General features: G+C 33.0%; 6 protein-coding genes and 1 long non-coding RNA gene across 21 annotated transcripts in view; 4 read left to right on the top strand and 3 right to left on the bottom strand.

Moving 5' to 3' along the window:
• Positions 1 to 12,822: 12,822 nt before the first annotated feature.
• Positions 12,823 to 17,777, bottom strand: LOC131654046 (uncharacterized). Of its 14 annotated transcripts, XR_009299207.1 has the most exons (8): positions 17,451 to 17,777; positions 17,240 to 17,265; positions 17,055 to 17,120; positions 16,753 to 16,968; positions 14,437 to 16,072; positions 14,234 to 14,316; positions 14,118 to 14,143; positions 12,824 to 13,949 (listed from the first exon to the last, which is right to left on the bottom strand). It is a non-coding gene; the product is annotated as an uncharacterized LOC131654046 (long non-coding RNA). The 14 variants fall into 14 exon arrangements; XR_009299204.1 differs by having other exon boundaries at positions 12,823 to 13,949; positions 14,107 to 14,143; positions 14,234 to 16,072; XR_009299206.1 differs by having other exon boundaries at positions 12,823 to 13,949; positions 14,234 to 16,072.
• Positions 17,778 to 42,351: 24,574 nt separating this feature from the next.
• LOC131648347 (ethylene-responsive transcription factor WIN1-like) lies at positions 42,352 to 43,358 on the bottom strand. The gene is made up of 2 exons (XM_058918107.1): positions 43,139 to 43,358; positions 42,352 to 43,037 (listed from the first exon to the last, which is right to left on the bottom strand). Exons 1-2 carry the CDS (start codon positions 43,216 to 43,218, stop codon positions 42,581 to 42,583), a joined length of 537 nt encoding a protein of 178 aa, XP_058774090.1. The 5' UTR covers positions 43,219 to 43,358; the 3' UTR covers positions 42,352 to 42,580.
• A 3,551-nt stretch (positions 43,359 to 46,909) lies between these two features.
• Positions 46,910 to 50,893, top strand: LOC131654045 (uncharacterized). Of its 2 annotated transcripts, none has more exons than XR_009299195.1 (5): positions 46,910 to 47,013; positions 47,423 to 47,536; positions 48,421 to 48,500; positions 50,009 to 50,231; positions 50,547 to 50,893. XR_009299195.1 is itself a non-coding variant. In XM_058924452.1 (5 exons), the coding sequence occupies exons 1-5, from the start codon at positions 46,961 to 46,963 to the stop codon at positions 50,616 to 50,618; spliced, it is 444 nt and encodes a 147-aa protein (XP_058780435.1). In that variant the 5' UTR covers positions 46,910 to 46,960; the 3' UTR covers positions 50,619 to 50,854. The 2 variants fall into 2 exon arrangements, 1 of the variants encoding a protein (XP_058780435.1); XM_058924452.1 differs by having other exon boundaries at positions 50,009 to 50,133; positions 50,547 to 50,854.
• Positions 50,894 to 52,810: 1,917 nt separating this feature from the next.
• On the top strand, positions 52,811 to 54,179 carry LOC131648346 (embryo-specific protein ATS3B-like). The gene is made up of 3 exons (XM_058918106.1): positions 52,811 to 53,097; positions 53,180 to 53,296; positions 53,560 to 54,179. Exons 1-3 carry the CDS (start codon positions 52,963 to 52,965, stop codon positions 53,833 to 53,835), a joined length of 528 nt encoding a protein of 175 aa, XP_058774089.1. The 5' UTR covers positions 52,811 to 52,962; the 3' UTR covers positions 53,836 to 54,179.
• A 7,615-nt stretch (positions 54,180 to 61,794) lies between these two features.
• LOC131654043 (probable polygalacturonase At3g15720) lies at positions 61,795 to 67,045 on the top strand. Its single transcript, XM_058924450.1, has 10 exons — positions 61,795 to 61,873; positions 62,048 to 62,167; positions 62,264 to 62,401; positions 64,412 to 64,582; positions 64,683 to 64,706; positions 64,838 to 65,045; positions 65,134 to 65,215; positions 65,296 to 65,404; positions 66,294 to 66,410; positions 66,514 to 67,045. Exons 1-10 carry the CDS (start codon positions 61,838 to 61,840, stop codon positions 66,742 to 66,744), a joined length of 1,236 nt encoding a protein of 411 aa, XP_058780433.1. The 5' UTR covers positions 61,795 to 61,837; the 3' UTR covers positions 66,745 to 67,045.
• A 65-nt stretch (positions 67,046 to 67,110) lies between these two features.
• Positions 67,111 to 69,157, top strand: LOC131654044 (RHOMBOID-like protein 5). Its single transcript, XM_058924451.1, has 5 exons — positions 67,111 to 67,479; positions 67,831 to 67,994; positions 68,077 to 68,255; positions 68,439 to 68,695; positions 68,819 to 69,157. Exons 1-5 carry the CDS (start codon positions 67,205 to 67,207, stop codon positions 68,895 to 68,897), a joined length of 954 nt encoding a protein of 317 aa, XP_058780434.1. The 5' UTR covers positions 67,111 to 67,204; the 3' UTR covers positions 68,898 to 69,157.
• A 13-nt stretch (positions 69,158 to 69,170) lies between these two features.
• The window catches only part of LOC131651464 (DCC family protein At1g52590, chloroplastic-like), a 2,684-nt gene continuing 79 nt past the window's right edge, over positions 69,171 to 71,775 (bottom strand). The window contains exons 2-6 of the mRNA XM_058921126.1: positions 71,017 to 71,348; positions 70,871 to 70,928; positions 70,673 to 70,780; positions 69,497 to 69,589; positions 69,171 to 69,407 (exon numbers count right to left, since the gene is read on the bottom strand). Coding sequence (XP_058777109.1) covers positions 69,326 to 69,407; positions 69,497 to 69,589; positions 70,673 to 70,780; positions 70,871 to 70,928; positions 71,017 to 71,348 — 673 coding nt within the window. The 3' untranslated portion in view covers positions 69,171 to 69,325. The remainder of the gene's footprint in view (positions 69,408 to 69,496; positions 69,590 to 70,672; positions 70,781 to 70,870; positions 70,929 to 71,016; positions 71,349 to 71,775) is intronic.

Below are 71,775 nucleotides of genomic sequence, written 5' to 3'. Positions count from 1 at the left end.
TCTTGCTTATCCCTCGTGCGGGAGCCCCAAGAATAGATGTTGGAGAGTAGTAATCGCCATCATAAATGGAATAACCTTGTATCGTCGTCAAATTGAGGAGATCTGTTCGTGGCGAAGAATACCCAATACACGAATCTTAACCAATTGAAATTCCAACAAACAGGGAAGCGAATGAGCACAAGGCAATAGAATCACATCAATTTGTTTCTCATAGTCTTCTCGTCTCTGTTAACAAGCGAAGGCCACTGAGAAGGAAATTCCGAGAGGAGGCAACTGATATATGAAGTAGAACCTTGAGAATGAGAAGCGTTATGAAGAACACTCTTGATTACCACATGGAAGAAGATTTTGACAAAGTCATCCAGGAATTTGTAACGCTTTTAGGGATTCGAGCAATGCGAATGGCGCAATGCTCAAGATAGACCAGGTCTTGCTTATCCCTCGTGCGGGAGCCCCAAGCAACTTCCACACATGTACAAGAGATGATTACCAATTTAGCTTCAATATCCATCATTAGGAGTGAGAGTGGATGATCCTTGCATTTCTTGATATCAGGCACTAGGCACAAACACACAATGTATAAGTCAATGGAGTCACGACCTTCTATGACTTTCAACCTTTTCTTCAAGAGGTGGAACCTTTTGTCAATTCCCATACTCGGAAACTCGAAGACTTCAATGATGTGAATTCTCCTTACCAAGAACAGGAATCTCAACATTATTTCAGACATTCTGATTCATAAGACCTTCTCATGGGTGAGATTAACATTTGCATTTGGCCTAGGAGAAACTCGTCTCAATTCTTCTTGTCAAAGAGAAAACGCTTGAATAACCTCCATGCACTGATTCATGTCAGTCTCCATTTCTGTTCTCATCTCATTTAAAACCCACAGAGTTGTTCCAATATCAACATTTGAGCACATATCGGTGAGAAGTCAATTGTATTGTTGATGTCAAAGTCTGAATAGAAAGGCCCCCACAAGCTTCTGATAGAACCATGAAATGCATGATAATGTGAATGCAATGTGTTCGTTTATGGAGAATCCTAAAGTCTTTTCATACTTTTTCTTTTTCTTTTATTTTCTTTTGGAATCAAAGCTTTCTTTTTTGGATATCTTTTCTTTTCTTTTCTTTTCTTTTCTTTTCTTTTTTCAGTTTTTTTTTTGTTTTGGAAATAGACTTTAGGATCCCCCATAAATGAAGTGAATAAAGCAATGATGTTATGCAATGCAAAAGCATGGGATCAAGGTCAATATAATCTTAGTAGCATCCGTGCGATCCTCTGAATGACTGATATAAAACCTCCTTGCAGGCCAAATGTCACAGGATCAAAGGTTCGACGCCCTTTTGAATACCAGAAAATCAAGCACCATGAGAACAGACCAAATAAAGGTCCGACCTCAAATATGAAGAGCCAAAGGTATGTAGGAGTCAAGGTTTCCTGTCCCACCCCAATCTCACGGGTATGAAGTCTAGACACGGACAAGTGGTCCCTAATGGTCACTAGGGTCTACAGTTCCCATGGGGTACAAAGTGTTTGAGGCAACAAGCGTGCCAGACACAGTGTTCCATGAAAGAACCTCGCCCAGTTGTGGTACCCCATGTTGAACTCGATCGTAGCAAGGGCCACGGGAGTCAACATGAGCATCCACGCTAATCCTATGTGTCACTGGCCTGGGTAGTGGGCCTTTTACCTCATACAAACCCCCCACCTGCAAAACAGAACAGAAGACCCCAAGGAACACAAAATATAATCCATATGCATGATGTGCAAACAGAAATAAACATGATATGCAGGCAAAGAATAAGCATGCAAACATATATACAAGGTATAGACATAAAACAAGTAAACACCCAGTAAATAAACAAACAAACGCAGGCTAGGATCGACTCGCTAAGAATGGACCCGCAATAGGTCTAGCAACATCCCCAGCAGAGTCGCCAGCTGTCGCACGCTCGCGAAAAATGAACAGAGTCGCCACCAATATATTTATCCCAAAAGGGAAAGGAATACCAGGAAACCTAAAAAAGGAAGGAACAAGGTCTTGCGACCAGAGAATCAAGGTACGGAAGTCGGTTACGCAAGGGGAAGGTATTAGCACCCCTCGCGCCCATCGTACTCGATGGTATCCACCTATGTTTGTTTCTATCTAAAGGGTGTGTACTATGTCTATCTATATGCGAATGAATGCAAAAGAAATACGGGGAAAAGAAGGAAATATTTACAAATGTGCTCGTTCAAGCCCCGCGACTTGATGCCTACGTATCCCTTTCAGGAATCAGAGCGCCGTAGTTCGGCTCCATAGTTTTTGTTTGTTTTTGTGTTTTTTAGTTGGGCGGAGTTAACGCTCGCGCTCTTGCATAAGGGATCGCCTAGGATACAATAGAGCGGAGATAACAATGCCCTTAAGAAAAGAGAGAAGAGAGAGAGAGTTTGAGTGTTTCGAGGAAATCCCTTAAGCAAGGGAAACTCGAATTACTCTTTGGTTTGTGTTTTTTAGAAGCTGGGAACTTACGCCTGAATGGGACCCTTAAGCAAGGGAGATCCAAGCACTCGAACATTCCCTTAAGCAAGGGATGTTTCAAGGTTCCATTCCCTTTTTAAGAATTTTCACTTTGATTATTAGTGTTTTAAGTATTTTCTTTGTATTTTTTATGGGGAATTTATTTTGATATTTTTAGATGTTTTATGGTTGCAAAAGAAAAAGAAACTAGCCTAAGTGTGAAGGGAATTTCTACCTAATGTTATCATGGTTTCTACCTAAAGTTAGGAATAAAGGAACATGAAAATTAAAGCGCTAAGTAGAATATTGAAAATAACATGAAAAAGAACAAGTCAAAATATGGCACAAAAGTGAATTAAAAGTACTATTATTTTTGTGTCGATTTTATGGGAGAAATTGAATTACAAATCAAGTAAAAGACTAAAACAAAATAGCCTAAACCTACTATTTTTTATGTACATTTTTATGACAAAATTGGTATTCTAATCAAACACAAGAATTAAAAGTCTAAACTAATATTTTGTGATCATTTTTTTTTAGTCAAAAATTAGTGTTAAGGTCTAAAAGTACAAGGAAGAAAATTAGCATTTTATTATTAAAATGTAAAGAAAATCTAAATTCTAAAATGAAAAAGAGTGTGAATTTAGGGGGTGCATGTTGAAATTATGGGTGCAGTAAGCATATATGCGCAGGGCCCAGACTGAATTAGGCCCACCAGAGTTTGTTTTATTGTTACAGTATGCCAAAAACGCGGTATGGGCCACCTGGGGTGTGAGTAGCAATTCGATGTACTGAAGGCCCAAGGGTGTAATCCAGATTTTTGAACCGATTCATTATTTTTCAGATTTCATTAATCAAAGTAAAAATAAAAAACAATTAATTGATAACATAGAAAAAAAGAAATTGGGAATTAGGGTTATGTTGTGTGACTCTTCGGCTTATCTCATACTCACTCTCGTTCCTTCTCTCTCGTTCTTCTCTACTTTTCCGGTGACCGCCTCCGCCGTCTCTCATCCTTAAAACGGCTTAAAGCGATATTCCCCAAAATCAAATCCACTCATATCCTCCCCCTGAACCTAAATCTCCCCTCAATTTCTCCTAAAGGGCGCGCAAACAACCGGATCGAAGGATCTAAGCGCTTAACCCTAACTCTCTCTAATCGTCAAATTAGGGGGTGGTAGTCCAACCATAGCCTTAAGGCTCCATCTCAGTATACAAACACAATCAAGGACGGCGTAAGATCGGTGAATACAAGGCGGGAAAGAGGTGTTCGGAGACTTACCTACCGGAGCAGTTCCGGCGACTCTTCAAACCGAAGGCGTCCTTAGAACACCAAAGGTGCGTCTTCGTGAGATTCAGGTAATGATTATCATCCAAGAACTTCGTCTCTCATTCTCTTCTTTCTACGGATCCTTCTTTCTTCTTCACCTTCTTCTGCTCTTTCTTGTTTTTCCTTCTGCGTGCAATTTCTGTACGATACGTATTGCTGAGTTGTTCTTGCGAGTAAGATTGAATTGCAGAGAGATGATGATTGAAGGTGTGATGGAGTTTTAGCTCGGTTGAAGGAGTTTCAGAGGTTGAAACTCTAACAACACCGATGATTCAGAGCTTTTGTGTGGGGTGAGGATAATGAAGATTGAGAGAATTGGAGAGTAGAGTTGAAGATGCTGAAGCTTGTGGAGAAGAAGATGGTGTGCGATGATGAATGGTGATGAAGTGGTGAAGGGAGGAGATGGCGTGTGGAGAAGAAGAGAGTGGAGGAGATTGAAGGTGGGAGAGAGGGTTGAAAGATGGAGAAGATGAAGTGTGATGGAGGTAACAATGGTTGAAGTTTGAATTATGGAGGGAATGGAGATTATATAGGGTGTAGGCTCGGGTGAGTTAGGTTTGGAGTGAGGTTCGGTTTCAGTTAGATAGGTTTGGAGATTGCTGACTAGGATTGAAGGTTGTTATAGGGAGGTTTGGGTTCAGTTAGTATAGACTCACTGAGTTAACTGACAAACTCAGTTAGTTATGGTGAGTTGAATTAGTTACTAGGTTAGTTATTATCTGGTTTTTCTGTTATGAGTTTGTTAGTTCTGTTATGGTTTTGAAACTATTAAGAAATTCGGTTAGGGGCTAATTGGTGGGTTAATGGGAGAGTGCTGAAACTGTTATGGAGTTTAGAGTTTGGAAAGTTAGAAAATGAGATTTTCTGTTAGGTTGGTTATTTTGTTTTCTGAATGCAGGGCACGGTTCGGATTTGGTTGGAAGTAGTAGTCGAATGTTGAGTGCTGCAGGGTATAACTGAAAAAGGGATTGCCGAGGAGGTTGGAGTGGCAAGAGCGGCGAATTGAAACGGTTTGGCTTGGGGATAAATGTCTCTGAGTTTTTGTTATAGTTAGTAAGGTTAGGATGAAAATAGTGTAGGATTATTAGTAGTTGAATGGGGCTGCGGTAGGTTTTCGAATTGGTTCTGTGTTGAAGCCGGTGTGTTAGCACTGTGGGCCTAATTTTTGTGTTAGCTGGTTTTCATGTGTGCAATATATGTGTATGCTACTGTTGTGACTGGGTTTTGGTTTATGTTAGTATCCGTTTCGAACTATGCAGCAAGTTGGACTTGAAGTTTAGAAATTCTGTTTGTGGTTAGGAAAAGGTATAAGTTTCTGTTATGTAGAATTAGTAGTAGTTATCTCCAAAAAGTCAGTTATGGTTTCATATGGTATTTGTAGTGATGTGAACTGGTGTCATTTTTCTTGGATGTTTGGTTTTCCAATACTCTGAATGCTGCTATCGTCTTCCTGTCATGCCGAGTTTGTAACTTTGAAGATTAGCATGTAATTCTGACATAGCTGTTCTTATTGAATTTTATGCAGGGCTGGACTTTCCTCTTTTCTTTGTGGCTGAATGTGTGCAGGTTTTGAGTTGCGGTTCAGTCCATTTTCTTCCGGCGCCGACTCAGCTTATTTGTATGGCACAGGGGCTGGTTCTTTGTTAATGAGCGTAGCCCGGTTTCAGTCTTGACGAAGTAATGTGGCTGCTGAATTATGCGTGTGAAAAGCTGATTGTTCTCATCGAAATTCCTGGACAATTTGGTGAAGGTTTTAGGACGAGTTTGTGATTTTGTGTTGTAATTTTGTAATGGAGTTTGAATGATAAATGATGTAATTGTATATGGATTTTGTGATTGTAATAAAGTCGACTTTCTTCTTTTCCTTTTTGTAATTCTTTTTGTAATGTACTCGTGATTCGTTGTGGATTGTACTGAATGGAAAATTGTATGGAGGACAACCCTTGACTGTATGTTTGGGATGGATCATTGGTGGGTCATGTTGCATTGTTATGGATTTTATTCTAGCAGACTTGCAGAACCATATGCAGACTTGAAGATTGTTGGTATAGGAAGAATATGGCCTAAAGTCAAAGTCCCTTGTCAATGGTCAACAGTTGACAAAAAGTCAACTGTTGCTCTTTTGTGTATTTTGGTGTATTTTTGTGTGAATGAATTTTGAATAATGTGATTCTTCTTCGGACATTTAAATCTTTGTAATGAATTTTTTTGTTGATGTAATGATAGGCTTGGATGATAATGAATGATATTTAGACCTTAATAAATGCTCACAGTCCATGAACTTTGCATCTTGTTAAACCAGGTTTGGATCACATTCTTCCAACACTTAAACCAAAGTCACGTTGCTTCCAGTATTCAAGCCTCATATCTCTTTGCAATCCTTCTTCCAACTTGTTCAATTTGTAATACAAACCAGCAAACGAAGACTTTATGCTACATCCCCCGATCCAACCATAATCTGCGTGATAACTCGGGCCTCGAGTATTTGGGATTTATAATCAAATGAATGACCACAACCTGATCCCACGGCCTCGAAGAAATCCTCATATGAAAGATCTTGATCTCACTTGGATGAAAAATAGCCCTTGTAGCTTGATGAGAAAGAAGTCCACAATGCACATCGCGACACCTAGTCTTCACACTCTAATACTCAAAGAAGAACCATAGGAATCGAGCTTTAGTGAAGTAACAACCCTAACTTCCAAGCCTTGATCCCAAAGCCAAGTTATTGATTAATTAATGCATGAGTTATGTTAATGACCTAATGGGAGGTATGTACATGAGACTATGAAATGCATGAGCCTAAGCCAAATAAAATTGAAGGGTAGGACAAATTTGGGGTATGACAAACCGAGTCTCACACCAAACTGCGAGCCCCACACTAAGCTCCAAGCCGCAACACCGAGCTTGGGAAGTTACAAAATCCCGCACCGAACCTGTGAACTCGTCTTTTTCATAACAACAACGACATATGATGTATGTCATACAATTCCAATGCAATTCAATAACAACTATTGCGTTTAAAGTTCACACCAATCGTAAAAAATATGCATTGACAATAACATGATAACCTTACATCAACTTATTATTTAACAATCACCAACAACAACAACACATCATACTTATGCTCACACAGTACCAAGCATTCAACAATGCACACACTAAATCAAGCAACATCGTATAATACCCTAACCCCCACAGTCCCATTACCCCTTTTCCACTATGATTCACGGAGGTCACAAATTAGAAGACTACATCGTGAGAACAATAATTATTCCAAGTTAAAAATGCGTATGAAAGATCGTCAACAAGGAAAGACCGAATCTAATTTTCTCAAGTACGCCTTCTTTACACTCTTCACTTTTCTGCTCTGGTTGTGTGATGGTTTAGCTTTAGCTCAACTAATTTGAGCTTCAATGTGAAGCTCAATAAGCCTCATATGAGACCTTTAGATCAGGGTAGGAATGTATTTTTGCATAGTTGTGTTAGGGGTCTTTTCTTATCATTTGCAATGATTGGGAAGCCCAGTTTATAGGGGAATTGATAAGTGGTTTTTACAAATGTTTTTACCGTTGTGTTTAGTTATCTTTGAGTTATTTTATTAAGTGTTTTATTTCATTATTCGTCATTTTATGCTTTGGTTTTGTGTTTGAGTGGTTGTAGGCTCGGATGAATGAAATAAGAGAAATCAGTGCGAAAAGGTGAAAGATTGAAGAAAAGCGCATAGACTGGCCAAACGCGTGCTTAGACGCGTCCTCAGTCAGTCAGGCAGGAAAAATGCAACCCTCTGGTCACACGCATGCCCAAACGCGTCCAGCAAAGCCAAAATGCAATCCTCTGGTCACACGTGTGCCCAGACGCGTCTCTCATGCCTAAACGCGTGCCCACATGCGTGTCTGAGAGAGGAAATCACAAAGAAAGAGAAGCTTCTGCTCACACGCGTCCCTAGACGCGTCTCCTTGTCCCACACGCGTCCACACACAATATTTTGGGCTTTCTTGTCAAACAGCCCAGAAACTCAAAAATAAAAGAACCAGAATGCGTGAGAACAAGAGTTGGATGATTTTGGAGGCGAAAATACACTGTAACAACTGGAGAACTCAGATTTGATGCAAGGATTGGAGATTTCTATGAACTTTTTCCATTGAAGATTGTATTTCCTTCATTTATCTGTAATGTCTACAATGAACACTATGATTTTCGTTATTGTTATGAGTTGCTAAACCCCCCATTGCTAGGGGGTGGCCCTTATTCTAATTGTGATGAATTTGTTCAATTGATGCAATTACTATTTTAATTTTCATATTTGTTAATTTGTTCTTTATCTGCTAGTAATGCTTTATTCGTCAGAAAAAAGGATTCTAAATATGAATAAATAGTTTAGCTGGATGACAAATTATTTGTGGACAGGATTAAGAACATATAATAATTCATATCACCTAGGACTAGGGATATCTTATTGTAACCGGAAATTCTTGTTATTGGAATGCTTGATCATAACCGTAAGTATCTATGGACATAGTAATTAGGTTGTGAGGTCAAAGATCTCGTCACTAAGGCCTTAGGATTAGATACTCTAAAGAACCGGTAATTAACTATGAAAATTATGTTATTGCATTGAGAGAGAAATTTTTTTGCATGAAGAATCATTCACCGAACCCTAGCAATCTACTCATCTCCGTTCATCGTTCAATATTTTATTTGCTTACTTTTATTACAAATTCTATAAAACCAAACAAATCATATAACTTTTTGTCTAATTGAAATTGTTGCAAAACTCTGTATCGTCAAGCAGTCCTTGAGATTCGATACTTGGAATTTTCCCATTACTACTTCATAGGCAAAATAGGACACTTGCTATTTACCTATCAGGAATGAGAGGCTAAAAACGTGTGAGAATTGAGGGAACAGTCTCTCAAGTGTATGAGAATTAGCTCGAATTTAAGTGAGTTGTATAGTGGATAGAATCGAGTTTGTTATATGGGAGAAAACTTCCTTCAGGTTTGTGGGGATCGGATGAGGGTAAAATAGGGTTTGTCTTATTGGATTTTGTCAGTAATAACCCTTCTAAAAACTGAGATGGTCCCCTCTCAATGACCTCACTTCATACTACAAAATGAAAAAATTTCCTCATAACATGATGTACCTTCCTTTGAAATTGTTTTTCTTTCAAAACTTTTTATATTGTTTGTACAACTTTCAATCCCCTTTTCAAGAGTCATAGTATGATGTACCTTTCTTTGTACTTTCTTAGGCCTTTGTTTATCTTGCATTCAAGTAGCATGAACTTTGTAGCATTCTCTTGTATTGATCCTGTTTTGTAGCTTTTTATTGACCCTATTTTGTAGCTTTTGGAAACTTGTAACAGTTTTGTAACATTTGTGTACTTGAATGTAAAAGTGAAAAAAGTTGTAATAATGTGGCTTTATGAAACTAAGGAAAATGAAGCATTTCTCCTCGTGATAGTTTCAATTATATTTTATGCTTTATACCAAAAGAAAAATGTAATTCAATGCCTTATGGGAATAAATATGATATGCTAGTGATGGCAAAGAAAAATGTGAAAAACCAAATTATAAACCAATGGATTAGATCGAAAAGAACAAAACTTGGTTCACAAGATTTCTTTTATGTTTCTCATGGTGATATGCAAAAAAACCAAAAGACATAAACTTTAGACATGGAAATGCAACAATATGAATGGAAAAAAAGAATGTGAATGTTGATGATTTGTTAATTCATGCATTGTGATGACGATTGTGTTGTACCAAGTCTTGGTTATACTAGACACACACAAATTCTTCATTTTTTATTTTCAAATTATTTTACACTTGAACCAAAAGAAATGGAAAGGATGAGCTAACTAAAAGATGATATTAAAATTGTAACAAAAAACTACAAATCAAAATGAATGAGATGCATTATTGACCTTTGTTTTGATTTTTTAAAAAAGGTGACTCCTAATGCAAGAAATTAGGCCTACAACCTAAAATGGCGAATGACCTATAAGATATGAATAAGATTGATGCTTATACACGTCATGTATGATGAAAGCTAATGAGATGGTCTTAATGTCGTGACCTAGATGTTTTTCTAAAATGAATACAAATGCTATGAGTTAATCAAATGAAATCTAAATCACCTAAACTTAATGATATGAATAAATGGAGGGGAAATTTTGGGGTACGACACTACCACATCCTGCAACCTCTTATAAGGATGGTGTATTTCACTTTGACCTCTTCTACCTCATTAGTCTGTTCTTGATCGCCATTTTGAGAGCCATCAGCATGGTACACGAAGCGGTGACCATCGAAAGGAGTCTATACCATAGCGTGAACAATTAGTTGTTGCTCAGTGACTACTAGTATTTGCACAACCTGTTGAGTAAAAGGCCCTATTCCTGGAGTGTTTTCAAATGGTGGGGATTAATTGGGCGGTAAACCCCACTATGGCCAAGAAGTAGTCAAACTATGGGTCTACGGTGGCTCTATAGTGAGACAAGAAATTTGAGAGATCATATTGTGTTGAATGCAAAGGCATGAAAATTTTGTTTTTAATATGAAAAAACAACTTTTAGGAGATGCAATGTCATGTGTAGATGCGTATAAATGAAATACAACACAAAGCCGTATGCGGGCTCAGATGAAACATATTTGGGGTATGACAAGGAGTATAATGAACATCTCTCTTATAAGACAACTAAACTCTTGTCTGAGGGACTCAAGTAAAATCTTGCTTAAGAGACTCATCAAGAGTCTCGCATAATGGAATCAAATATAGTCTCACTTTAGATACTTAACTAAAGCCTCGCCTAATGGGATATACTAAAGTCTTCCATTAGGGAATCAACTAAAGTCTCCCCTGAGAGACTCAACTAAACTCTCGCTTGAGAAACTCATCTGATGTCTAGTCAAAGAAACCCATTGTGGGCTATGTTAGACTAGTGCATTTAAAGTTCACTCGGGGGTGTCCAATAAATCTAGATAAGCCAAAACATTTCTCTCTTAAAAAGCCCTTGTGCTTGATGGGCTATGTATCAGTATATCCTAAAAAGGTTCCATAAGGGGAGAGGTGGAGGCTAAGGTCTGATTTAAATCCATAACGCCTCTCTAGTCGCCTTTTTCTAGTTTGAGTGGTTGTTTAATATATGCCACCCTTTCTAGTGAGCGTTTCTATTTCCTTTGGAATGGTCTCCCAATATGGGAAAATGGGGAAGTGACACGTCCCAATTCCATAAGAATAAATAAAGGAGTCATTTAACCTTGTTCTTGAAAATAGTGGTGCAAAACTGTCCACTCCTGCATCTTCTTAATGGAAGTTGTTATTCCTAAAAGACTTGGGATCTAAGCCCAATACTACTATAATTATCTCAATGATAGAGTTGAGAAGGACTCTCATTCTCACAGGGAAAACCAGATATACAGAGTTTCTCACCTCCTATGTAAGCTAGCTTTCAACCCCACAACATACTTAAAAACCTCTGACAACCCTTAATCACTAGCAGTTGTCAGGTATTGTACTTTTTAACAATTACACCTTCCATAATTAGCATATCTAATATATTAACTTTAAGACTTAATCGATTAGAAACGTTAAAGAGCCTATGGATTATTTTCCATTTTGACACATATTTTCTTCTATAAATAAAGGATTTCTCCTCATTCTAAAACACACTAGAATTCGTGTTGAATATCTTCTTTTATCATTTTTTACTTTTTTCTCTCTTCTTTATCTACAGTTGCTAAATGCTTTATGAGTGAAAAATAATTGCGAGAGTTTGGTTATATTGGTATATTTGGCTATATATAATCTAAGTTAATTTCATCAAGCAATTATTCCAAAAAATTGTATTATAAGATTAGTTATACATTTTAAAAAAAAGAAAAGAAGATATACTGTATTATATAAATGGTGTGGATTGGAGTGAGCAAAGCCCAACGTTAAGGTTCATTAATTAAAAAAAAGCCCGTGTTAATGGGGAGCATTTTACTTGCCACTTCTTGAACTGCTCTTCACACCCTTACAACTTTTAAATATTATAATTTTAACTCTTTTGTAATTTATATTTCTAAAATTTTACATTTAGAATAATTAACTTGCCACCCATTTTTTATACTTGCCACCCCCATTTTATGTTATTCCCAAATTTCCGCTCATATTATTTACTCAAAAAATTTATCTTTTTTTGGAAAAAAATTACTGTTGCCAAAATCATCAAAAAAATAAATTTATGGTCCTGCAGAGCAAATTTCCGGTACCTCTTTTTGGTCGATATCAAAATTCTTTGTTTTTTTACAAAATTCCAGTATCAATTTATCGAAAATTTCAAAATTTTCGGTGCGATTTAAAAAATTAAATCTCAATATTACCTGAAATGTCAAATTTCCGGTAATATTGGTGATGTGCACTCTTAAGTCCCAATATTACCGGAAATTTCAAATTTCCGATATTTTTCATATACTGAAAATTTCAAATTTATGGTAATATTGGTGATGTGCTTGTGCATAAGAGGATGTAGTGAATTGGTAATATTGGTAACCAAATTTCCGGTAATATGGAGGTTTTAATTTTTCATGTACCGAGAATTTCAAATTTCCGGTATCAATTTTGACTTCTCCACATACCATAAATTTGAAAAATTCGGTATCGAAAATTTTAATTTTCCGATATGTAATATCAAACACGGTAAAACTTATAAAATCAACAAAATTTCCGGTACGATATCAGAAATTTTAAAAAATCCGATATTTTACGAAAATAATTTAGTAAAAATACCCTATTTAAAGAGGTGACAGGTATAAAATAAAATGGGTGTGACAAAATATTCTTACATTTACTTTTAAGAAAAGATACTTTACAAATCTATTTAATGTCAAAAAAAATTGATACTGTGCAAAAAGTTCGGTAATTTTTTATTCATTCTTTGATAATCATTTAAAAAAAGTCTATCTGATGTTTTTCTAAAATTCAATTCAACCATTCATCTCATACTAGATTTTTTAAGAATTCAACGATACCTTAACTTACATACTTTATTTATAAAAAAATTCTTGAAATATTAACGTTGTATTTTTTCTTGATTTTGTTTTTGTATTAACCAGTGGAAAATCCGTGCGTCCGCACGGGTTCTGGGTGTGGGTTGAATCGAATTTATCAGATAATTTTTTTATATTAAATTAAAATATAAAGTTTTAATATTTAAATAAAAATATTAAATTGATAAAAAATAATTCAAAAATATTTTTTATTTATAGAATATGGTATAATATTAATAAGAGTATAACGTATTAAATATTGTTTAGATTTCATTTAATAAACTTGAATAAGAGTAATAGATAATTGAATGTATGGGTTTGGGTTTGGGTTTGGCAAATTCTTTGGTACCCTTGAGTTTTAGTTGGGTACCGGTACCCTTAGTGTTAATTAATATAAAATTTTAAATTTTTTTAAAATAAAATAATATTAAGAAATGATGTGGCATTGAATATCTTCATTTGATTGGAGGAAGGTACCAGTACCCAACTAAATTCAAGGGTACCGAAGTGTTAACCTTTAAAAATAACTATTTTTCTTAAGAGCTATTGAACAATTATTGTGAAAAAAAAAGTATTTTTTTAAGGTTGATAGAATTGTAATAATAAAATTGTTTATAAAGTTTAATAAATTAGAAATAAATATTTAAAATTAGAATTATTTAAAAAAACAAAATATTATCATCATCGTAAAATAATAATAAGTAGATTATCTCAAGAATTGGAGTAGTCAAACAAACACTATATGCTTTCTTGTGCTATGAGAATTAACTCTGAAAAACATTAACCTTAGTAAAAGAATAAATATATACACTTATGAACCATATGATATGATTGTGGTTTACTTTCCATCATTATAAATTTAAATTTGCTTCCTCCTATTGCCTTATAACAAATTTAATTTTGTTCTATTTAACCCTTTCTATTTAATATTTATTCATGACTAAAAAATATTCATGACATGAGTGATAAATAAATTCTATTATTATAATAAATGAATGTTGCTATTTAAATTCTTCATACATATATTCAACTGCAGAAAGTCATTGTATCTAGCGCTAGTGCAATCTTCAATTATGACCTACATCATGGAACCAATTTTTTTTTGATAAAACTTCAATATTTATGTCTTCAAATATTGGCAAGCAGTGATTTTTTAAATAAGCATTATTTAAACTAATGTTTCAAAAACAACAATGTTACAAAATAACTTGAAATGGGGCCAAAAAATAAGGTACCTGAAACTCACCAATATCAGGATACCTCCACCCCATCCTGTATGAAAAAGAAGGGAATTTTAGCTCCCCAAATGCACAAAGTCCAACTTCTACAGCATAATTTAAATAACCCTTGAAACTTGCTTACAATCTGCCTCAAGTTAAGATCATTTCCAATAACCCTTGAAACTTGCTTACAATCTGCCCCAAGTCTACTTGTCAAATCTCCCACTGTTTCATTGTCAAAAAACGATATATCATACAATAAGGGCAATATCAAATGAGTTAAACCACACACCAAATAAAAAACTAAATACAGCAAGAGAGATCAGTTATTAAGTGAAGCAGAACCTGAAGAAGGAGGGGAAAATATAATGTTTCTCTCATTCTCTTAACCTGTGCATATAAAAAATTAAGGTTGCACTTTTGTGAGTCAAATCTCTCTTTTTATGAAATCAAGGTTGCACTTTTGTGAAGTATAATAAACAGGAAAACATAAAATCATATAGAAGCTTCATGCTTTTGTGATGAAGACTCATGGTTCTTGGAAGTTATCAAACCGTGTAGAAGCTCCTGTATCTCAATCTCCATGTCTCATGAAGAAAATTTTGATGTTTTAGCAATATCTCCTATCACTTTCTGCAACAAAAATAAACACATGAAAATTGAAAAGTCTTCACATTTGAATTTAAAACACATGAAAAATAGAACAACAGCAGTGGCAGTTAAGCGTAATAGCAGTGGTGGAAGCAAAAAAACAGGGGGTCATTCATAAGAGACAGAATAAGAACCAAGTCAGTGGTGGAAGCAAAACAACAGGGGGGTCATTCAAGACCTACATCAGACCTGCAGAAAGTAGGAACCAAGTCAGCCTAAAATCCAACAGAAATTTTCAGAACTAATGCTAATTGTTTCATACGGTATTTATGATGCATAGTAATGCAATTGTTTTGAAGTTATATTATTAATTACTAACTCTGACTTTATCATTCTAGAATAGTTAAGAAAAATTGAAATAAATGGCATCATGTAGATAATAACCAATTATGGGTAACTTGATACTTGTAATAAAACATTGACATCATTATCCATCTCTCAGAATCAGTGTGGTTTCATTAGGTAATGATACATAGTCTCATATACAGCGCAATGATTTTCTTAACCAACACAGTATCAACAGTAAAAAAAGATAAAACCTATATACCAAGTGTTCCAATTTGAATTGAAGGAATACATACTCGTTTAATACTGAATTATTCTTCCTTCTTGTGAAACACAAGCTCATAGAAAGATCAAATTCAAGACATGCTAACAGCATGCATCTAACATTCAGTATAGAAACTGGAAAATAATGACGAGCATAATTTTACTCATAAAAGGGTCCAATAAACCATTGTCATTTCAGTCGATAAAGCACCGCGAAACTTTGCAGCACTATAAAAAAACCATCTGATTGCTGACATAGAAAATATAACCATCTGATTGATGAAAAATCACTCTATAATTTCGAATTTAGTAGTTTGAAAGCAGCGATATAAGCAGCCTGTAAATTGGACATTCCTTCAAAAGGCATGCGATTTTTTAGTAGCTCACGTAATCCAATACCAAAGATATACACAGCGACCTTGTTATTATAGTGCTTTTATCTCCTTGACGTAACATTATCATACTGTACAACTGTAAAACTCAAAGTTCTCATAAGAGGATGAACTAAATGATACATTAGAAACACCGAAAATTGTCATAGTGATTTGACTAACTAATTCACATTTTCGGACAGTCTGCTCATACAAATGAGCCATGTCTTTCTCTTCATTTGGCATTGGCTCCAGTGTCCACCAACCCAATGGCGGTGTCTCGTTGTATAACCACGCTTCACCCATCACTGTATAGGTGCATATCAAAGCCTTTCTGATTTGTTTCTAGAAGTAGTAGTTATTTGGACCTAGTCCTATTTTCTTCAGATAGTATTGGGCATGCTGTATAGCTGCAGTAAAAGGCAGAAGATTATTATTTCATCAAACATCTTGTGTGCGATGGTGGATTATTTAATAGTAAGACATCGTTACAGCCACAAATAATAAATGTTTAGTGAAGGTGTTATATACATGAAGGAATCTCACAATTGTCTCGACCCACCAGCTTGACGAAAACCAGAAAACCAGAAAATAAAACTGCATTGACTTGTAAATAACAAATCTGAAGCAGAAGAATACAACTACAACAACTAAATAATTACCAAATAAAGCATGAGCAAGGCAATTGATTTCCATGTATTTATATATAAAAAGAACTGATCACCCTCCATACAGAAGCCATAGAGCTTGACAACATTAGAGGTTTGTAAAGTAGAAACCATGCCTATCTCATTAACTGCTTAATCGCTACTATTTTGAAGAACAACCTTCATTTTGTGGAACAATATAAACTTACGATTAGGATATAACCTAAAAAAGCACATGGATTTAAGACTTGGTGAAAAGATAATTTTTTTGTATTGATAGATTCCTTCGTAGAAGGAACAAAATGCAGTTAGTTTTTGCAATAAAATAATATTCTCAAGCAGAGAAGCAAATTTCAATTAAGCTTTTGAAACTAAAGCGGTTACTGGATGAAAATCGAACGAATCGATGGATTAAGATACGGCAGCTGGAAGATAACTATTACCTGACAAAGATTCAAATCCGAAGCCCATGAAACTTGTTTCGATTTTTGCAATCCACGCATATTTTTTCACCACAGTTTAACATTTCAATATCTTGAAGGTATACAACCTTCACGGATTTGATTGCAACTACTGAAGATTTATCAACCATGTCCAACAACTCTTGTCCTATGTTGGTTGCAAGATCACCCCACAAAGACATAACAACTGTCTTCTTACTAATGTCAAGCATTGTTACTTTAGTTGTCAGTATCACAAAACAACAAATACAAAGCAGATTAAATGAGAAATAGAGACCACTGACCTTTCATCAGCAATAGTAATGTCACACTTGGGAACAGTCTCATTAAAACTCGATCCAGTCTAAATCCTAAAAAATAAACCACAAAATCATCAAATCAACCACAAAATATCAATAGCCATACATAATTACTTTTATAACAAAAACAAAACTACCGATTCATAATTATTAAACTCGATAGGTTATACCTGTTTGTCGGGCGACGGTGCCGTTTCTGAGACAAGATAACACAAACAAAATAATCAAAACCCTAAACTATAATCACAAAAATTTGAATACATTCAGTTAAAATAAACAAAAGGGTGTTTCCAAAACATATAAAAATCAAAACTTTATCAACGAAATACCTCGAATACAATAGCGATTTGAGCAAAAATCAAAACTTTATAAAGGAAATACCTCTAATTTCACTTCTGCTTGGTGACTCAATTCCTTCAATGTTTTCAAAGACAAATACAACCTCTTCCGCGGTTCTGATTCTCGTGACTTCCACACTTTTCACCGAAAAACAGTGTATCCATGGAAGCGTTGGATCTGAAGAAAAAAAGAAGAAGAGGAAAAAAGATATTGAGGTGACAGAGAAAAGAGAGAGAAATAGAGGCTGAGTCATAGAAAGAAGAAGGAAGGGAAAGAGATATGGTAGGGTTTGTGAAAGAGGGAGAGAAGACAGGGAGAGAAATAGAAAGTTAGGGTTTGTGAAAGGAGCAATGAAGAAATAAAGAGAAACCAAGTGGGACCCAATTGTGTGATAAAAGGCAAAATGAAGGCTTTTAATTGGACAAAACGAGAAAAGTGTCATAAAAAGTAATATTTGGACACAAAATTGTTAGAACAAGATTTGTTCTGATCAATTATCTTAGTTTTGATGATAACAATAATATGAATTTTGCTTAAGATAATATGGTACTCTAATCCAATGCAATTTCCTTTTCAGGAAATATATAAAGAGTATGCATAATTCAGCGCTCAGAAGCTGTATCTCAAAGGGTTCAGCATGCAACATCAGAACATGGTCTGGCAAGACATCAGAAGATGGTCGAAGCAGAATCAGAACATGGGTCTATGGAAGCATCAGAAGAACATGAGATCAGAAGCACTGAAGTTCTGATAGTATCACGCTCAGAAGCACTTCAAGATCAGAAGATCAGAAGATGCTTTGCACCAAGCTGTTTGACTCTGATGATATTCAAACGTTGTATTCACAAACATCAGATCAGAAGGAAGTACAAGTGGCAAGCTACGCTGACTGACAAAAGGAACGTTAAAAGCTATTATAGGCAACGTCAGTAGACACAGCGTGAACAAGGCTCGAGGTAGTTGACAAAAGCGTATAACATTAAATGCGATGCTGTACGGAACACGCAAAGCATTAAATGCACTCAACGGTCATCTTCTCCAACGCCTATAAATATGAAGTTCTGATGAGAAGCAAGGTTAACGATTCTGAACAAAAACAACGCCTATTAACTTGCTGAAACTCTGTTCTACTCAAAGCTCAGAATCTTCATCTTCATCAAAGCTCACTACATTGCTGTTGTAATATATTAGTGAGATTAAGCTTAAACGTTAAGAGAAATATCACAGTTTGTGATTATAGCTTTTAAGAAGCAATTGTAATACTCTTAGAATTGATTACATTAAGTTGTAAGGAACTAGAGTGATCGTGTGGATCAGAATACTCTAGGAAGTCTTAGAGGTTATCTAAGCAGGTTGTAACTAGAGTGATCGTGTGGATCAAAATACTCTAGAAAAGTCTTAGAGGGTATCTAAGCAGTTGTTCCTGGAGTGATCAGTGTGTGATTAGAAGACTCTGGAAGACTTAGTTGCTGACTAAGTGGAGAACCATTGTAATCCGTGCGATTAGTGGATTAAATCCTCAGTTGAGGTAAATCATCTCTGCGGGGGTGGACTGGAGTAGTTTAGTTAACAACGAACCAGGATAAAAATAACTGTGCAATTTATTTTTATCTGTCAAGTTTTTAAAGCTACACTTATTCAAACCCCCCCCCCCTTTCTAAGTGTTTTTCTATCCTTCAATTGGCATCAGAGCGCCGGTTCTAAGGTGCAAGCACTTAACCGTGTTTAGAAAAGATTCAGGAAGAGAAAAACGCTTCAGTAAAAGATGGCTGATGAATCTGCAAAGTCTACATCTGCATCTACATCTGGCTCTGCTGAGCAACACAACGGTAACAATGATTATACTAGACCGCCGGTATTTGATGGTGAAAACTTTGAATACTGGAAAGATAAACTGGAAAGTTACTTTCTTGGTCTAGATGGTGATCTATGGGATCTTCTGATGGATGGTTACAAACATCCAGTAAATGCCAGTGGCATAAAGCTGACAAGGCAAGAAATGAATGATGATCAGAAGAAGCTTTTCAGGAATCATCATAAATGCAGAACTGTTTTGCTGAATGCTATCTCTCATGCTGAGTATGAGAAGATATCTAACAGGGAAATGGCCTATGACATATATGAGTCCTTGAAAATGACTCATGAAGGAAATGCTCAAGTCAAGGAGACTAAAGCTCTCGCTTTAATCCAGAAGTATGAAGCCTTCAAGATGGAGGATGATGAAGACATTGAAAAGATGTTTTCAAGATTTCAAACTCTTACTGCTGGATTGAGAGTTCTTGACAAGGGATACACCAAGGCTGATCATGTAAAGAAGATCATCAGAAGCTTACCCAGAAGATGGGGTCCTATGGTGACTGCATTCAAGATTGCAAAGAATCTGAATGAAGTTTCTCTGGAAGAGCTTATCAGTGCCTTGAGAAGCCATGAAATAGAGCTGGACGCAAACGAGCCTCAAAAGAAAGGTAAGTCTATTGCATTAAAATCCAATATCAAGAAATGCACTAACGCTTTTCAGGCTAGAGAAGAAGATCCTGAAGAATCAGAATCTGAAGAAGAAGATGAACTGTCCTTGATCTCCAGAAGGCTAAATCAACTCTGGAAGAACAAGCAAAGGAAGTTCAGAGGCGTCAGAAGTTCAAAGAAATTTGAACGTGGAGAATCTTCTGATGACAGAAGATTTGACAAGAAGAAGGTCATGTGCTATGAATGCAATGAGCCTGGACACTTCAAGAATGAATGTCCAAAACTTCAGAAGGAAAATCCCAAGAAGAAGTTTCATAAGAAGAAAGGTCTTATGGCAACCTGGGATGAGTCAGAAGATGATTCAGACTCTGAAGATGAGCAGGCTAACTGTGCGCTGATGGCGACAGAAGATGATGGATCAGAATCTACATCAGAATCAGATTCTGAAGAGATATCCTTGGCTGCAAAAAGGACAAAGCACAACATGTCGTGGTACCTGGACTCTGGATGCTCACGACACATGACAGGAAGAAGGTCTATGTTCCAAGACCTGGTGCTTAAGTCTGGAGGAGAAGTCAAGTTTGGAGGAGATCAAAAGGGCAAGATAATTGGCTCTGGAACTATAAAGTCTGGTAACTCTCCTTCCATTTCTAATGTACTTCTTGTAGAAGGATTAACACATAACCTCTTATCTATCAGTCAATTGAGTGACAATGGTTATGATATAATCTTTAACCAAAAGTCTTGCAAGGCTGTAAATCAGAAGGATGGCTCAATCCTATTTACAGGCAAGAGGAAGAACAACATTTATAAGACAGATCTGCAAGATCTTATGAGTCAGAAGGTGACTTGTCTTATGTCTGTTTCTGAAGAGCAGTGGGTCTGGCACAGAAGATTAGGTCATGCTAGTTTGAGAAAGATTTCTCAGATTAACAAACTGGATCTTGTCAGAGGACTCCCTAATCTGAAATTCAAATCAGATGCTCTTTGTGAAGCATGTCAGAAGGGCAAGTTCTCCAAACCTGCATTCAAGTCCAAGAATGTTGTTTCTACCTCAAGGCCATTAGAACTCTTGCACATTGATCTGTTTGGCCCAGTCAAAACAGCATCTGTCAGAGGGAAGAAATATGGATTAGTCATCGTAGATGATTATAGCCGCTGGACGTGGGTAAAATTCTTGAAACACAAGGATGAGTCTCATTCAGTGTTCTTTGATTTCTGCATTCAGATTCAATCTGAAAAAGAGTGTAAAATCATAAAGGTTAGAAGTGATCATGGTGGTGAATTTGAGAACAGATCCTTTGAAGAATTCTTCAAAGAAAATGGTATTGCCCATGATTTCTCTTGTCCTAGAACTCCACAGCAAAATGGAGTTGTAGAACGAAAGAATAAGGACTCTGCAAGAAATGGCCAGAACCATGATCAATGAAACCAATATGGCTAAGCATTTCTGGGCAGAAGCAATAAACACTGCATGCTATATTCAGAATAGAATCTCTATCAGACCTATTCTAAATAAGACTCCTTATGAATTGTGGAAGAATAAAAAGCCCAACATTTCATATTTTCATCCTTTTGGATGTGTATGCTTTATTCTGAACACTAAAGATCATCTTGGTAAGTTTGATTCCAAAGCACAAAAATGTTTCCTTCTTGGATATTCTGAACGCTCAAAAGGCTACAGAGTATACAATACTGAAACATTGATTGTAGAAGAATCAATCAATATCAGGTTTGATGATAAGCTTGGTTCTGAAAAACCAAAGCAGTTTGATAATTTTGCAGATTGTGATATTGATATATCAGAAGTTGTTGAGCCAAGAAGCAACGCATCAGAAGCAGAGCTTCTCAGAAGCAAAGAATCTGAAGATCAAGTATCAGCTTCTCTGGAGAATCTAAGCATTTCTGAAGAACCATCTGTCAGAAGATCATCCAGACTCATCTCTGATCATTCAGAAGATGTCATTCTTGGAAAGAAGGATGATTCAATCAGAACAAGAGCATTCCTTAAGAACAATGCAGACTGTCAATTAGGTCTTGTATCTTTGATCGAGCCAACTTCTGTTGATCATGCTCTAGAAGATCCAGACTGGATAATTGCTATGCAAGAAGAACTGAATCAGTTTACAAGGAATGATGTTTGGGATCTTGTTCCTAGACCAGATGGATTCAATATAATCGGTACAAAATGGGTCTTCAGAAACAAGCTCAGTGAGAAAGGTGAAGTGGTAAGGAACAAAGCCAGACTGGTGGCTCAGGGTTATAGTCAGCAAGAAGGGATTGACTATACAAAAACCTTTGCACCAGTGGCCAGGTTAGAATCTATTCGTCTATTAATTTCATTTGCCACTCAACATAACATCACTCTCTATCAGATGGATGTTAAGAGTGCCTTCTTAAATGGTTATATAGATGAAGAAGTTTATGTCCATCAACCTCCTGGTTTTGAAGACTCTATGTCTCCTAATCATGTTTTTTTAAACTAAAGAAATCGTTGTATGGATTGAAACAAGCTCCCAGAGCTTGGTATGAACGCTTAAGTTCTTTCCTTCTGGATAATGGTTTCACTAGAGGAAAAGTGGACACTACTCTCTTTTGTAAAACCTTTAAAAGGGATATTTTAATTTGTCAAATATATGTAGATGATATTATTTTTGGAACATCTAATGCTACACTTGGAAAGGAGTTTGCTGAGTCTATGCAGGCTGAGTTTGAAATGAGCATGATGGGAGAACTCAAGTATTTCCTTGGAATACAAATAAATCAAACATCAGAAGGAACATATGTTCACCAAACCAAGTATGTGAAGGAACTTCTGAAGAAGTTTAATCTTCTAGACTGCAAAGAAGCCAAAACTCCTATGCATCCAACATGCATCCTAGGTAAGGATGAGGTGAGTAAGAAGGTAGATCAGAAGTTATACAGAGGTATGATTGGATCTCTTCTATATTTGACTGCTTCTAGACCTGACATTCTGTTCAATGTTTGTTTGTGTGCTAGATTCCAATCAGATCCTAGAGAATCTCATTTAACTGCTGTTAAGAGAATTCTAAGGTATCTGAAAGGTACTACTAATGTTGGCTTAGTGTACAGAAAATCTAAAGACTACAACTTAGTAGGATTCTGCGATGCTGACTATGCTGGAGACAGAATTGAAAGAAAAAGTACTTCAGGAAGTTGCCAATTTCTTGGAAGTCATTTGATCTCCTGGTATAGCAAGAAGCAAGCAACTATTGCTCTATCAACAACAGAAGCAGAATATGTCGCTGCTGCTGGTTGCAGTACACAGATGCTCTGGATGAAGAGTCAGTTAGAAGATTATCAGATATATGAGAGTAACATTCCTATATTCTGTGATAATACTTCTGCTATATGTTTATCTAAGAATCCTATTCTTCATTCAAAGGCTAAACATATTGAGATTAAACATCATTTCATAAGGGACTATGTTCAGAAGGGTGTTATATCTTTAAACTTTGTGGATACAGACCATCAATGGGCTGATATCTTTACAAAACCCCTGGCTGAAGATAGATTTAAGTTCATTCTGAAGAACATCAGTATGGATTTATGCCCAGAATGAGAAGATGAGAAGTTCTTATGTATGAGTATCTTCTGAAATGAAATTTTTTTAAAGAAGTTCTGATTGAAATCAATTAGAATTGTGATTCAGTTATTACTAACGTTTCATTGTCTAAGTTGATTCAGAATCTCTTTAAAAGCAAAACAGCTGTAACTGGCTATCCAGATGGTAAACACGTGTTCACTATTCCTGGACAAGCGTGCGTGCAATTGAGGGGACGTCTACTTAGGTAACTGTGCAAATCACGTCTTTTGTCATTATTATCTCTCCTCACGTCACGTAACATTAAATGCTTTTCATCATTTACTCTCTTTCAGTTTTCTTTTTATATTCTTCAAACGTTTCTTTTCCCTCTTATATTTCTCTCACTTTGCATTCAGTTTCTTTTTCGTTCTCTCTTTACATTCATATCATAAACCCTAGCAGTTTCCAATATCTGCAACTTCATCATGAATCCATCGTCAAGCTCTGGGAATCAAGATAATGATCGGAAACAAAAGAGAAAGGCAACTGCTGAACCAGAAACCAAACCAAAAAGAGTTCACTGTCAACCCTCCAACCCCTACCACTCAATCATATCTGGAGCTTTTACATTCTGATGTAAATGGCTGGTTGGAGATTCTGGGTACTGCTCACCTTAACCATCTGGATGAGTATGCTACAAGCAACCTTTGGGATACCTTTCGTCAGGATTTTCTGGTTAGGGCTACAGACACTCAGAGAAGGATCATGTCTGAAGCTCCTGGTATTCGTGGTCTTAGGTTGGAAGCTGGTGAAAGCAGCTATCACCATCTCATCAGGAACAGAAGTGTTCTTGAGAAGAAGATATCTGCAGATGAGTTGGAAGAAGAAAATCTCTGCAGAGACATCGTGGTGTGGAAACCATGGTTTCCTGTGCTGACTGGAGATTTTCAGTGGTTGTTTAACTGGTTCAGAATGAACCCGTCTGAAAAAGCACCTCACATGGTCTTTTGGCAGAAATTCAGGTGCCTCTTCTTCTGGTGAAACCTCAGCTCTGATGGAAACCTTGGAAGCCCTTCATCAGAATCAAGCTATGCTGGCTTCTCGTTTGGACGCGCAAGAAGTAGCCAATGCTGAGTTTCGCTCCTTCATGGCAAGGCAAGCTACAAGCACTGACGGGATTCATGATGTTCTGGCGCGGATTTTGCGTAGGCTAGGATCTTAGTCCTTTGGTCTTTGTAGTTTTCTTTCCCTGTTGCATCTGTTTTCCTGCATTCCTCTCTTGTAATCTTTTTTGATTATCAATGAAAAGTTTCTTTGTTTTACACTCCAGTGATTTTATTTGTCGTTTTATTCATCTGAATCTTTTGATATATTCTTTTTGATGTTATGACAAAAAGGGGGAGAAGATAAATGATAAATGATTTGATTAATCTATCAGTTGCTGGGTAAAGCTCCCACACATTTACTAACAAGAACTGCAAGTTCTATATGGTTTAAGTGTTTTGCAGGTATAAAGAAGTGAAGAGAATCTTCAAAGCAAACACAAGAAGCAAAACCATAAGAAGTGTTATTCTGTAAAAAGAATAAGCTCATGGAAACTGAAGCAAGCTGAGTGCTGTCAAGCTTCAGAAATCAGAAGCAAGAAAGAAGAATGAATCAGAAGCACTGATAATAGAATTTGATCCATATTTGTCTATTTGCTCTGACAAAATTCTATTTGCTCTGATACATTATTTTAGCCTATATGGCTCCGATACATATCATGTGTTCTAATATACATTTTATGTTCTGACTCGTTCATGCTGACTTTTGTCGTTTAGTTTTTGTTCTGTAACATTTCAGGATGTAGAGATGCTCTGATGATGCTCTGGTACATTCAACAATGTTCTGATACAAATCTAGCATGAAGTGATGTTGGTAGAAATTCAAAGCTCTGAAGCTATCCGAGGGAAGCAGAAATCAGAAGCTGTGAATGTTCTAAAGATCCAGAAAACTCAAGTTCTGAAGCTGTCCTAAATGGAAGCAGAAATCAGAAGCTGTGAATGTTCTGAAGATCAAAGAAATTCAAGTTCTGAAGCTGTCCTAAATGGAAGCAGAAATCAGAAGCTGTGAATGTTCTGAAGATCAAAGAAATTCAAGTTCTGAAGCTGTCCTAGATGGAAGCAGGAATCAGAAGCTGTGAGTGTTCTAGGGATCTAAAGTAATTCTAGTTCTGAAGCTGTCCAATGGAAGCAGAAGTCAGAAGCTATGAATTCTCTGAAGACAGAGCTTATGTGATCGTCTCTACCGAAATAATCAGGGAAGTCTTTTATTAAAGTTCTTCGAGTATTTATTTCAGGGGGAGATTATTTATCTCAGGGGGAGATTGTTAATCTCAGGGGGAGACATATTCATATGCTTATGCTATAGCTGTGTAATTTGTCTTTTGCCGTCTGCTCTTTCTGATCGCAAATTCATATCATTTATATATGTTTTTGTCATCATCAAAAAGGGGGAGATTGTTAGAACAAGATTTGTTCTGATCAATTATCTTAGTTTTGATGATAACAATAATATGAATTTTGCTTAAGATAATATGGTACTCTAATCCAATGCAATTTCCTTTTCAGGAAATATATAAAGAGTATGCATAATTCAGCGCTCAGAAGCTGTATCTCAAAGGGTTCAGCATGCAACATCAGAACATGGTCTGGCAAGACATCAGAAGATGGTCGAAGCAGAATCAGAACATGGGTCTATGGAAGCATCAGAAGAACATGAGATCAGAAGCACTGAAGTTCTGATAGTATCACGCTCAGAAGCACTTCAAGATCAGAAGATCAGAAGATGCTTTGCACCAAGCTGTTTGACTCTGATGATATTCAAACGTTGTATTCACAAACATCAGATCAGAAGGAAGTACAAGTGGCAAGCTACGCTGACTGACAAAAGGAACGTTAAAAGCTATTATAGGCAACGTCAGTAGACACAGCGTGAACAAGGCTCGAGGTAGTTGACAAAAGCGTATAACATTAAATGCGATGCTGTACGGAACACGCAAAGCATTAAATGCACTCAACGGTCATCTTCTCCAACGCCTATAAATATGAAGTTCTGATGAGAAGCAAGGTTAACGATTCTGAACAAAAACAACGCCTATTAACTTGCTGAAACTCTGTTCTACTCAAAGCTCAGAATCTTCATCTTCATCAAAGCTCACTACATTGCTGTTGTAATATATTAGTGAAATTAAGCTTAAACGTTAAGAGAAATATCACAGTTTGTGATTATAGCTTTTAAGAAGCAATTGTAATACTCTTAGAATTGATTACATTAAGTTGTAAGGAACTAGAGTGATCGTGTGGATCAGAATACTCTAGGAAGTCTTAGAGGTTATCTAAGCAGGTTGTAACTAGAGTGATCGTGTGGATCAGAATACTCTAGAAAAGTCTTAGAGGGTATCTAAGCAGTTGTTCCTGGAGTGATCAGTGTGTGATTAGAAGACTCTGGAAGACTTAGTTGCTGACTAAGTGGAGAACCATTGTAATCCGTGCGATTAGTGGATTAAATCCTCAGTTGAGGTAAATCATCTCTGCGGGGGTGGACTGGAGTAGTTTAGTTAACAACGAACCAGGATAAAAATAACTGTGCAATTTATTTTTATCTGTCAAGTTTTTAAAGCTACACTTATTCAAACCCCCCCCCTTTCTAAGTGTTTTTCTATCCTTCAAAAATAACCTTGAAATTTATAGGTGTCATTTTTCTAACAAAGGGCATAATTGGATTTTCCAGGTACACTTGTTTTCTTATTTTATAGATAGCCCCGTCAAATCTATCAAAAATTTGATGCATCTTGTACATCATATACTGGATTTTTGAAACAAAAAAATGCTTAAATTTTTTATTTATTTATTTTAAGAGAAAATTATACATTTGTTGTAAATGATATTTACAGAAATATGGCCATGAGAGTGCAACATTCTCATGTTTGATTAAAGTTTTAAAAAATTATTTCAAAATATTTTTTATTTCCAGGATTTTTATTTACACGTGATTTTTCTATTCTTATTCCAAGACTTAAATGGTGGAAATATAACATTTCCATGAGAATGCTTAAAGGGTGGGAACAGGGGTGGCCCTGAGCACGGGCTCGCGGGGCGGGAGCCCATGGCCTCGTAGTTTTATGGGGCACCATTTTTTTTACTCCTATATATATATTAAAAAAGAATATTTTTATTATAAAAACACTTGCTAGAATTTTTTTAATAAAAATACCGGCTAACAAAATTAAAGGGGCACTATAAAGTTAAAATTAATAAAAGAATGTAATTTTTCATAAAAAAATATATAGTTGAAAGTGCAATAAACATGAAAAAACATTTTAGGTAATAAAGTCAAAAGTGCAATTTCCTGTTATGCAAAAACATTTTGAACGTATTAAGAATAGTGAAGTTCATTATCATTATCTCAGTCATAAGATTCAAAATGAATTGATTAACATGTTAGGTAATGAAGTCAAAAGTGCAATAGTCGAAAAAATCAAAGAAGCAAAAAAAATTCATGTGAGTCTTGATTGTACTCCTGATGTAAGTCATCAAGAACAAATGACTCTCATTATATGTTGTGTGGATGTTTCTACAAGTCCAATAAAAATTGAAGAATTTTTGAAAGTCTATGACACAAACAGGTCAAGGGTTGTTTGAAGAATTACAAAATGTATTGGAAACTCTTGGTCTAGATATTAATAATATGAGAGGACAAGAATATGATAATGGATCAAACATGAAAGGTAAAAATCAAGGTTTACAAAGAAAATTATTAAATGTTAACCCTAGAGCATTATACACACCATGTGGTTGTCATAGCCTTACCTTGACACTTTGGGATATTGCAAATTATTTTACTAAAGCTAAATATTTTTTTTTTGGAGTGTTACAACGTATTTCTACTGTATTTTCTCATTCGACAAAACATTGGAAAATTCTTAGAGACAATGTGAAAGGTTTAACTATTAAACCATTGTCACAAACACGTTGGGAAAGTCATGTGAATAGTATATTTGCAATTAAATCTCAAATTTCAGATGTAAGAGAAGCACTACTTCAACTAGTTGAACATGATAATGATCCCAAAATTAAGAGTGAAGCCAAATCTTTAGTAACTCATGGAATTGGAAACTTTGAATTTTTGGTAACTATGATTATTTGGTTTGAATTGTTAACTGCTGTTAATGAAATTAGCAAAAGTTTGAAAAAAAGAAAGAAAAGAAAGAAGACATGCATATTGATGTGGCTTGTAACACCCCTTTTCTAACCCCAAATATAACATATTATTCACAGAGTAAAGTATGCATACAATCAAAGAGGCGTCACATGTTATTTTCATCACAATGAAAACCTAGAACAAACATACCAACATGCACTAATCATATCGTAACACATTTTGAAAATATCATGCTTTCATAAATTATGCATATCGCACGCGGAAGAATTATAACTCAAACATTTCAATGAATATATCCCATACTATATTCATCTACCGAACTCAAATAACATATCCAATTATGCTAAACCAAATCAAATCTAGGCAACATGGCCGTCAACAACATATCCAAAGTATCGATTCAAAATATATACAAGATAGCAATATCCAAACATAAGCATAAGTCAAATAAAACCCCCAAGTGTTACATGATCAGAGCATATGACTCGCTACCTAATCAAACAACAAACTCAGGAGCTCCTCGGCTAAATCCTCGGACAAACTACTACTCGTCGGAACCTGCACGATGTCACGATGAACATCATTCAAATAGAAGGGTGAGAATTCAAATTATTATAGATAAACATAATAATGGGAAATGCAAAACACCACAATAAGACATTTCACAATTCACCACTCTTCTCAAAACATACATTCATACACCATATATCAATTATCACACAAAACAATCACATTGATACAAAACCAATCACATAGCAACAATGTGACTCGAATGTAATAAATGTGACTCAATGCATGTGGTACCATGTGAACCCAAAGTTTCACCGCTTTCCGATTCAATATCTAGAATCCAAGCCACGCTTCCGATTCGGACAAGACCAAAGCCACCATTGTGAACCCAAGTTTCACCGCTTCCGATTCTACCTCTAGAATCCAAGCCAACATGTGAACCCAAAGTTTAACCACCTCTATTTCCGATCGAGGATCAAGGTCAACCATGTGAACCCAAAGTTTCACCGCTTCTATTTCAAAGCCACCATGTATGCATGTGCAACAAGACTTACAATATATATATATATATATATATAATTAAGATTATCACACAATCTTAACATACCTCATACCACAATAATTCGCACAATTCGAATTATCCACCAAACGTTGCACAACATGCAAAACACATTTATCATACAAAACACATTTATCATACGACAATTACAACAATGCATAACAATTAGCATTCATCGTTTCCAAATATCACAATTAGCACATGGTACAAAATACCAATACATGTTATCCACAATTAACATTAACCCATGACATACACTATCACATAATGATTAAGTCATCAAGTAATCATTCTCCACAATTGCATTTAAATAGCATACACTCACTCGCATACCTCATGAATATCATACCACATAACATATCAACAAATGTTATTCATAATTCATCGATTCATAACTCACATATACGTAATTACATGTTATTCACACAACAACATCATAATTAATTCAATAAGTGCCAACCAATTCTATCCTATCACATAGATAATAACTTTGGCTTCCTAATGCTTCAAACGGCGCATAAAAGAAGTTACGGATCAAAAGATATAACATGACACAGTTAATTCAACTTCTTAATAAAAGCATATTATTGTTAATTCATCACAAGGCATCATCATTGGCTCATACAGTTCGAATACATACAACTAATTGCATGTAGCATACAACATCATTATCAATTCATACCGATAAAACACATACAAAAAATATAAGTTATATTAAATTATTATCTAATGGTTTTCAATCCAATTTAATAAGATAGGAATTTATTTTAGCTTTCCAACGGTCCAAACGGCGCATCAAACGGACACCCGAGTCAAAAGTTATTGAATTTATAAGTTTTTCAAAATGCTGTCAAAACCAGAAAATTTGTTGTTACGGAAATACTGTCAAAAACCAGAAAACTGCTGTTACGAAAATATTGTCTGCTGTTGCGAAAATATTGTTTGCTGTTGGGAAAATACTACTGTCTAGCCCAAAATTTTCACCATAAAACCATGTTAATCCATCATTTTTCATGAAATAAATAGTTATACAACCTATATACATTATATAACAACTATTAGGATCATAAAAACAAGATTCTAAGCTACATTAATTTTCACCAAAATTCCAAATCAACCATTTTCAAGTAAAACTTAAACATACATATATGCACTAAATCATGTTCTTTACACATGCCCATTCATGGAATTTAATATAGAAACATCATAGCATATGTAAATCATCAATTTCATAGATTGAAACATAGATTCATGTTAGGGTTTTCAAGAATATAACAAATCCCCAAATCCTAACTTCATGGTATCTAACCCATTCCAAATCATGCATTTTCTAACTCAATCATCATTACCTACTTATATCTACTTATAATAACTTGGATTCACACCCTTACCTTTTGATTTTAATCCACACTCTTCAAGAATCTACAATCCTCTCTTCTTTCTCTTCTATGCTCTCTTCTCCTCTCCCTTCTATTCTTCTTACCAAAATTATGAAAAATGAAAGAATGACCTAACTCTTTCCTACTATCTTTTTTTTAATGGGCTTAACCCACAAATCAATTTCATATTTTATTTCTACTACTTAGGCCCAATTAATTATATCTCTCTAATAACTTAATTAACCCATTAAACCCAATAAACACAATTATACACAAAATTAATTAATTCAATTAATTATTATATCTCATAATAATTAAATAATTATTTAACACACCAAGTAAAATAAAATAATATAGTAGAATAAATACGGATAAAATCCTCTAATAACTCAATGTCTCATATTTCCGGTCTAATCTTAATTACTCAGAAAATTCCCAAAACGCTAAATATTAACTCATTAATATTTCTAATACTAAAAATATTAAAATTTTCGATTAAATTTTGATCCGCTATCCCGAACTAATACCGACTAAATCGTCCCAAAACGCGAAAAATTTCGATAAACATAAAAAATGACTGAATTAAGCAAATAATTATTAAAAACACCAAATAATATAATTACTAATATAATTAATAAAAATCGGGATGTTACATGACTACTAGTAAAAGGTTTGATCAAGTTTTTGAAAATATATAGAGAGTATGAATTTGTAAATGTTAATGCTAGTGCTGAAAAGATTGTGAATGAAATGGAGATTAAATGCGTGTTTATTCAAAAACGTCAAATTCGTAGAAAATAACACTATAATGAAAATCCATCTCAACTCACACAATATAGTATAAACATTGATTCAAAGATCCATACTTGTATTTTTTTTTTTTGCACAATATCAAATGAAAATGTGTTTTTTATCCAATTATTTCTTTTATCCTTATGTATTTATATTATTTGAAAAAATTATAAGGGCACCACTCTTTTGATTCGCCCTAGGCACCCAAATTCAAAGGACCGACCCTGAGTGGGAAAATAACATTTTCATGAGAATAAATTAAACCAACTCCAACTTCTCACTATCACTTACATTTACTATTATTTTTTAATATTTTTAAATTAAACAAATTTTATCATTATTCTTAAGAAATTAAATTCTAACCAAACACATAAGTTGGAATAATATTCCAAGGAATACTAATCTCAGGATTATCATTCCAAAAAATAATTTTCTAACCTTGAAACAAACAGCCCTTTAAAAAAATATATAAGCAGTGTTTTAAAAATCGGACCGGACCGACCGATCGGACCGATCGAATCGGAAACCGACCAGGTAACCAGTCTGATTCAATTGTTGGATCGGATATGTCTTTGAACTGGTCAAAATCGGTGTAAACCGGAAAAACCGGTGGTTTTCATGAACCGGTGGTTTTCATGAACCAGTGGTTTAATTGCATTTTAACAAAAAAATTATTTAAAAAATTAAAACGACATCATTTTGATTATTTTAATAAAAAATAAAATAACTTAAATAAAAAATAAAAATAAAGATGTTGCAGACGGTTGACTTTGTTGCATATGGTTTTGATATTGAAGAAGGAGATCCCAACATTTAAACAATTGTCCTTCCTTTAAATTAAATTTAGTAGAAAATGAAATAATTTGGTTATAAATTATTTAATTATATATTATTTAAGTAGAGTATATTGCAATTAAAGTTTGTTTGCAGTACTACTTTATAATTTTGTACTATTTTATTATGTGTGATATCTACATTTAAAATTAGAATTTAAATTACGAACTTGTAAATTTATTTATGATGACATTTTCAAAAAATTTAAGTGCTAGTTATATTTTATAGAGACTAAAGCATCCGGTTTGACATGTTTTATATCTATATAATTTTGTTACAACGACCGGTCTATTGAAACGAATTATCCGATTTAATCCGATTTAGTCATGTGGTTCGACCAATAAACCAGTGACCCAATCTCACTAATTTGATATATCCGGTCCAATTTTTAAAACACCGTAAAGTGTGTTACCAAATAAAAATCTCATCAACGTGTCTTTGCGAGTATATATCAATTCAAAACATCTTATATCTTCAATATGTTTAATATTAGAGTGAAATTATGAAATAATTATTTGTGAGTAATTTATTATAAAATACTTACAAAATATTCTATTTAGAATATTTCAATTGTTAATCAATGATCAATGAAATGAATTTAAAAATAATGCATAGAAAATGGAAAATAATTGAGGTTAAAGGTAGTGCACTGACAATGTAAAAACGTTTTACACTGTCATTCAATAGAAACACATCGTTTTGCCATGTCATATAATTTTTTTTTTAAATTACAGTCTGATTTGTCTTGATTCATGGTCGTGATTGGTTGACAGTGTAAAATTTTTTTAGACTGTCAGTGCATCACCCATTTTCTCAAAACAATTTTACACAAACTCAATCAAATTTTTATATTTATCTTGTCATATTAGTATTTAAAAATAAAAACGTGATTTGATAAAATATATGTCCTTCATTGATTGACAGTGTAACATACTCCATTTTCTTATGATAATAGTACCCAATTTGATTTCTATATCGCTGAGCATAGCCAGTTATTAGTACATTCCTAAAATTAAGCCTATAGTAAACCAAGGAATTAACCTCCTATCCCTAACGAGTTAAATGACAAGCTAGAAATCAATTCTCAAAGAAAGAAAAAAAACTTTCAAGAAGAGGCACAAACCTAGTTAAAAGTTAAAGTATTCCAAGGCCTTAACCTTATATAGCCAATATGCATCAATTAGATGACCCTGTCCACACTTCACTAGTATACAAACACCAAGCTTCAAATAATTACATTACTATATATCCATCTCTTGCACCCAATCATATGGAGAACAGCTCATACAACACAAAACAAATACAATGAATTAATGTGACAAACAAACCAACTAGCTATCTATTAACTGCCTCAACGTGTCTATAGTCCCCACATGAAATCAATTTTAAGTTTTCACGTTCTTGTTAGAGACACAAATGCCCTGGCCTAAAGAGCCTATAATATCTCTACCAATGAGATTTGTTACTTCCAAAACTCATTAATTTTATGTTCATGAATGGAATATTTCTGTATTACATTCTTTATAGAATACAGAACATTTCGTTTTCAATTTCCATTTTCTCTAACCTCTCACGTCATTCACTATCGCATAAATTCAATGTGTGACAAAGTTTAATAAAAGTTGAAAAATGTGGGAACCATATTGCCTTGTATGTGTTATGATCAATATTGCTACACCAACAACATGGTTTAGGCCTGTCATGGTCATTGGAATTATCTTATCAAATAAGTTTTTTTTCTCACAAACCAATTATCCTCCACATCATAATAGAGTAAAGAAGAAAAATTCCATGTTATTATAGAAACCTAAAGAGAATTTCTAACATGCTTACATCTATAATGAAGTCATAAAACCTTCTTTGTTGTCCTCTTGCTACTTTTATCATATTTATAATATAAAAAGCAACTTCTCAATTTTGCGAAAATAACAATCAAACATTATCCTACGAAGTCCGCTATATGAATTAAATTCAATTATAGTATTCTATCTAAGACCTAGTTTATACTCTTTTTACAACAAAATTTCCACGCCTTCTCCCTACATGCTCCAAATCAATGAAAATTAAATGCAAGTCTTGTTGATCTATCCGATACTGCTCCATCACACGTCGTAGTAGATAGATTGCTTCCAGGGTCAACTAACCATGCATAAAACCAAATTGATTATCGATAACTTTAGTATATTTTCTTAGTCTCTCTTTATTCACTATTTCTCATTACTTCATGGTATCACTCATAAATTTAACCCCCTATAATCTGTCAAATTTTATATATCTCATTGTTCTTATAGATTGGAACTAAAGTGTTTGTTATCAATTCATAAGACATTTGCTTTGACCTCATAATTTCGTTACAGAGTTTGACGAGCAACTTAATGCTTCTTTCTCCAAGAATTTTCCACAGATCAATAGGTATGTTTTCTGGCCCAACCACCTTACTGTTACTCATCATTTTCAATGTTTTTCCACTTATCATTTAACCAAGACTTCACCTTCTTCATTTTTAATACACTTCAAGGTTATTATCGGGTCTCCTACTCTTTTCACATCAACAATATTCATCTTTCACATATTGTTTACAATAATTCCCACCCCATTTGTTGATCTAAATTTTTTGGTGTACAAAAACTTAAAATTAGAGCTGTCTAATTCTTTTGTCTTTTTAATTGTCTACTTAGTTTGTTGTAGGCACGTGAAATTGATCTTCCTTCTAACCATAGTGTACACTATTTTCATAGATTTTCTAGTAAGTGTGCATATATTCTATGTTTTGAAACAAAGATTACTCTCATGAAGTAACTTCTTTACCCATACCTATTCACAAAAATGTGATAACCTTACCTTACTTTTCACTACATCTAGTCGATGATACACCAGCCCTTACTCTTTTAACACTGTACTCAAACCATGCACCATGCTGCTTCCGAGAAACGACCTAGCATTCAAATTATTACGTAATTAATTCATTTCCTTGAGATTCAAAAAACTTAATGTTGGCTATCGATAACCTAACAAAGTCCTCTCCTTTTATCTGAACTTGGGATCGACTATGCATATCATTATTAACATAGGCATGACTACTCTCTCAGTTGGGCATGTGCTACAAGATTTAACTCATTTTAATCTATATATAATTAATCAATATAAGACTAATTACTCACTCTTAAATTTTGAATATGATAAATTTAAACGAACATGCGTCAAAATTGTGATTCTATCTATGAGAGACTCGAAATCTGTACAATTTTAAATTTACAAAGTCAAACAAATCATAGTCATAGAAAAAAATTATATGGTTGTTGTTTAAAACAAAATTTTGAAATCATCTAATCAAAAGTAATTGTAGTACGACCTTGTGATGAACATCTTTCAACCGTGTGATTCTAATGAAATTTAATTTGAATATGATTTGAATTTTTCTTTTTGATAAGAAATTTTTAATTTTCTAAAATTTAAAACTCAAATCTCTTTAAGTAAATGCTTATTTCTATGATAAACTATTTATAAGCTTAGCACTAGCTTCATTTGTAAGGGCCTTATTTGATTTCTTCAATGATTCTTATTATTTTCCCTCCCATCACACATTAGTGTAATAAGTGTTTGTTTAAATTGATTTACTTAAACTTATCTATTTGCATAAATACTTGTGAAACTGATTGAAAGAATAAAAAAAACGACTTGTTAATAAATTGTTTTTAGCTTGTTTTTATAAATTCTCTACGACAACTTATGAAAACAATTGATAATTTGTTTGAAAATAATTTTGACATTATTATATCTTATGCAATGAAAACAATTTAGTCATATAAGTTTATATGATAAGCGCTTATACTATATAAGATGTAAATTAAGTTTTATCATAACATGACTTTAATTTATTTATTTTAGTTTAAAATGAGGTGAAATATGATGCAGAAATATGACTTAAAACTTTAAGTGATGAAGAGAAAGGAATTGTATTTTGAGATTGTCAGAAACCAAAATTGTAGGAAACCAACAAATAATAGAAAAGTTGACAATAGGTGTCAGATCCGCGAAGAGGCGGTCCAACGAGACCGTCTCCGACAGAAGTCAAAGTTGGAGATGGTGTGTGGCAGCGTTGATGGTCTGTGGTGCAGCAGCACCGAGCAAATTAGGTCCCAGCGGCAGGTGGTCCTCGAGCAACAAGTCTAGTTCGGCTCACAGATATCGAGTTTAGTCATTTCAGTTTGTGGATTCGTTTGGTGATGTGTCATATTTTTGGCCCGTTATGGATCTTTTAGATTTTAATAATTATAAATATGTATCTCTATCATTCTTTTTAAAGGAGTCTTTAGAATGCAGACTCAAAGACAAAGGGAGAAGATGGAAACCTCTAGGGAAACTTAGAGAGGCAAGGGTGGAACATTAGAGCTTCTGTGATTCATATATTGAGATTTGAAGAGATTTGAAAATACTTTGATAGAAAATAAAGATTGTTCTTGGGAACTTGAGATATTATTTTCTTGCAAATATTTTGTAATCTCTTGTGACAGTTCTTGGAAGTATAGCGAATCAAAGAGTTGTTTTCTTCCATAGAGTATATCGGTTTGATCAAACTGAGCAACCACGTTTTTGTGTTCTTTCTTCTTTTATCTTTCTTTTGCATGTTGTAGATTTACTTACACTATTTATAGGTTATTTTGATTGCTTGAGGCCATTTATTTTGGTTACTATTGTTCCTTGTCGCACACATATTTACTCTTGATGAATTTAGTATTAAAGTTAAATTCAACGAGAGCTTGATGTGTTTGAACCTATCTAGAAATTTACAATCATTTTTAGAGTTTTCAGATCTAGTGGCACCCATAAAAAATGAGCACCATGGGTAATAAATGATATATCGAGAAGTTTTCTACGGACAACTATTATGGGTTGGGAAAAGTGAATAAATAAAATATGAAAAAAGTGAATTGAAGAATTGAAGAGTGAGACGTCGATGTCTGCACGCCAAAATTAAGCCGAAAAGACCAAGATGGTGGATAAGGACATATGCATGTCATTATCTTATGGAAAAAGTTTGAATAATTGTATATGACTAAATATTTGCCTCACAAGATTGTGTTTGAAACAACTTTACTCATTTAGAATGGTAGTGAACTAAACTATAGTGGAGTAGTTGACATAATTTCACAAAATGACGTGGAAAATATTGAGGTGAAGATTGATGGCGAAGACAAAATTCTACTCTTATTAAGCTCATTATTCAGATTCTTTTAGAACTTCAAAGTTGTCCTTCTCTATGGTAAGTGTACTATTACTTTGGATGAAGTCGATATATTCAAGTTTTTTCAAAGGTAAAAAATGTGAAAATTAATGATATTAGCAATGCTCGAGTGTCTTATAAAGATGAACTGAGTGTGGAGGGATGTCCAAATCTATGAGGTTTATCAATTCAAAGTTGAAATATTTTATTTGTTTAAAAACCAACCACTTCGTGAAGGATTATTCTAAGAAAGAGGAAGTGAAGATTCTATTCATATTATTATTGCCTAAGATAAGGATAGTTATGATAATGTTAGTGCACAATAGTATTGAGTTTGGAGATTAAAGAGAGTTTGATCATGGACTAAGGTTTCTCTTACCACATGTGTCTAAAAAAATACTTTAAAAATTTGAACCACGACAAAGGTGGATCAGTCCGCTTTGATGACAATAAAGTTGACAAGGTTTGGCATTGATATGATCATAATTAAAATGTTTGATGATTGTGAGTTCCATCTATAAAATACGAGGTACGTTTTAGAGCTCAGTTGAAATTTTTTATCCATAAGCACATTTGATGATATAAGCTATTGCACTAGAGTTGAACATGGGGTGTTGAATATTTTGCATGGTGATGTGATCATGACTAAATGGTCTAAAATAAGTTAGTTGTATATTTTAGAAGGTTCTAATGTTATTGTTCATTCATCATAAGCCATTGAAGACTTTCATGACAAGAACAAGTTATTTAATTTGAGGTCAACACACGAATGATGTTTGTAGGTTGTTTTAGAAAATTTTAATGAGTTTTGCAGGAGACATGTGAAAAAATTGCATTTGACCACTGATTTTTCATTGGGTTTCTGGGGTAAGGTTGATGGCAAAGTAGCTTACCTAGCCGACAAATATGCATACACTAGAATAAAGTTTCAGACACTTATAGAGGTTTGAAGAAGGAAACTTGAAGACTTATATGTTTTGAAGGTCCTTAAAACTTTACATATTGATTAAATCAAACTAATTCAACTTGATGGTAAGGTTGTGAATCATGTCTTCAGTATCTATCTAAGAGGTGATGACAGTTATAAGTTGTGAGTAATGAAATATGGAGGATCAAAGTTTGCTAGTTGTGGATTACTTTCAATGAGTCCTGGAAGAATAGGAAGAGTAAAGATATGAAGATGAAGATTTTAGAAAATATGGGGGAAAGACTCAGTTCAAGGAGGAGGTTTCTGTTATGGATACTAGTAGTAGTGAGTGAATGATTACAAAAGCCTCTAATTATTATTTGATTGTGACAAGGTAAGGATGGTGTTGTACCTTCTCAAAGGTAGAATTATGTTGCTTTCATATTTATGCTTTGAATGTGGCTGAAGGATTGCAGACTCGGAAACAAAGACATTCACGTAGATATTCAAAAGTAAAGGGAGTCAAAGATGGTTGGAGAATCACACTTGTGATCTTGTTAGGCTAGTGAAGCAAAAAATATGGTTGGAAGAAAATGGATTCAAGTGGAAATATAAAGGTTCAAACATGTCTTGAACTTGATCAAGGTTGTTGAATAATAGTTTCAACATGTTAGAGAGCAACAAGGTGGTTGATGGATAAATTAACATCACCATAATTTAATTCAAAGTGAATAATTGTAGAATTATATCTTAAAACCTTAAGGGTGTGTTTGGTTCGGGGTAGATGGAAGGGAGAGGAGGGGAGGGAATATTTCTAATTAAATGTGTTTGGTTCAAATTTTATGAGGGAAGGGGAGGGGGGGGGGGGGGGGGGGGGGGGGGAGGGGAGCAAAACCCCTCCAAAACACACTTTTTGCGTCCCTTCAAATCGGGGGAATTTGGAGGGGAGGGGAGGTAATCTGAACATTGATATTTTAAAACTTATTATAATTACTATAATATCCTCAGTTTTATTTTAATATTTCAAAATTATTGATTTTCTTTTATATTACTGCTCTCTTCTGTGTGATTTTTTCCGATTGATTCTATCAACTTATTATAATTATTCTCCACCTTCAAATTATTTAAAAAATTTTGTCCTTAATATAAATCATAATCATTGTACTTTTTTGATTTTTTTATAACTCTTTTATGTCTATTTATATTTTTTTTTCTAATTTTGTTATGTATCCTATCATAATTTTCTTTTAGATCAAATTTTAAATCTTTCATTTTTAATTTTTATTTAATTTATTAAAACATTTAAATCATTTATATTTAATAATAAATTATTTTATGTATATAATGTGTTGAATAATTCATTAAGATTTAAAAGTTGTTATCAACATATAATTTAATTTATTTTTGAACATTTTATTCGAATTAAGTGAAATTAATTTTTTAACATTATGTAGTAAATTATAACTTTTTACTTTTTAGTCACTCAATATTAGAAATTTTACTAACAAAAAAATATGTATAAATTTTTCACAATATCATATTGTATCACTTACATAAGATAATAACGATAAAAATGTAAATTATTAATAAAACCCCTCCCCTCCTGAACCAAACACATTTTTAATTAAAATCCCTCGATTCCCTTCCCTTCCCCTCCCCTCGTTTGAACCAAACACCTATTTAATTAAAAAAAATCCCCTCCCCTTCCCTCCGTTAAAATTCCTCCCCTCCCCTCCTCTCCCCCTCATTTGAACCAAACACAGTCTAAGTGTTGAAAAGAAGGAAATTATATTTCAAGACTTTCAGAAACTAAAATTGAAGAAAGTGGTAAAGAAGCTAAAAAGTTGATGAAGGACGGCAGAGCCGCGAACCAACAGGCCCGACCTAGGCAAATGCAGTAGCGAAGGGGCACGCTTATAGGTGTTCCAAGGAATTCCAACGAGAAATCCGACAATCTCCCGCAAAATCCAATAAAATCTCAAATTTTTAATCATCGAATCAAATTGTTTTGATCAAAATTTAAGATTTTGCTGGATTTTGTGGTGTCCGTGCTTGCACACGGAAGGTCCGAGGCTTGTCACAGACAGTCACACCATTGGAATCAGAGTTTCGATCGAAGTTTTCTCACAAAACTCAGGCATTCCAATCATTGAATCGTTCTTTGGTCGAAGATCAAAATTTGGTAGAATGTTGCGGTGCCCTTGCCAGGCCAAACGCACGTCCGGACCTGGTCACAGACGTCCGGACTTGGTCACGGACGTCCGGATGGCGGAATCGGAGTTGCCATCAAATTTTTCCCGCAAAATCCAATCAAAATTTTCACGGACTGTCAGAACAGTAAAATCTGACGTAAAATTGTCTTGGGCAAAAAACACCATCATGCGGCCAATGGCTGAAATCGACGTTGGCGCGCGATAGGGTCGAGGGTCCACGGAAACTTAATGTGTTTCAACTTATCAACAAATTCTATTAGTGTTTTCACTAGGGGTGTTCGCGGGCCGGTTTGGTTCGGTTTTGAGAGAATCCGATACCCAAACCGATTAAAATTACATGGATTGGTTTGGATTGGATTTATAGATTTTTGCGATAAAGCCCAAACCGAACCGAACCAAAAAACAACGGGTTGGTTTGGATTGGATTGATCGGATAGATAAATAATTAAAAAATATTTGAAAAAAATAATTTATTTATGAAAATTAATTTTTCATAATAATATAAATAAATAGAAATAAATAGTATCAATAGTGTTCAATTATAAATATTAAACTAGCACTTTTTCCCTAATAGATTAAAAATATCTAACAAGAACAATATCTAACATAAAGACTTTTGAATCTATAATTAGGTATTTCAGTTAATATGATAATGAATGTGTTTCATAACTCTATGCTCAATTACCACAATACACTAATAATTTTCTAATAACTAATTAAAATAACATAACTTATCCACATACAACATTTCACTTTTTTCTGGTTGAAGTTGAATGTTTAGTAGTAATTTTTATCGTAATTAGTTATGATTGGTTTGGGTTGGATTTGCGGGTAGAAAATTGAAAATCCGATGCCCGAACCAATTGTCATTGGATTTCATTGGTTTGGTTCGGTTCTTGCCCGAACTAAAAAAATGTCCAACCCAAACACTATGGTTTGGTTTGGATTGCGGTTTGGTTCGGATTTACCCGAACCAATGAACACCCCTAGTTTTCACAATATATTACTCTAGGCCTAGAATGAGTGCTGGCATAATTTTTCCTCTTATAATAGGTTTTGTTTATTTCTATAGGAAATTTAGAGTCCATCATCTTCTAGCATACATTTTTAATTGTTAATCTGAGCAACAATGTAACCAGTATGAAACATTAAAAATATACTTAAAAAACCAAAATCCCTTAACAATATTGATTGTTAGATGAATGGCTGAAATCAGGACCAGATGAAGACGATGGACATGAGAGAGATGACAGAAGACAATAATCATAAGTAAAAATTATGCATGGAATGAAACCATAGAATAACTCCAAATTAGTTAACTAAATATATATAATTTTTTTAACAGAGAACATAAAATTATAACTTTAGCTTATAGGCAGTTACACATGTGGTAAACTAAACAGTAAAACACAAGATATGAATCATCATAAAACACACTCCTACATATGACAAACAAACAAAGACAAGTACAAACATCATGGAACTTCAAATTAAACTCTCCTTTCAATGAGTCCCACACATGAAAGTGAAAGCATTGATTTAGTTTCTGTTGAGAAGTTCTTCTATCATCTGCAAAGCAACTTTCTGTTCATCATCCAAACCATTCTTACATAATTCCTCTTCTGGCTTTACTTTCTCAGCCACAGAATCACTTTTCTTCCTTTCTAACTCAACCATCATAATCCAATTTGATTCGGAACGAGGACCCGCGCCTTTCTGCCACACACCGAAGTTCGAATTCTCTGCATCAAGTCTCAAGCATGTGAGTGAAGGTGAAGGAAACTTGCAACACTTCCTTAACTTTGCACTCAGAACTGCAGAAAACGCTTTCGAAGAACTCGAACTCGAACTTGAACTCGAAGATGAAATTTTATTTTCCATGTTAATTGGAAAGTTGGTTTTTGCAGTTCTTCCACTCATCAAAACTGCTGCTTCATCATATGCTTTAGCAGCTTCTTCAGCTGTTTCAAATGTTCCTAACCACACCCTCCTTTTCCTATTCACACCACCATATAAAATACAAACATGCATTAATATAAACTTTTATTAAAAAATTTATGAAGAAGAAAAATAAATAAGTGAGAGTGAGGTTAATACAATAATGGATGACGAATCTCAGAGACCCAAGAGCCCCAATGGCGTTGCCTGACACCTCTGAATTTCTTTGATTGTACCATGTTGGTTAGAATTATCTTCCCTCTCTAGCTAGGTATATGAGGGAGAGAGATGGAAAGAGAGATGTGAGAATAGTGTGAGTTGAAATGTGGAAATGATAGAACAATTTAAGGAACTTTTGTGAACTTATTGCGATAGTATAATAGTGTGACCACTGGCCACATAGTAAATACAAGCCAAAATGATCAAATTATACATTACCTTCTTTGTACTTTAGATGTTGACATTGCAATGAAATGGCTTTAACATATATAGTAGGGCTAGCTAGGGGTTATAATGCAAGTTTAAGAAAAACACACAAGCTTCTATGCTTTCTCAAGAATGTTTGGATATAAACCTTAGACTAACATATAATTGTATAAATCATATTTGGTTAGTGGAATGAATTAACAGGTTCAACTCTATATTTGAATACACTTTGATGTAAAAACAATCCATATACATATTGATTTGGAGATGTTTGAAGTTTTTTTAATAGAAACAATTTGTTTTTATAGAATAGTTCTAACTTAAAATATGGATTTGTAAGTTTTTGTCATCAAACATGTTTTTTAATGTCAAACTTAATTTTCATCATATTAGAGTTTTTTTATGAGTCTTATATTCAAAAGGTTTTTTTTACAACTCTTAGACTTTAGATGGGTAGAGCCCGCACGTTCGTTATGCCATGATATTTTTATATGGCGAGTCAAGATTTCTGGTTTGCATGTTCTACTATGTCATCTTTGTCTCGTTTTTTGTTTTTTTGTAAATTTTTGTTGAGTGGGCCTAAACGGGACGAGCATACATGTTTCTACTGATGGATGATATGATTTCTAACTTTCCTCTCTAAGTTTAAAACATTTCTCCTTTTACTATCTAATAATTTAATGGCCAAAATTTCACCCGAATAAGTGGGATATCTGGAGAATTTGTGTCTCTTAATCAAATGTTCATATACAACAACTGAACAAGTTTAATAAAATTGAATGATAGTTTACGTTTATGTGTGGGATTTTAAAACGAATCTAACAAAATAGAAAGAAGTGGAGTGAAACTGAATACAATGAAATGAAAAGGTTTCATTTTATTATTTGAATATTTTAAGACAAGACACAATTATTTTCTAATTCCACCTTAATCAAGAGGTAAAAATAATAGTTACCAATAAATAAAATAGAATAAATATTTATTAACTCGGATCTACTCCATCCTAATTTAACTAATGCAAACAAGACGATATGAAATATGCATTGAAAATGTAAAATATTTTTATATTGTCATCCAATAAAAACATGTATCTGATAAAACCACGCTTTTATTTTTAAAATATTGATATGACTTGACAAATTTAAAGATTTTAATTTCATATATGTATTTTTAGGGTTAATAGAATTTTATTTTAGGGTTTATATATACTTTAAACACTAAACTCCGTCAATAATAGGATTTTATTTTAGGGTTAAATATATTTTTTATCCAATAAAATTATCAATTTTGAGTTTTAATCTTTATAAAAAAAATGATGTTTTAATTAGTTATGCACGTAGTTTTAGTCTTTTTAAAAAGATTAATACATTGTACAAAAATAATTTTATAAAAGAGTGAAGACCCATTTTGGTCCCTCACAAATATTACATGAGTCAAATTAGTCCCTCACAAAAAAATTGACCCAACTTAATCCCTAACGAAATTTAACCGGATCATATTAGTCCTTCTACTAATATTTTTCTCAAATCATTTTTTTCCTACTTCTAAACCGGTTCTTTTCATACTTTTAACCCGTGACTGGACTGACACGTTGAATTTTTTTATTTTTTAAATACTAAATTAATTTTTATTTTTAATTTCATTTTTAAACGGTTATCAATGAATAATATCAAAAAAGCCAAAATTGTTTCTTATAAAGTAATTTTTAAACAAGTAATTTCCATGATTTCTACTAATATTAACAAATTCTATACATATAATTTTACCTATGAGGTCTCAAATCCAAGTCCCTTCAAGTTAAATGATTTTCACTTTACAACTAGACAAATTAATTTTCGTCGTTAATAAAGTGACTATCATTTACAACTAAAAAAATCAATTTCTATTGTTAGTAAAGTGACTATTATTTACAACAAGATAAACTAATTTTTATTTTTAATAAAGTGACTATCATTTACGACTAGACAAATCAATTTCTATTGTTAGTAAAGGGACTATCATTTACAACTAGATAAATCAATTTCTTTTGTTAATAAAGTGATTATCATTTACAATTAGACAAATCAATTTCTACAGTTAGGAAAGTGACTATCACCACTAGACAAATCAATTTCGATTAATAGTAAAGTGACTATCATTTATAAATAGACAAATCAATTTCTATTGTATTAAATTGACTGTCATTTAATCTGAAGAGACTTAGGTTCGAGACCATATTGATACAAATTTTGTATTTTTTATTTTAAATTTAGAATTGTTTAAAATTAACCACATGGGCCTGAGTTCAACTCCTTATAAAAAACAATTTTGACTTTTTTATAATATTAATTTATAATAGTATAAAAATAAAATTAAAATTAAAAATTAATTTAGTATTTAAAAAATGAAAAATAAATAAAATCCAATGTGGCAGTCCGATCACGGTTTAAAACTAGGAAAAAATCGATTTGAAAAAAATATTAACAAAAGGACTAATATGATCCGGTTAAATTTTATAAGGGATTAAATTGGGTCTATTTTATTGTGAAGGACTAATTTGACTCGTGTAATATTTGTGAGGGACCAAAATGGATATTAACTCTTTATAAAAAGTAAAACATATTTTTTTTAATAAGGATAAAAAACATATTTAATTCTTTATTTTATTTCATTTTAAAAGACTTCAAACCAGTGTTTTAAAAACCGGACCGGACCGGCCGGTCGGACCGGTCGAACCGGGAACCGGCCTAGTAACCGGTCTGGTTCAATAGTCAGATCGGGTATGCCATCAAACCGGTGGGAACCGGTGAAAACCGGAAAACCGGCGGTTTAATTGTTGTTTTTTTTTTAAAATTTTTTTTAAACTTTTTTTTTTAACATTTCTTTTAAACTTTTTTTTAATATATTTAGTAGTATATTACTTAAATAGCATTCTCACACATAGTTTTTTTGTTAGTGACAAATTAAAAACTTTATTGTCTATTTGTTATCTTTGCTAATAAATTTTGTTAAATAAACATATTGAATTTTATTTGATTTTCTTTTTAGGAGGATCCTATTTAGAATTAAATTTGGTAAACATCGGAGTTATTTTGTTATAAACTATTCAATTAGATTATGTTGTAATTAGTCTTTGTTTGCAGTTAGACTTTGTAATTTTTTACTATTTTGTTATGTGTGATACCTTTGTTTAAAATTTGAATTTAAGTTATGAAATTGTGAATTTATGATATGATATTTTTAAAAAATTTAAAAGCTAGTTATATTTTTTTAGAGACTGAATCATCCGGTTCGACTGGTTTTATACCTATATAATGACAGGTCTATTCAACTGAGTTATCCGATTTAATCCGGTTTAATCCGGTTTGGTCGTGCGGTTCGACCAGTGACCCAGTGGTTCGACCAATAAACCAGTGACCCAGTACCCTCACCGGTTCGATGACCGGTCCGGTTTTTAAAACACTGCTTCAAACAAAAGAAAAATTATTCTTCACAAGGGTATGTAAGTAATTTGGCACTCGTCAATTAAACGACGCCGGTAAACAAACTTCAGTTAGATTTCAGAGCGAGAAGAAAATGATCCTCGCGGTGCTGTTTGCGAACGCGGAGGGCAATATCCTCATCGAACGGTTAACTTCCATCTCTCTCTGATCTATACATTCTACCTACTAATTTCCTGCAATTTTCTGCAATTTGTTTGATCTGGATGCTGTTCGAAGTTTCAATATTGGTTTTTCTTGATCTTTTAATGGATTAGACTAACACAGTTGTTAAGCTTTTTGAAAATCAAATCTTTTATAAGTATACATGGTTAATCCTTTTAATGCTTTGGCAATTAACGAAATTAATAGATCATATATCATATATTTAGGGATTTTGATAACCTATTTTGATATTAAATTGCTAAATTGAGGATTGGTTAGTGTTAGTTAGATTTACACCTAAGAGTAATGTGCTAAATTGCTTCACTTTCTGTTGAATTGGATTGAATTGAGTTGAATGGTATTAGCACTGAACTTAGTGGATTTATGATTGCAGTTTTCATGGAGTTCCTGCGGAGGAGCGTCTACACTGGCGTTCTTTCTTGGTCAAACTAGGAGCTGACAATCTTAAGGGTATAAAAAATGAAGAACTTCTAGTTGCTTGCCACAAGTGAGTATATATTGTTCTCTCATTTGTATGTCATGTATGAATGTCTTTTGTACCTGGATAGGTTACTTTATGTAATAGCGCTCTGTAACTTTATCTGATTCTGAAAATGTGGGGAAGGACTGAATTTTGGTTACTAGGAATGTAGTGGCAAGGTAAATGGGTTGCTGAATGTGTTTATTTGAATCATTATCAGTTAAGTACTATGACAGTGATTAGTGTAGTCAAGATCGAGTGCTGGATCGTAAGATCATAATATCTTATGTGCCAAGGATGCCTGAGAGTGCTATGATCAAAGAAAGATCGTTTTCGTCGCCGATATGGTCAAGATCGAGCTTTTTGAAGCAAGCTCGTAAAAAAAACGTGTTGGGCCTTTTTTTGGATCGTAAGATCATAATATCTTATGTGTGCATAAATATATTTGAAATTACCATTTTCCCTTTAGTAGGATCTTACGTGTCATGCTAACAATCCAAGTTTTACAATCTTTCACAAACCGACCGATCTTACTTAAGATCTCGTGCTTGAGTACTTCAGTGATATACTTTGCACCGTTTGCATCTGTGCTTTCTAATGCAAAAAGATGAGAACAGAGTGAGTAACATTAGTTGTTTACTATGATATTTCAGATAGTGTAATCCTTCGATAATATGGAAATGAGTCGTGGAATTGGAAGCTAAAAAGTTTGACATGTGAACTTGTCCATTCAAAATCAGAATATATGTTACAGGATTCTTGAGAAAAAAATATTGTTTGATTCATATTAAATGTTGTTCATTCATATTCCTTCACTTTTGAAAGTTATGTCTCATTCATATGTGATGAAACAGTTTTCCTTTGAGTACATGGTGATTTAGTATTTTACTTCTACTTCTTATCTTTATCAGGTCAGTTTATATTGTATACACAATACTTGGAGATGTCAGTATATACGTCGTGGGGAAGGACGAGTACGATGAACTTGCTTGTATGTATTCTATGAATCAATCTTTTATATACAATGATGGTAAATGGTAAAATAAAAGTACACAAGTTACTCATCTCAGGTGTTAATGCTTTAATAAGGAATTGCAGCAATATTTTGTACTTGCTGATGGTAAAATAGAACATAGAAATGAATCACTTAAGTTGTTGATGCTTGAAAGTGAATATTCTCTTCTTCTTTTTTTTTTCCGGATTGAAGTTAGATAACAACCCCACGTCTCAATAGAAAGAAATAGGGACAACCTCAATTAAAAAGATACTACACTGCAGAACTTCGGGGTTTTCATTTCTGTTGTAAATAACAAGACATCACTCCCTCCTCTTATTTACAGGAAACAACTTTATTTTTTTTAATTATCTCAACGCAACAAACTAACCTTCTCTATAACAGTCCTTACATACATCTACTAGTCCCTCCCTCTCTTCCTAACCTTGTCCTCTAGGTGATCAGTTTGCTAAAACATTATTCCGCCAGGGTCCACCAACTTGCATATTAAAGATAATAATGTACTCTGATATCTGGCGATTGAATTTGTCTTTTTATCTCAGTAGCTGCATCAACATTTGTAAGGTTCTTAACTGTTTTTGTCCTTGTCTGCAGTTTTCATTCTTGGATCTCGTCTGAGATATCAATTATTCTACCACCTAATGTGTCGATTATTTTCTTAACTTATCACCCATGGCTTTGCCTCTCCTCATGTTGTCAATTGGGTTTCCAAGAATCTCGTCCATCCTGCACAATATTTCCTCTATCATAGCCCTTATATTCCTAACACGAATGTACATTCAAAACCGTTGCTCCATTTCGTTTTCTTTTTATTGTCTTCAATTCTTGCAAGCTTCTCTTCACACCATCCCCTCAACCCACCATTCTCATTTAATCGTGAAATGCTCCCTAGAAAAAGACGCTCTTAATAAAAGATGGAAACCTTCCCTCGTATTCCCTATATTAATAAAAGATATACTAGCAATTAAAGGGGGGTACTCTTGTGGTGTTGGAAGCATGGCATTACATTTTAAATAACATAATGGAAGAGCTAGCAATCAGGTGAACTAGTTGTAGTACATCTTAGAATCTAAACTTAGAGGACACTTTTGTCTAACTTTCCAAGAAAATAAAAATGAAAACATTTAATTTAAAAACAAGGTTATTTGTTCATAGTAACAGTTGATGTCTTCGTCGTTTATAATAATACCAAGTAACGCAAGCATATTGTTAAGAGTTAGAAATTGAAATTTCGGAAAAAATGTGTATGTTATAAGGCCAATTCTACAGTGCACATGCGAGATAAGTCTTGCACCATGTACAAGTTTGTTTCTAGCATTGGATCAAATGAGATATGATGAGATTTATTGATCAAATGGTAGGAAAAAAATGCATGCATGGTGCAAGGTTAACTTGTGCATATTAGACAGCTTGTTAAAGCTGTCAAGAACTTTTGTAACTTGATATCGATAATACTAATTTACCAATGTTTTGTTTCTGTCCAGTGTCGGAGGTGATCTTTACAATAACCTCAGCTGTAAAGGATGTATGTGGGAAGCCCCCAACTGAGCGCCGTTTCCTTGATAAGTATGGAAGAATTTGCTTGTGTTTGGATGAAATTGTATGGAAGGTGAGAAAAATTGGTGGACAATGTTTAGTAAAAGATCACAGCTAACTTCTGAAAATGCTCTCGGTTTACTTGTTCATTCTACTTACCTTAGACACAGTGTATGTCATCACATGTATCTTTATAGTTATTATAGTTATTGTTATTTGATGTTAATTATTTTGCATGAGACTCGTCACATTATGATTATCTTCTGCTATGCACATAAAATGATACCCCATCTTATAAGAATAAATGTGAACAGAAGCAAAAATCAGAGGGGTTGCCCCCATATTTTTATGCAAAACTTGCTACTTTGTCTCTTTTCACTATTACACACCTCTGATTCAATCTTTATCTTTTTGCATTCCATTGTTGCAAAGAGGAGATTCTTCTTGATGTTGTGCTTAAATGTTTTTTGTGTGTATCTTTTGAAGGGATATTTGGAAAATACGGAAAAAGATAGAATCAAGAGATTGATAAGGTTGAAGCCTCCTACTGAGTTCTGAATGAGAAATTCTGAGGCAGTCATTATAGAATCAGTGGTTTGAGTTGTGTGTTGAGCATCTTGTGCTTAGAATGGCATGTAACAGAAGCCAGGCAAAAACCTCTAGGTATGATATTCTATTATCTAATATGGTGCAGGTGAGGATTTTGCTCAGCCCATAAATACTTGTACTATCATCAATATTCTTGATTAAACATTTTGTTATGTTGTAACATCTATATTGTTGATTTCATTCTACCTTTACCTTGTGCAATGTGTATTTTTTTCATTCTTTCTTGGTTTGCTCTTCTAAGTATACTTTTGTTTGATGAGACATGCTTTTTATTCCAATGGTGATTCATGTACCAGATGTTGACATGCTTGCTGCTTTAAGCTTCTTTTTTTTTAAACATTAAGACAAAATTTGGACATGAGCAGTGTGACTAGGACAAAAAAAAAAGTTTAAAGCAAGAATAAAACATTGATGGGAACCTATATCTTCTTGGAAAGAAACATAAAGGTTTACAGTTACTACTGGTTTCAATCCCAGAAACCCTTGTGAGATTATATCATAAAAAGGCAAGTTCGTATGTTGACAAGTGATGTTGAGTAATCTTTTTCCTTCTCCTGATTCAGCGCCATATCTAGCATTCTCTAAACGGCCACCAAATGCAACATAGACATAGAAAATTAGGTTTTTTTTTGTAATTTAAGTTTGCAAGTTCATTGCAGAAAAGGAAAATTCTTTGAAAATACATTTTTTCTAAAATTCGAAACCAAACCGAGTGGTACGGGCAAAGAATTAAATCACAATATTAGGGTTTAGGAATTTAGTTGGACTAATACTCTAGAAGCTATCTGAAAATGGTGGCCATTAAAGTGAATAAAATAGGATCTCGATATATAATGATATTCCTTTCCATGGAACTAAGTTTTGACAGTATCTAATGCTTCCAATTTATTGTTTTAAAACTATGGATTTTAAGTGCATGGAACTTTTGCATAAAAAAGAATGTGCACAGAAATTTAAACTGAGGCATGATTCATTATGCTTTGGTGTTTGTTTACTACGCACGAGTTTGGCGAGGCGACAGATAGGACCAAAAACAGCTTCTCGACACGTGATTAACTTTTTATTTCAGGTTATATAAGTCTATCTCATAGTTTTAAAAATTGGACCAGACGTTAAATCAGGCATTAATAGAATTGAATGATTAAATTGAGTAATTTAGTTAATTAAATTGGCTTTTAAAATAAAATCATATAATTATTAAACTGGTTGAACCGGAAAAAAATATCAAGACACTCATCTCATTTAAAATATAAATCTAAATAAATTTTAAACAAAGTCTAATTGTAACATAAATTAAATAATAAATTAACGTGTCTAATAAATCTAAAAGAAAGAAAATTGTTTAAAATAAATTTTGAACAAAATATACCTACTGAATTTTTCAATTTTTTCCACTTTTTAAAGTCTAATCACTAAATTATTTTATCAAAAAAAAACTATTTTAAAAGTTACAATTGAGTTAGACATATTTAATTTTTAAGTATTGCTATTTAGTACGAAACAATTTAAAGAAGAAAAGTAAGAATGCACATATATCACTATTTTAGAGGTGAATTTTAATTTTAATTTATTTTTTATTTATTAATATATATAATGGGTTGTAGTGATAATGAATTATACTTAGATTTTTTCTTATATTTTTTGTTTTTTCATTTTCTTATTAATAAGTATTTTTCTTAATTTTTTTATTATTTATATTTAAAATTGATTCTACCAATTCTCTCCTTAGGTGATATTCATTAAATAAATAATTTTGTAATGATCTATATTATATAGAAATCATTAAAACTAAAATTGAATTATAATAGCGATGACAACAAATAATTTGAGTATTTACTTTAATTCAAAATTAACTTTTACACTAACTTAATGAAGCATAAATAATTAGACAATGTTAACTTGTGCAATTTATATTAAAAAAAAAAATTATACAATGACATTATTAAATACTTAAACTTTATATTTTTGACCGTTGTTTTCAACGCAAACTTTTGTTTTTATTTTACAAATTAATTAACATCATCCTAAATTATTTTATATTTAATTTACTTTGAATCAAAATGAATTCGTTGAAAGTCAATGTGAATGACAAAGCATAACAAAAACAATAAATACAGCTTAAGCTTAATCTAATCACCCTTGTAACAAGGGAATTGAACAACGAAGAACTTACTAGTTAAGACTCGAATATTGACCCTAGCCACCTACTCACCCCTTTGTCGTGGCTACCATAAATCCAACCAAAACCCATTCCAGCGGTACCTCCTACAACCTATTCTCTTCAATCATAACCATGAAACCTCTCGCTTCAATCCTCTTCTTCTCATTCTCCATTATCGCCGTCTTCTCCGAACCAACACCGATTACCACCGCTTCCGATCAGCCTCAACCTAATCAATCTTTCAACCCCAACCAAATTCAAACTCAGGTACCAAATTATGGTTTCTACAGAAGCATTTTCAGATCTTGTTATTGTAAAATCTGAAATTAATTGAATATGCATGTTGCAGAATGCTGTTGGTGCTAGCACCTGTGCTTATACTGTCACTATAAAAACAAGCTGCAAATCTCCATCTTACACCAGAGATCGAATCAGTCTTTCATTCGGCGATGCTTATGGATATCAGGTTCATTTCCGCCATTCATAAATTGCATAATTGTTTCAAATATTTGATTTCAACTTTAACTACCTGAGTTCAGTTAAACTGATTCGGTTCGACCAGATAAGAATTGGATCATCTACTATACATAGGTCAAGTTAATTTGTTTTAGAAGCTTAGGTTTGAGCTCAAATTCGGCAAATTAATTTTCAAACTATTTTTGAATTGGTTCGATTTATTTTCAGGCATATTGTGAAAATTAATGCGTTGGTTAATTGGTAATGGATCAGGTTTATGTTCCGAGATTGGATGATCCTAGTTCAAGGACATTTGAGAGGTGTTCTACAGACACATTTCATGTAAACGGGCCATGTACGTACCAATTATGCTATCTGTATTTATACAGAACCGGATACGATGGTTGGAGACCAGAGAGTGTTACAGTATCTACCTTTAACTATCCACCTGCTACTTTCTACTACAACACTTTCATTCCTAATGGTATTTGGTATGGTTTTGATAATTGTCGCACTTATTTGCCAACCACTACTGCTGCAGCAATCTAGTCGACCTTCTTAGCCCGTGAGCCGAGGAATAAATAATGATAGTTTCTTCTTACTCCCGCATTTATCAAGCTCGCAATTTGTTTGGATTACAGTCCAGACAAATCGCGTGTTTTGAGAAATGTAGGAGGTGAGGAGAGATTATCGGAAATAATATGGTTGGTGTCCTACTGTAAAACCCTATGTTATGTGTGGGCTTATTGGACCTTTTATAAGCTCTTCATGAGGGGTTTTCTATATATGTTTGTAGGTTTTGCTGTCTGTATTATTATTCCACGTTATATACTATGTGATATTTTGAGAGACTGGTTCGTTTTTTATGAAGAAGTTTCTTTTTTTGTTGAGAAGTTATCTTTCAAAATTCGTTAAGCCTAGTGAACATGTATTGAAGTACGAAGGTTCCAAAGTTTTGTCGAAACCTCAGACCATCTACCATGGTTTCAACACTCAACACCCACTTTTTCAACTCCCAACACTCCACATCATTTTCTCTTTCTTCCACCTAATAACTCAACACCCATTCAACTTTTACCCTCTCCAATGGTTTTTTACTCAACACCCTACCCCACCACTTTTTATTTTCATATTCTTATTTAAATTTTATTTTTATTTTTATTTTTATGATTACATAAAATTACAATTATCGATTAAAATTAAATTAAAATAATAATTACTTAATAATTTATTTTTTAATTTATTGTAATAAAAACAAAATTTATTTAAATAATTGGATACGATACAAAAGACACTTAACTTCAAAAAAACACTAATAGAAAGATAATAATAGAGAAAAATAGTGAAAAACAATTGGTTTTTTTTCTGTGTCCAAATCAAATGAACCAAGTCTCTATTTATAGAGAAAAAAAATCATGAATTTTGGTAAAAACAAAAAATTAATTTGCAACGAAATAATTGAGTTCAAAGTATTAAATGGATAAAAATCTGGCCAGCCAATCAAGACCAGCCACGTCAGCCCCTGCGTCAGTGTACATGGTGTTGAGTTTTCTCAACATCTCTCCTCCAACACACACTCAACACTACTCTAAACACACCATTGCACATGATTTTGCCATGTTGAGCTCAATTAAACACACCATTGCACATGGTCTCATATTGTGCTTATTGATTAAACTTTTGAGGAAAATCAGACTTTTTGCACTATCTTGTGGATTGATAAGAATTTTTAGCAGAAAAGTACTTTTTTTTTTGGTGAGGACCCTGAGTTATGATCTATTTGATTTGAAATTTTTAAAAGCTAAAATCAGTTTATATTTTGAGTCTTAAAATTTTAAAAAATCAAAATCAATTTAAGTTTAAGTTAAGTTTTATGAAATTTTCAAACCACAAAATCAGTTTCATACATAAACATAAAAATAAATGTTCATGATAAAGATGTAATCCAAATAATTCATAAGATTAGGTTTGCAATATAATTAAATATTATAAATAAATAATGGTAGAGTGGTGGTGGTTGCTATTGATCAGCGGTAGTCGTAGTAGCGGTCGGTGGTGGTTATAATAGTTATTGAAGTAGTAAGAATGGTTATAGGTGGTAGTGGTGGTCATAACAGTTGTTATGGTGGTGGTGGTGGTATTGATCAGCGGTGGTGGTCGGTATTGATCGGCGGTGGTGGTCGGTAGTGGTTATAATTGTTATTGAAGTAGTGGTCGATGACCTTTGATGGTGATGTCTTATTTTTAAAGCAAAAGTAGAAATTTATAAATTTAATTTTTGTTTGAGTTTTAGTGAAAATTTGTTTTGAAATAAAATAACAAACCAACCCTCCTAAATTATAAGGTATTTTTGGGTATTTCACACGAATTTAAAAATATAATTATTACTATATGAGAAAGTGAAATGATGTATAATTTTTTAAAAAAAAATTGTCCTTTAAAGCTCCTGCTAAGGATGCAATCCGGAGAATATCAGGTTCGATTCCTAGGTGGGAAAAATGTTTGGCCAGTGCCCGTACCTCTCGGCACAAGCTCTGGATTACTAGGGTCCCTTTCCCCTGAAAACCAGAGTGCGAAAGCCAAAAAAAAAATGTCCTTCAATAATTATATTGAAAACGAAATTAAAAAATATGAAAAAGTATAAGAGTAATAATGATAGAAGGCATATTAGGAAAATTTGTATTAATGTTGGATTGGTATTGTAAATTAACTTATAATTTGGAACAAATATTTTTTTCAAAACGTCTTATAATTTGGAACGGAAGAGATCATAATTTTATGAATAGATTTTGATTTTAAAAATGACTTTTAAAATAAAAAAACTCACAACAAATTCTAAGAACCCCTTAGAGAGCAAATAGTCGGGATTATATAACATATGGTATCCTTGTTTAGCAAGCAACACCAAATTAAACATTTTGATACTTCTAAAATTCGAACCACCTTTATTTTTTAGTTGGCAATACTTATTCTAATTTAACCAATGAATTTTTCTTCTCACCTTAATCGTATTAGTGGTAAACTCTACTTAAAAATGTTTAAAAGTCCAACTAAATAAAAAATGCGAGAAAACTTGTTATTTTTAAATCACTTAAGAACATAGGAAATATCACACAATAAACATCGAAAATAAACATAATTAATTGCGTAAGTCGACAATAGAATAAATCATTAAGTAATTCACGTGAGTAAATATACATTCATATCAAGGCATTATTGCAATACACTGACTTAAAAAAATAACTATCCTAACGCATTTATGAGGTTAGAGTTGCGAGTTTGTGGAAACAATCTTGTAATAATGTTGAGGAGTGGTCAGTTAACCTCTTAAATATTTATAAAATGACAAGTTTCCATTCTTCATCACAAACTCTTGTTAGAAGTTGGAGCCACAAGGTTGATGAATAATTCATTAATTGAGTGCGGAGAGGGAAAGAGTGAGAGAGAATTAGAGAGTGTAAAATTGAGGGTGAATGGAAGTACATCCATCTTATTCACGAATAATTGGACGCAAGGTATACACTTTGATTAAGTTTGATTATTTGCCTTCCACCTAAAAATAATCCAACTCATCAAATAAATGTTTTCCACCTTAGCACAACTAAGAAAACATTTTCACAAACGGGAGATGATATATCCATTTCGACGCAAAACAAACAAACTTTTCATCCTCCCAGCGCGAGCAACAAGCAATGTTTAACTGTTCAATGCAAACTAAGCATCACTCTCTAAAAACAACCAACACACAGTCATTTGCTACTAAGAAATACGTAACTTTGAATTCCTCAACGCACCTGAGCATACGTAGGAGCAAGACTCGCAATATTGTCAAGCACCCTAATAAAAAAACTTATTTGTAGTCCTTTATTTCCTTTTTTTAATGCATAATAATAATCAGAAGAAAACAAATAATGTAAGTTAACATTGTATTCGTAAAATTAACTAGATGATTCATGTTTAGTACAATGGATTTGAGGGGTGTTAATATCTTCCCTTCATATAACTGACTCTCGAACCCGAATTTGGTTGCAACGGCCAAATTTTGTTCATTTAGGGTTTTATCTATGTTTTCTCTTTAAAAATAAACCCAGGTGGCGACTCTGTTGTATTTCGAGTGTTTGCTACACTCACGTATTTTTCGCGCCGCGACACTGGGTCCTCTTCTTTTCTTTCTAACTTTAGTAGTGGAGGACGTAATGGATGCGGTCGTGGTATAGGTAACTTCTATTGTATTTATTGGGCAAACTTAAGATCGATATTTTAACTTACATGGTTTCCCTAACAAAACTGTTAATGTTGCTCAAACTTCTACAAACCTTGAGTCAAAGGATGAAGTCAAAACTACTTTTTTTGTCAATGAGTATAAGGAATATTTGAAGCTGAAGACAACACAACATGCCACCTCCTCGACTATCATTGCTCATACTGGTAATTCTACAGTTTGTCTCTCTCATTTTACACCTATTGGATGAGTTATAGATTATGGTGCTTCAGATCATGTGACCGATAATGCCTCACTTTTCTCTAAATTATTAACCAAAATATTCATATGTTACTGTTGCAGATGGATTTAAAGTTGAGGCAACTAGTGTTGGACAAGTGTCACTTATTCCCTCTCTATCTCTCTCTCTCTCTCTCTCTCTCTCTCTCTCCCTCTCTCTCTCCCTCTCTCTCTTTGAGCTCTGCTTTATTGGTTCCTTGTTGTCCTTTCAATTTGATTTCTATAAGCAAATTAACTAGCTCTTTAAATTGTGCCATAACCTTTACTTCTAATTCCTTCTTGATACAAGACCGAAGTACGGGCCAAATAATTGGAGTCATAACTAAATCTAGTGGTCTTTAATATCTTCAACTCCCACTTCCATTATATGTGCTACTATCGAATCTCTCGATCTTCTGCATTATTTCTTAGGTCATCTGAGTTTATCAAAATTGAAGAAAATGGTGTCCGATCTTTCTCATTTAGAGTCCTTACAGTATAAGTCTTCTTAGTTAGGAAAACATGTTAGAGTATCCTTTTCCAATCATATTAATAACAGAGCCATATCTCTATTTGATGTTGTTCATTCTGATGTTTGGGGTCCTAGTTTGAGATATTATGTTAATTTTATTGACGATTTCTCAAGCTGTACTTAGATATTTTTAACGAAAGACGCTTTGAGTTGTTTAATACTTTTAAGAATTTTTGTTATGAAATCACGACACAATTTGGAAAAACCCTTCGTATTTTACGCAGTGACCATGCAAAAGAATATTTATCTTATTATTTTAACTCTTTCATGCACTCCAAAGGCATATTATGTCAATCTAGTTGTCCTCGTCACCTCAAAAAATTGTGTTGTTGAAAGAAAACATAGACACGTTGATGACATTGCTCGTACCCAGTTGATAAGTGTCAATGTACCTATAAAGTTTTGGGGTGATGTAGCTCTTACTGCTGGGTATTTAATTAATCAGATGCCATCCTATGTATTGAATGATCAGGTTCTTCATTCCCTATTGCACCCTACAGATTCCTTATACGTTGTTTCCCCTCATATCGTTAGGAGTATTTGTTTTGTTCATGATTTCTCCCCAAGTCTTGATAAGATGTCTGCTCGTGTTATCAAATATGTTTTCCTGGGATACTCTGGCATTTAAAAGGGATATCGGTGTTACTCCCCTTCTATACATTGCTTCTACACGTCAACAGATGTAACATTCTTTGAAGACATACCATACTTTCCCAACTCAGATGTTCCTGAAACTGATTTAGATCAAGTTTTTCTTACTCCATATTTTGAGTCTGTTAAATCCCTCATTTATCTTCTAGTCCATCCGTTGTGATAGGTGACTATCCACCACTATTGAATTGGTATGGCATCACCTATGAGAGAAGGTTTGGACCACATGATTTGACTCTTATTCCAATCTCCTCCACCCCTGCTCCGGCTCCGTATTTTGATTTTACCATTGCCAATCATCAAGGTAATCTTTGAACCCATAACCCTTAACCTATTTATAATTGTGTGTCTTACCATCGGTTATCACTTACCAATTGTGCTTTTGTTACTGCACATGCATCTGTTTCTAATCTTAAAACTATTTAGGAAGCAATATCCCATCCAGGGTGGAGACAGGTAATACTTGATGAAATATCAGCTCTAAAATCTAATTATGCTTAGGAGCTTGTTCCTCCCCCTCCTGGGAAATCTGTTGTTGGTTATTATTATGGATATTTAATATTAAGGTGGGTCTTGATGGATAGGTAGATCGATTTAAAGCTCTCCAAGTGTAAAAGGGATATACTCAAGTTATTGGTCAAGATTATAGTGATATTTGTTCTCCAATTGCAAAGATGGAATTTGTCTATCTCTTTCTGTACATGGATGCCATGAAACAATGACATTTATTTAAATTGGATATCAAGAATGAATTGATGACTTTGTAGAGGAGATTTACATGGAGCAACCTCCTGGATTTGTTGCTCAGAGAGAGTGTAATTGTGTATGTAAATTCCGCAAGTCTTTGTATGGGTTGAAACAATCACCTCAGGCAAGGTTTGGAAGATTTAGTAAAGTGTTATAACAATTTAGGATGAACCATTGTGAATCAGATCACTCATTTTTCACCAAATGCTCCTCATCAAATAAATATATTTATTTAGTGGTTTATGTTGACATCGTTGTAATTATAGGTGATGATTATGAGGTATCAAGGCTTTAAAATAATACTTATTTCAGAACTTCCAGACTAAGGACTCGGGTCATCTTCGTTATTTTTTAGGGACTGAGGTAGCTCAATCAAAGTCGAATATTGTTATCTCTCAAAAGGAAATATGCTCTTGATATTCAAGAAGAAACGGGTCTTACATATTGCAAACCGGCTGATACTCATATGAATCCTGATTTAAAGCTTCTTCCTAATCAGGGGGAGCCATATACAAATCCAAGTAGATATCGATGACTTGTATGTGAAGTCGGCCCTGTGGAGCATTTACTTCAAGAACTTCATTTTTGTGAAGTTAGCCTTATGAAACTTGTATGTGATAACATGTCAGCTTTGCACCTCTCATATAATCCAGTGTTTTATGAGAGGACAAAGCATATAAAAGTCGGTTGTCACTTTCTTAGAGAGAAGATTACCATAAGGACCATCAAAACCTTCTTTGTTAATTATAAGAATCAAATTGCTACCTCTTTACAAAGTCTCTTCGGAGACTTCAGATTACTTACATATCTGACATGGGTGTTTATGATGCATATGCACCACCTTGAGGTGAAGTATTGAAATATGATATTGTTTTTCATTATTATTATTTTTTAGTATCATCTATTCCCTAATTAGTGAAATTGGGTAGGAAACTTAGTCCTAATATATATTTTCTCTAATAAGTGGAATTAACAGTAGGATATGAAATTTGAATTCGAGTAACCAATTAACAATTTAAAATTACAGAAAATTTGTTAAAAAATGAATTTAAGATCTCAATTTATTATGAACAAAAACACATAAAACTTAAAATAAAAATTAAAGACAAAGATTATCACTTGGTGATAAGTTCTAAACAAATTCTTAGGCACAAACCAAACTTAATTTTTAATTTAAAGTATTATTATTACACCCAAAAATAAAAATTGGTCTTAAATTAACTCTTTGACTAAGATATTAGAATAACGTTGATCAATCTATTCATGTGACTTAAAGTCAAGAAAGTTAATAACTTGTTCTTCTAATTGTGACTTTAATTTTCTAGTCTTTCCGCTAATTAATGTGATCCTTTCACTCCTAACTCTTGAATATATTTAACCTTTCAATATATCTTTATTAAAGAACTTCTTGGAGATTCGTTTTATGTTCAATATATCCTCAGTAAGGAACTTCTTGAGAGTTCGCTTGCCCTTATCTAAAGAGTTGTTAGTCTTGGTCGAGATGACCTTGGATGTGGAACGCACACCAGAATAAAGATTTTTAGGTTAGTTCAATTTATTTATAATGAGTCAACGAGATACCATCTAAGATTAATTAATCTAGTGTCTTAATGAACTGATTATATGTCTGAATTTTAAAAATTAAACTAATCTTATTTTTGTTATCTTTTTGAAAGACATGGCTCGAAATTCTTGTACACGCAAAAATATTTTCTTGAGCTAAACAATTTGTTATCGCATTAAGAACCGGCCAAATTGATTATTTCCTTTCCAATGTCTCCCTATAAGACAATTAACGTGATTTGAAATCAAAGTAGTTTGAAGAACTTTTTCATCCTAACTACGTTAACAATTTCTTTATCTATTTATCAGTTTACCAAAATAACATAAGATAGCTTAGATAAGTACATTTTTCCATAAGCCATGTGTTTTTCCAACTAGCTTGTGTAGAATTTAATTTTCCACAATCTCTTAATATGCTTCAATTGACTTACTCTACAACTTGAAACATTAGTTGATTTATTTTATTAATTGAGAGAATTAATTATGTAAGTTCTACTTATGCTATTACCCTTATAAATAGAAGCAAAATGTGAAGTATGTTACATAGTCTTTGAAGGTGTGAAATACTTGTCATTGTCATGTTGTTCAAAAGCATAACAATGTTTTATACTATGGTTAGTATCTCACAAGAATCATCATTTTACATTATGAGTATTATGAGTGTAATATTCATAATACTGGCTCTAGCATGAAACCGACACATATAATTATATAAATTTATTCATTTTTTTATAATAATGTGTGTGCGTCTCTGTCAATATTGTGTTTGAAGTTTCGTTTTTCCGCAGGAGTGCTTTTTTACATTGTTAGTGATTATGAGTACGGTTAGACCTGGATTGAGTATCACAACGACTTTCAATGTGTTGAAATATGGAGCAGTTGGAGATGGAAAAACCAATGATTCTCCTGTAAATTAATTTTTAATCTATTTAGCTTCATGTGTAAGATTAATCAAAATAATTTAAAACTATTTCTAATGAAAATTAGTAATGTATATTGATCAGGCATTTCTAAAAGCATGGAAAGATGTGTGTAAGAGCAAATCAGGCACATCTCAACTGATCATACCAGCAGCCAAGACATTTTTATTGAGGCCAATAGCATTCAATGGTCCATGCAATTCTAAAAATATTTACATTCAGGTACTTTCGTAACCATGATATTCATGTCAATATAATTAAGACATTCAAAATTTCAAATATCATTATTGTCCTATAAATGGTAAATATTTGAATCTTTTAATTATTTGGTCTACAGTTTGATTATGGCCGGTGCGTATGAAAAAAATATACATTAAAAGAAGTCAATTTGTTTGAATAGCTTTTTAAAAACAGTTTTTTCTTTTCTAAAATTCAAAATTCAAAAATCTGTTTGGTTGTCTCAATTTTAAAAATTGTTTCTTAAAACTGTTTTGAAATGACTCTTTTTAAATGTGAAAACTGAAAACTACTCTATACTATTTTGGTTTTCAGTTTTCTGTTTTTAAATATGAAATAAAACTGACTTATATATTTATTGTATGTATTTGTTCTTATACCTCACATTGACACACCATAATGTTTCATATATAATTAATTTAATAGAAATTAAATTTTGTTTGCTATAAAAATAAATATTGTTATTCAATTTTATTTTTTGGAAATGCTAACCAGTACTCTCAGGACAATGTTTAAGACTTTAAAAATAGTAAATTTATCTCGATAATCCGCATATTTAATGCCTCAAAAATTGAAATATTAAATTTTCTATAAAATATTTTTTTTTTTGAAATGCTTAACCATTGCACTGAGGGCACTGGTTAGCAAGACCCTTTATTTTATTTTTTTATGTATGTGCATTGTATTAGTGTGTATATATATATATATATATATATATATATATATATATATATATATATATATATATATATATATATATATATATATATAGTATTAGAAAAAAAAGACAACAATGACATTTTAAAATTTATTGAATAAAATATATATTTTTATATTAAACTATAAGAATTGGATTAATTGATTTATTTATTTTTTTGACATTTTTATTTTCTATTTATTGTTGATTTTTTTATCATTTTTTTAAATTTTATTTCTATTGTATGGGTAAAATCTACCATTTCCACGTATACACGTGTGTGTATATATATATATATATATATATATATATATATATATATATATATATATATATATATATATATATATATATATATATATATATATATATATATATATATATATATATATATATATATAATTTATTTTATTGATAAATTTGTGTTTCTGAAATATTATTGGTACACTACTACCAATAATCTATCAATAATATACGTATATATTGAAGTTTAAATCATATACGCATCATATTTTATTTTATTTTTAAAAAAATAGCACTCATTATAATATGGAAGGACTGACTGCGAGTATTGAAGGAGAAACTATGCGTCGGAATGGTTCAATAGAATTTGCATAAGTTTGATGTCCGATGTCAGAATGACTCGTTGTATATCTTTTAAAGCCATCCTATTTATAAAAATACATACAAAATAAATATAATTGAATTGCTTTTACTCTATAATAGTTTAATTTGTATAATAGTATATTTCAATAAATTTGAACTTTGTTTAAAAAAATAGAAAACACGTTTTTTTTTTTATTTTGCTTCTTCAAAAAACTAAATTAAGGTTTCCTACAAATTTTTAATATATTTTTCTTTTGTAAACAATTTTTAAAACACATTTTAAAAAATAATTATAAAATAGTTAAAAATAAAATTTATTCAGATATTCTAAAACTACCAGTATATCATTTCTATAGTGACTAGGAAGTACTATTCATTTAAAAAATGTTAATTTTATAAGAAATGTGAATATATTTGACTTTATAATTTAATATAATAGTTTTAATTATTTAAAAAATATTTTAAAAATCAATCTATCAAACAAGTTTTTAAGCTATTTATTCTCTAAAACAGTTTTTAGAGTTATGATTACCAAATGGATTTTCACTTCTTTTCTTTTAAGAAACAGTTTGTTAAAAGTGTTTGAAAAAATAGAATTTAAAAACTAAAAATTAAAAGTCATTCAAACAGGTCCTTAATTTCTCTAGTTGTAAGTGAAAAATAACCAATTAAGTGCTTTTTTGTGAATTCAGCTTTCAGGGAACATAGTTGCACCAGCAACAAAATCAGAATATTCAGGATCTCATTTAAACACATGGATAGGTTTCTCATTTGTGAATGGCTTAATTATAAGTGGAAAAGGCACTATTGATGGTAGAGGCTCTATGTGGTGGAAACAACCTTGCTTAGGAAATCCATCACCTGTAAGTCAAATATAAGTGCTTTTTTGGCTTAACATTTCAACTTCTATTACTTCTATAATACACTCTTCTATAGTTTTCTTATGATTTTTTCTCTTTTCAGGGAACAACTTGTCGTCCACCAACCGTAAGTATCATTTTTCCAAAATACAGACACCTCTGAACAAAAGTGTCTGGTTTTTGAATGTCAGATACTAAACACGTGTTTGGTCAGAAGTATTTGGTATATTAATTTTGTTCATGTTAATTAATGTGCAGGCAGTAACATTTAATAGATGTAATGGATTTCAACTAAAAGGTTATAAAAGTATTAATCCAGCAAGAAGCCATATAACTCTAACAAATTGTATAAAGGGAATTATCACTAATCTCAAATTAATTGCTCCTGGAGAAAGTCCTAATACTGATGGCATTGATATTTCTGGTTCAAAAGAAATTCAAGTACATGACTCTATTATTGCAACAGGTAAATTATTAGTAACTAATTTTAATCTATTTTAGATAATAAACCAAAAAATGAATATCATTGAATGTTGTGTGTAATTGTAATTTAGGTGATGATTGTATTGCTATTAGTGCTGGATCATCATTAATCAACATAACTGGTATAACATGTGGTCCAGGACATGGTATCAGGTTGGAATTTTGAATATTTTTATTAAAATGTGCTAGCTACTTTACATAATATTAATCAGGAAAATATTTTTTTTTGTTAGTATTGGATCATTGGGGGCACGTGGAGAGAGTGATATTGTAGAGGATGTGCATGTGAAAAATTGTACAATTATTGAGACGTTAAATGGAGTAAGGATCAAGACAAAGCAGGTAATTAATTCATACTAATTTGCTTACATACACGAAATGGAAAGGTTAAACTCACCACCGACACCTCTGAAAAATGTTGTGTCCGTATTCGTCGCAGACACCGACACTTGTGATTACTTTTTATTTATTAATTTTTTCAAATTATAACTAGTGTCATTGTCGGTGTCGTATTTGGAGTGTTCGTGCTTCCTAGAAACTCAAACGTACACACAATTGTGAGATTTCGAGTTCAAACTCGGATGAAGTCTTTCAGTCTTGTAATATTTGCATTTGTTAGTTGACTTAGCAAGACCCTCTTTATAGAGTGGTTTTAAATGGAACAACTCAAACTCGCAATTACCTAACGGGGACAACTTCTCTACCCATCACAAAAAGTTGGGTAGTGTACCTTCAACCAATGACACGATACCATTTAATTTTAACATATTTATTTATTAAATAATACAATTGTTTGTTGTTTTCAAGACGTTTTATACTGAATGTAACTTTACCCAACTTTTTGAGTTAGATAAATAAGAATTCACCTTAACTATAATGTTCAAAGTTCAAATTCGGATGAAAGTGTGCAATATAGTAATTTTGACATTTATCTGTTGAGTTGGGCGAAGTCCACATTATGGACTAATTTCAACCTAATGGTTGTTGCATTAGTCCGGTGAGTGATGATCCTCGTCTTATGGACTAGTTTTAAATAGAACACATAGACTAGTTTTAAATAGAACACAAAACTCACACACAATAGTAAGGCTCCGAGTTCCAACTCGCACAAAGGCGTCCAAACTAGTAATATCGGTATTTGTCACCTGATGGATTAATTTATACTTTTTTTATTCCAAGGATTTTTTGCTTATATAATTATGGTCACATATTATAATTTTAAATGCAACAGGGTGGAGGAGGATATGCTAGGAGGATCACCTTTGAAAAAATCAAATTTGTTAGAGCCAACAACCCAATTATCATTGAACAATTTTATTGTATTAAGCCAATGATTTGCCCAAACAAGGTAACACAATAAAATCCACTAACTAAGTTTTTTTTTAATGAAAAATCATGTTTATATAATATAATTTCTAACAAATTTTTCTATTGAATGTTATGTGTAATAGACTCAAGCAATCAAAGTGAGTGATGTAACTTTCAAATACATTGTTGGAACATCATTAACAGACAAAGCAATAAATTTGAACTGTGACCAAAATTTTGGATGCTCCAACATTGTGTTTGATCATGTTTATATACAATCTGCTGTTCCTAGGATGAAGGTTTTCTCTTTCTGCCATAATGCTCATGGAACTGCCTCTCATACCAAACCTAAACTATTCTGCTTGCTTAAGTAGCTACCAATTCCCTTTGAATTGTTGAGAAGATTTCAAATTGTTTTTATTTGTTGTGTAACTACGATTATTGAACAATAATCTGTGTAAACTTTGTTGTATTTTTGAATAATTACTATTTAGAATGATTCGATGTATCTCTTTGAGCTTAATCTGTGGTTATATTTACACGCAGATATACCGATTTTATAAATTAAAAAAAAAAATTTAGCAATGTTATTGAGAGTGTATTATTGTAATGTATAGTACTATATACTATATATAACATAATGTAATATATAATGTAATAACAGATTATTATATAAGGAAGAAAATGAGTTACCTAATTTAACTGCTAGGCTAAGACTCAATCGTTTTCATTCCTAAGCATTTGCATATTTGCCAACACAACATTTCTATTTCTGTTGTTTTTCTTCTTTCTCTGTCGGTGCATGCTCGTTTGTTACAATCCTCACAACCTCCTATGGGGAAAAGGCCGCCGTACTCCAACGATATAGAGGCGGCTCGTTATCCCCCGCCACCACCGCCTTCTTACCATATACCACAATCGACACAATGGTTCTCGTGGTTGGTGCCGCTCATTTTTTTAGCCAATATTGTATTGTTTGTGTATAGCATGTATCTCAATGATTGTCCTGGATATTTGAATGAACATGATTGCCTTTACTATCATTATTTGGGAAGATTCTCTTTTCAACCTTTCACCGAAAACCCTCTCCTCGGCCCTTCTGTTCGCACGTAAGAATCCCTTCTCTCTCGCATAATCATCGTCATTTTAAAGATCATATATGAAATAATGTTCATGATTACGTTAATTGCATATCCTATGCATGGTTTTAAAAAGTTGCGGTCAGCAACAACAATTGCAGTCCAATATAACAAATTTTGAGCTATCTAGAACGGTTTCACGACTGCAATGTCATGCATTTGTGGTCTTACTTTGAGGATATGCAACATAAGACAAAAATATGAAATGCCTATAATACATGCATGCATGCATGCATGCATAGAAAAAAAAAAAACAATGTTAAAGTTTAATCTTCTTTTGTTAATTGGTCATTCTGGTGTTATTGTGTAAACTTTGTGCAGGCTGAGGGTAATGGGAGCTCTTGAAAAGGACCTTGTGGTGGGTGAAAATGAAGGATGGCGTTTCTTTACTTGCATGTTTCTTCATGCAGGAGTTATACATTTACTTGCCAATATGTTTAGTCTTTTATTCATCGGAGTTCGCCTTGAGAACGAATTCGGATTCTGTAAGCATGTCTCAATTGAAACTCACTGTTGTTTTTCTTTGTTTAGTTGATTTATTTATGTATGATCTCTTGGACTCTGCAGTTAAAATTGGATTACTGTATATGTTTTCTGGTTTTGGTGGAAGTTTGTTATCGATTTTGCATCTGGGAGACCCGGGAACACCAACTACCATATCAGTTGGCGCATCGGGTGCGCTTTTTGGACTTCTGGGAGCCATGCTTTCCGAGCTTCTAACCAATTGGACTATATATTTAAACAAGGTACTTTCTAATGTGTATGAGTGCCGGTAAGAACAATGTTCTCTGAGACTTAGCTCAGTTGGTCAAACTGCGTGATCAAATATCGTGTGTTCTGTGGTTGAATTTTTCGTATTTTTCTATTTTTGAATTAGAAGTTGTAATTCTAACTTTTAACAGATCGATTCACCGTGTTTACTTCTGCAGTGTGCTGCTCTTACAAGTCTTCTGCTCATTATTGGCTTAAATTTGGCTGTTGGATTTCTACCTCATGTGGACAATTCAGCTCATATAGGAGGATTCCTTTCAGGGTTTTTCCTTGGTTTCGTTCTTTTAATACGCCCTCAATACGGTTATGTGAATCGCAAATATGTACCTCCAGGATATAACGTAAAACGTAAATCCAAATACAAATGGTATCAGTACGTCTTTCTGATCTTGGCACTCATTATCTTACTTATCGGGTAAATAAATCGTAATTTTCTTTTCAAGTTCAATTCTAATACATTGTTGATGTAAAAAGTTTACACCGTCAAACTAATCAGAGTCGGTTTTTTAATAAGTTAACGATTTTGATTGATTCACAGGTATGCATATGGGTTAGTTTTATTGTACGTAGGAAAACCAGATGAAATGTTTTCCGTCACAGGGAGTATTCCACGTTGAATGATTCAGATTCCACAGCTTGTTCTTCAAGTTTGTTTTCATGTACAATCCAAAATCTTCCTTTTGGAAATGTATATAGCAGTACATATGTAATAACAGACTCGTCGCTTTCTTTTGATCAAAACATGTGCATGATCGCGAATACTTCTCTGAATTCTGGTTTGTAGACTATCCATGTAAAATGTTATGCTCTCTGTAATAGAATCAGCTATATTTAGATTCCATCAGAAATTAATTTATTTATAATCATTAGTAACGGATCGACCCGACTAATCAACCTCAACTTATAGTTTTTGCTTGAACAACTCATCATGGTACAACAATTTTGGAAACAATTATATCAAGTTAAAGCTTGTTTGCTATGTTTTACAGTACATTTACATATATAACAAAATACTGTTATAACTAGTATTCCTTCGAGGATGATGCTAGATTTCACATGATTCAGAGCGACCGAAAACGGTGTAACGGTTATTTGCAACGTTGTCATAAACAAAATCTCTGACAAACCTGCGGTTGTTCGTTCGTTCCATATATCACAACCTTGTTTGTCTTTAGCAATAAAATAACATGATGAAAATGTAAAGAAGCTAACTTACAGAGGCATGAAGTGAAGAAGAAATGCTAGCTGAGGAAAGGGCAAGTCTATGTATTCCATTATCTTCAGCACAGCTTCTGACTTTATGTATGATCTATACAATAATAAATAAACCAGAGTTATACATTTCACTGTTCAATCTTCATTTTAATAACTTGCAATCTTAAACTTTCACTTTCCTCACAAATATATTTTGGGCGTGTTTAAATTGACGTATTTGAGTTTATCGGCTAACTTAAGTATTTGTGAGATTGTATGTGAGAGATTATAGAATCAACTTATTTACATGTTGATAAATTGTTTTCAGTCTCTCTGAAATAGCATGTGAAAACAAATTGACTAAGGCTCTATTTGGTAAAACATTTTTATGAGCTTATAGATTATGTCCTATAGCTTATAAGCCCGTATGTTAAAAAAAGACTTAATTGCTAAAAGTCATTTTCTCAAAAACCTATAGTTTACTTTTACTAGTTTATAGACAATATAGTCAAGCCCGAGATCTTAAGTAGGATCCGTCAGCTTGTAAAAGATCGTGAAACTTGGATCGTTAGCATAGCATGTAAGATCCTATCGAAGGAAAAAATTGTAATTTCATATATGTATATTTATACACACATACACAAAAACATGAAAATTATAATTCAGACCCAAAAAAATGCAACATGTTTTTTTATACGATCGTGCTTCAAAAAAGTTTAATCTTGACCCCACCAGCGATGAAAACGATCTTTCTCTTATTGTAGCACTCTCAGTCTCAAACATCTAACACTCGATCTTGACTACATTGCTTATAGCTTTTTCTGATAAGCTAATTCAAATAGCTTATGATTTATCATTTTTTTTTTATCTTAATTGAAAAAAGTAAATATTCATTAACAATATCTTTTTTGTGATCTCATATTTATAAGAGAATGCAACTGTTAATTTTACTAAACACTACAAATTGAATCATCTACCTTATCCGCTTATCCACTAACAGCCATCAACTAACTAAGTTACCAGATATTCACTATTAGTTCATCTCTCAGACAACTTATGACTTATATACAAGCATAAACACATGCGAACCTATTTAGTGGAACATATGAAAACAACAACTTATGACTAATAAAAAACAATTAAGTTGTTTTTTATTTTTGTTATAGAAATAGCTTTTATACGAATTGAATAAACATACCTATTATTTTCAACAAGAACAACGCTTGAGATATCATCAGGGGCTCTTCCTGATCTCCTGAGTAACATCTTACCTGCCTCACTCTGAAGTGCCTCATATCTAATTGTCCTGTCAAAACCAATTAACTGACTAATCAACTGCTCTAACTAACTAATAACTATAATGAAAATGTGAGAAAGGATATTATAATAATATTACTTATTTCGATCATTATCACGAACAAACTTTACTCCTCCATTACACAAATTGCATACACCTGTGTCTCAAAATCAAAACAAATTAATAAAAGTTGCATCCAAGAGACGTTTGCTCCATAGAAAATTCGAAGAATTTTGATGATTTACCGTCGAATAACATGATGGGTCTTTTGTCTTGCTCGAAGAAACTTGAAGTTGCTTCCACCCAGTTAACACCGTCGCTTTGGGGTTGTGATAGAGTGGCCAAGGTTTTGACTCTTCGTGCACGAGGCGAGCACGTCGTTGGTTTCACGCGCCGACCAACGCAGCCACGAAGCGGTAGCTGAAGCTGAAGAGACATTGAAACAAACAAGTTGTCCGATAAATTATGCAAGTATTTAGTGTATGAACGAACATAAAAATATACTAGTACTATATTATGTTTTTTATATAATTTAATTTTCTTGGTGGCGCAGGAGCCAACAGCAAGCTTGGTTTTGCTTTATGGCACTAATAGATTTAGGTGTGTTTGGATGACCATAAAATTGATTTAGAGATAATTGAATTTGGTAAAATTGATTTTAATAGAATTGAATTTAGAATAAATAATTTATGTTTGGATAAAATGATATAGAAGTGATTGTTATGGATTAATGTTGTTTGGATAATTTTAATAAAATTGATTTTGAATCGTATAATTATCAAACTGGTAATAAATTCTAATACAAATAAAAAAGAAAATAATTGATGAAAACTTAAAGAGGGTAAAGAAGAATTTTTTTAAAAAGTTGTAATAAATAATATATAATAAATATAGAATTGATTATATTAAAATCAAAAGTTAGGAATGGTAGTTTCTACTAGAATTGCTTTTGGAGGAGGAGAAATGATTTTGAAAAAGTATCCAAACAAGAAAAGAATATCAAT

The sequence above is a fragment of the Vicia villosa genome, linkage group LG2 (genome assembly GCF_029867415.1).
Source record: "Vicia villosa cultivar HV-30 ecotype Madison, WI linkage group LG2, Vvil1.0, whole genome shotgun sequence".
Classification (NCBI taxonomy): domain Eukaryota; kingdom Viridiplantae; phylum Streptophyta; class Magnoliopsida; order Fabales; family Fabaceae; genus Vicia; species Vicia villosa.
The sequence above is the reverse complement of the archived record's forward strand: the minus strand, read 5'-3'. Positions and strand labels throughout refer to the sequence as shown.

What these genes read in the sequence shown, in the direction of transcription:
- LOC131648347 (XM_058918107.1), bottom strand. Translation starts at nt 43,218, where the DNA reads ATGGTACAATCAAAGAAATTCAGAGGTGTCAGGCAACGCCATTGGGGC. An exon ending in GAGATTCGTCATCCATTATT is followed by an intron (nt 43,038 to 43,138) that starts GTATTAACCTCA and finishes TGGTGTGAATAG; the next exon opens with GAAAAGGAGGGTGTGGTTAG.
- LOC131654045 (XM_058924452.1), top strand. Translation starts at nt 46,961, where the DNA reads ATGATCCTCGCGGTGCTGTTTGCGAACGCGGAGGGCAATATCCTCATC. An exon ending in CTTCTAGTTGCTTGCCACAA is followed by an intron (nt 47,537 to 48,420) that starts GTGAGTATATAT and finishes TATCTTTATCAG; the next exon opens with GTCAGTTTATATTGTATACA. An exon ending in CGAGTACGATGAACTTGCTT is followed by an intron (nt 48,501 to 50,008) that starts GTATGTATTCTA and finishes GTTTCTGTCCAG; the next exon opens with TGTCGGAGGTGATCTTTACA.
- LOC131648346 (XM_058918106.1), top strand. Translation starts at nt 52,963, where the DNA reads ATGAAACCTCTCGCTTCAATCCTCTTCTTCTCATTCTCCATTATCGCC. An exon ending in CCAACCAAATTCAAACTCAG is followed by an intron (nt 53,098 to 53,179) that starts GTACCAAATTAT and finishes TGCATGTTGCAG; the next exon opens with AATGCTGTTGGTGCTAGCAC. An exon ending in GCGATGCTTATGGATATCAG is followed by an intron (nt 53,297 to 53,559) that starts GTTCATTTCCGC and finishes GTAATGGATCAG; the next exon opens with GTTTATGTTCCGAGATTGGA.
- LOC131654043 (XM_058924450.1), top strand. Translation starts at nt 61,838, where the DNA reads ATGTTGTTCAAAAGCATAACAATGTTTTATACTATG. An exon ending in GGTCCAGGACATGGTATCAG is followed by an intron (nt 65,216 to 65,295) that starts GTTGGAATTTTG and finishes TTTTTTTGTTAG; the next exon opens with TATTGGATCATTGGGGGCAC. An exon ending in CAATGATTTGCCCAAACAAG is followed by an intron (nt 66,411 to 66,513) that starts GTAACACAATAA and finishes TATGTGTAATAG; the next exon opens with ACTCAAGCAATCAAAGTGAG.
- LOC131654044 (XM_058924451.1), top strand. Translation starts at nt 67,205, where the DNA reads ATGGGGAAAAGGCCGCCGTACTCCAACGATATAGAGGCGGCTCGTTAT. An exon ending in CTCGGCCCTTCTGTTCGCAC is followed by an intron (nt 67,480 to 67,830) that starts GTAAGAATCCCT and finishes AACTTTGTGCAG; the next exon opens with GCTGAGGGTAATGGGAGCTC. An exon ending in CTCATTATCTTACTTATCGG is followed by an intron (nt 68,696 to 68,818) that starts GTAAATAAATCG and finishes ATTGATTCACAG; the next exon opens with GTATGCATATGGGTTAGTTT.